The following is a 72089-nucleotide window of genomic DNA, read 5'->3' as shown; positions in this document are numbered from 1 at the left end:
CCAATCTTCCATTTACTTCTTCATCTCCTACCACTCCTATTCCAAATAAAGACCATCACAATATTTTATTAAATAAGTCTTATTGCAACTTTCTGAACACCCTGTACAATTGACCACAAGCCACTACATCAGTGTCCCTCGAGAGGTATTATCGGCAGAACCCGCTATTTTTTGCCACAAATCTAATTTATTTGTATTAGTTAATGACTTATCCACGTCCACTGAATGCCTGTAACTCTTTCGGCTTCGTTTAGGAAGACATAATGTTTTTGATACTTGAAAAAAAATTATAGACTAATACATTATTTTCGAAGAAGTACGTTCTATATAATGTATTTTTTGAATATTTTTTTATGACTGAATGATTGTTAATTATTGTGTTAGTTGTTAGTTATTTATCCTGATTATTTTAAATTTAATGTTATCACTGTATGTAAAACTAACTTACTATACCGGTGACCGTTCGTACTGGAATTTCTTGAGGAAGGCCTTTGTCCCATGCCCACTAAATTAAAAATTCATTTATTTGCCAATAAACACTATATACAGAGATGTTAACAACTACCCACTTAGTCCAACTAAGTCACTAATAACTTCTACTATTCACATCCGCACAATAACAAACACAACAAATCTTATTGAAATTTTTTCCAATTATTCATAAAAATAACAAGAACCTAACGCAATTTCCACTAATTGCCTTTCCCTTTTCTTCACAAAAACTATCGAGGATTTTCAACGGAATATTTAACGCGCCCTTAACAATTCAAGTGTGCTATTTTCACACCAAATATCGGTTTTATTGCCTTCCTCTTACAAACTAATTGGAGGACACTTGATTTTCCTAGCATTAATTGCACTTCTGGGACCTGACGATGCATTTTTTATTTGTTTTCCAGAAAATGAAGAAATCGTGTATATAAGTTATTAGTAGAATAAATAAACATTTTCAATTGTATGGTTCAATAAAAGCAATGCTTTAGGTATTAATATAGATGAAATTTTACGATTCTATATTACTCTACATTTTAAAATATTTGTATTTTATATTATTTTAAACCTGCCGTTGTTATAGATGATTTTGTAAAATATACTTAATACATAATTTTTATAATAAAACATATCTTTACTATTTAAATTGATTGATACATTTATCAGGGAACGAAGCGAAAGCATTACTGCGCTCTACAAATAAATACGCACCGCTACGAATTTTACTAACATTTTAAATTAATATAAAACATGCTTCCGCTTTCCGAATCGGTGGTAAATGTTAAAAATATGTATTGACGTTTCAAAAGTGCTTCTCGAAGAAGTCTAATTGAATAAATAAATGTTTGAGTTTGAACAGCTACGCCAAGTATCAAGGCGCTACGCTCACCGTAGCCGAAGCGTGCTACGAACCAATTATTTAAAGTTTTGTTCCGTGTCCACATATTTCGCGGTTTATCCATTTTCCTCTGTCCATTAAAACAAACCGAGAATTTCCGACGGTTTAGTTTTAAAAGCGATTGCTATTGATTCGCTTGGATTGGATGAGTCGTAAAGTTTATGCGATTTTGATAGTGGAGTGTAATTTGTTTTATACCTACTTACTCTCTTTGACACTTTTAAGAGAAATTTAAAGTAGCTAATTATTACACTGTGATAGAGGTTTTAATTTCGTGATGTTATATGTACGATATAACGAAAATGACATACAAAAATATATCAAAGTATGTTTATGAGTTGTCTAGTATTCCTCCCGTAATAAAATAAGCTATTCTTAATATTTAATTTGTATAATAATATAACGATTGCGATAATATTTCTATAATAATTTACCACATTAGCTGATCTCTATAAAAAAACACTCCGGTACCTATACGTAGAAAGTTCAATCAAATCAACAATTAAAAACTTTAAAGTAACAATTAGCACCCAAATCTCAAATCATCAAAAACAAAATTTCCAGCACGTGTTCATTATTAAACATCACAGCGAATTGCAGAATAATTACGTAACAAAAAAAGTCAATATTGGTCTTGAAAATTCTCAAAGTAAATCGCAACATGCATTCAACATAGAACAATAGTTGAAAGGCCCTTCAGGCGACATGTGGCCAAGTAAGTGGCGGTGACACACTACAAATAAAGTTACGCTTTTAAGCGAATACGTTTTATAATTCCTTTTTTTCTGTAACAACGAATTATCACCCTAAATATACGCAATTAGCCACACAAAAATCAAACGTATAACTAGAGCGGTAGAGTCCAAAATCGATTGTGGTGTACAACTGGTATAATAGGTCAATTGAAAACCATATTCAAATATTAGTAGGGAAGGTTAAAACGTATGTAATTATTGGTAGGGCTTTAAAGTAAGCGATGCGTGTTGTGTTTAATGAATTTAAAGGGGACAGTGAAGGAATCGCGCGAAATGATTTCTTTCTATCAATTGCTTTTACAAATAATTGCTTAAATTGAGGCTTTCAAATGGGGTCATTCATTTGATTGTTATGTTATTATTTTCTGATAAAAATTATGTTTATAAAATCTCTATGAGAACTATCAATGTTCGTATATATAATATTATATTATGAACTTCAGAAATTGTAATAAACTGCGTTTCACACACACGAATTAACTTTCAATGTATAAAAAATTCAAATACATTATGTAGGTAAGTAATAATATTATAATAACATCACATGTCTATTATTTTAACTTATTGTTTAGGCCCTGTTATTTTTGGATAAGCGTAACTTTAATAAACGACAACAATTCATTGAACAATACGTGACAATACTATAACCGTGTTTTATTATAAACAACTGCAACGATTCTCAAATAACTTTCACACGATGCAAACAAACTATGCCATTGTTACAATGTAAATTTGACAGTCAATCAAAAGGACACGCTCCTCTCCATAAAATAGATAACAAGAAAACAACATAACATTACATGTGTAAAAAAATAACAACAAAATGTCATCCTCAAATCAAGCCAAATAAAGCTTGGGGCACACTGGTTCGACACATTTGAGTCACGTGTGCGCGTCATGCGTCAAAATTGTATAAAAACAATCGTGGAAGGTCCACTGTTTTAATGTCTTTCACAAAATCAGTATCGAATCAAATATGCGCAAATGGAAGATGTATAAGTGTGGACTAAAAGTAGTGGAGTGGACTTTTAATATTTTTGAGTGAAAGAGGTAATTAATATAACACAAATATTGTTTACTCAAAGTATTTTAGTAACTGAAATAAAATCTTATGCTATTAAATTAGCTTATAGTTTTTTTTTAGAACAAAAATAGCTGCATAAATAAAAATAACCACAATAAAAATGTATCTTGTATTTTTGCTTATGTAATTACTTCTATGTTTGATTTGCAAACATTTTTATTTTCCTAATAGAAACAGTAGGTAGCTACTCTTACGATTAGTTTCTAACGGTTAAATAATTTTCATTCATTCTTTATTCCTTACATAATACAATTACTTATCTATACATATAATAAATCTGTAGAAGGGTCAATTCTGTACATTGAAAATATTGAAAAAATAAATACCAGGGGGTGTTACTGGATCGATACCAAACCCAAATATGTGATTAAAAAATTTTTTGTCTGTCTGTCTGTCTGTCTGTCTGTCTGTCTGTCTGTCTGTCTGTATGTGAAGGCATCACGTGAAAACTAACGGTTCGATTTCGATGAAACTTGGTATAATTATACCTTATTATCCTAGGCGTAAAATAGGATACTTTTTATCCTGGAAAAATACGGAGAAAAAAATTAATCTTAATTTTTCAGTTTTATCCATAGACGTTGTTCTGTAGAACCGCGAACACACGTTGCGTATTATTATAGGCCTAGCCTTGGCCTAGCCGTATTTGGGTCCAATAGATATTTATAAGATGTCATTGTCAGAGTTACTCAAAATGGAGAAATAAACCATCCACGCGAAGACCAACATCCGCGCGGACGGAGTCGCGGGCGGAAGCTAGTTATTTATAAAATTATTAGTGCAGATAAAATGTAAACCAACACAGCTCCACGCATTTCTGTCCCCATCTTCCTACATCAGTCCATCAAGCGACGCGTGCGAGCCACGTGTCTCCCCCCCTCCCCCCCTTTTGTTCTCTCGGGGTGACCGTGGGGTTTAAACGATGTAATTTTCGAGTTTTTCTCTTTTTATAATTGAATAAATGCACGCATGTTTTCTGGGTCTCGATAATTTGATGTGACATGTTTGGATTTGAAACCCATAGGTAGTTAAGTTTTATTTCAATCATATAATTTCAGCCATAAATTGGCTGATATAATTATTAAACTTATTTATACAAATTCCCTTCATTTTGATAAAAAGTCGTATATTAAATCTCGAATTATCATTATAACATTTATTTCAAAATTAAAATAAATAAGCAAAAAATTTAAATTAATATTTTTAGTAGCACATTTTTGTGATCTAACTACTTGTTTGACAAGATATTGTTTTTGAAATAATTTTTTAACCACTGGCTGTAATATTCTTAAGATAGGATCTTTGAAACGATCATTTGTGTGTTAACAATGTGTTAACCCTATAAAACATATTTCAAAATGTCATCTCTGTTTCCCAAACAGATTTTTTAAACAACACCAACAAATAGATTTCCGCAAATATAGCTACATTTCGCCGTAAGCGATGTCCCACACGATCAAGTCTCCCATACATAATCGAATTAACAATAAACAATACATTATTCAAACGTTTTGGCTTTTTTTAAACGGATTTTAGTTTGTAAAAGGGGAAATGTGTATGTAGAAATTTAATGTTTCTGAAAAATAAAGCAGGCGAAAATATTTTAGACGAACAGAAATAAATAAATATGTAATTTAATGAAAAATAATAAATAAAAAAATCGCCGGTAATGGAAGTCTATTTATGAAGATGCATGGGTAGGTACTTGGAGAAAATATTTAATCGATTTGGATGTTGTATATTGTTTAATTTTAATATCTTAACTAAGCAAAATATTATTTGTAGTTTCTCAGAGCGCCGATATTCCAAATAGCGGGTTAAGGTCACTATTTATAAATTTATTATTACAATAAAACCACGTTCAAGGTACGAACGTGACCCCACAATGTTTTATTCATCACCCATACAAGTTAAATTGTTATTGTTAATGTTTATTGTTTAAAACAGCCTCCAGCGATCGCGTGGCGCAAGCGCAATGAATAAAAGTTAATATTTGTAAATTAGCACAATAGAGGGCACTTATAGAAACGTGAGAATTTAGTTTGGTTTGAAAACAAATAAAGAATTATTAATAAATTTAATTTAAAAAATTAGTAATAAATTTATGTTAAATATAACTACTTTACCTTCAATCAGGGAGTCATAATACAGGTGCTACCTTAATCATTGTATTTATTTATTTGCCTTCTTTTAAATGTTAAAAATATGTTATGAAGATTCAAAAGTGCTTCTAGAAGAAGTCTAATTGAATAAATAAATATTTGAGTTTGAGTTCGTTTATTTTCTCTTGTCTTTCTTTTACGCTATGTTGATGCTATCTTATACAATGCAACCTCTTATATACACTACTACTAGTTACCTACTACTTCTACACGCATTGTATCCCAATAATCGGGGTCATATAAAACACTTCTACATTTCCAATCGAGAGCACGTCTGACCGTCTACCTAACCCTCTAATGAGAGCGGCCGGTCGAAAGTACCCCGGACATCAAAACAAACACGACGCCACGTGGCCATTCAGAATATATTCGACAAATTGCTGATGAAGTACGAAATATGTCAATTATAATTAATAGGGAGAGATTATTGGTAACGTATTGTAGTGGACGATAACAAGCGACTTTTGTATTGTCGATCGAGATTTGGCGAAGTTGTTTGTAGTGCAATTAGATATTTGATTGGTGATTTATTGGTGGTTATTAATATTGATTCGTATATAAGCATTCAACAGCAATATATTCAAACCAATATCGGCTGTCAAGGCTTAAAAATTATAATGTACGTTATATACCAGCTTTGGTACCTACATCCATACTAATATTATAAATGCGAATGTAACTCTGTCTGTCTGTCTGTAACTCAATCACGCCTTAACTACTGAACCAATTGGCATGAAATTTGGTATAGAGATATTTTGATACCCGAGAAACGACATAGGATAGGTTTTATCCCGGAAATCCTACGGAAACGGGTTTTCTTTGAAAACGCGGGCGAAGCCGAGGGCGGAAAGCTAGTATCAAATAAGTTTATTAAAACGTAGTGTTGATACAATCATTAGACATTAAAGACGCATAAATATAATTAATACCAACTATCTTCGTACCGGTTTATTTGTGATCACGCTTGCTCTAAAATGTTCAACACAGTTCATAAATAAAATTTCAAATATTTTCCAAATACCTATTAACCAAAATTTAAGTTAAAATATGTGTAAATGGACACACAAAATATGGCCCACTTCAAACCACATCAATGTAATTTCCGAAACATCCCAAGTCACCTCTTGTCACCAAACACTCAACCCTTAAACGCTGGAGTGTCCTCAAAGACAATATTTGCTGAGGACAAACTACCCTCAACACGTGTCTAATGACGTGGGAATGGTATTGAAACACGATAATTTGTCGATTGTGCCGTGTGAATCGCAAATCATTTGAATTGGATAGAAATCTTATTAGGAAGATATATTCAAAATCACATTTTGTAGATTCAATTTCGTATCATGTAGGTATGTTTGGATAATTTATATAGTCCGAAATAATTCATACTCCTAGTACTTAATCCCAAAACAGAAACCACTCAAATAGAACACGGTATTGGTCGAAACGTAAGCTGACGTTATCAGAAATAACTTTGGAGAGAAATTGACCTAAGCGTATATCCTGGATAACAAAGATACTATAGTCTAGAATTGAGATTTTATTCCAAGCCGTAATAATATAATAAAAGTTAACTAATCGCTGTAACGTATTCGCTTTTGATGCGTTTTAAAAATTAAATTAACAGACTATAACTAATTGAAATCTAACTGAACTGATATAATAAGTTACTCTTTTATCAATGAAACTTTCACTTAGAAAAAAATAATAGACGCAGAAAGATTAGCGATTGCTTGTATGAAAAACTACTGCATTGTTTCACAAAATGACAGAATATGCAGAAATAGGGATAAATAACCATGAGATAATCCATGTAAAAATTTCAATGCTTCGTTCTATAAATTGAAAGAACTTTAAAACAAAAATGTTTATTTTTAAATAGCTCACAAGACTAAGCAAAACATATCATTTAATAACACTAACATATCCAGTACTTTATAAACATGTACATTTGCATAGCACATCCGATCTAGATTACGTCGTCACATCCGCAGGCCTTCCGTCTGTCTGTTTAATAAGGCTTGTTTGTAGATCTTCGTAGGCTGAAACACTAATAGGATAAACAAAGGTAATTGGAAGTCAAGTACTGAGATGGTAATTTAACTTGTGTAGATAGGGTCAGTTCTGACCTAAGCACTATGTTAGGGTTAACATAAATTTGATGCAGATGAAGGAATGAAAATAATGTTGAAGAAAAGATACGAAATATTATCCACATTATTGTTTTCCCATTATAATTATTTATACAACGTTTTACTTCTTTATTAATTCGAAGTAATAGCTAAAAGTTTTTGTTACATAAATAAAAACAAATGTGTGCGTGTACTAGTATACACACGTAAGAAGTGAAACTTCTTTATGACCTTATTTTTCAAAAAATAATTTACTATTTGCAACTTTTCAGAAATACGTCGAATCACGCGTGGTAGGGATAAGAAAAAGATGGCGCATAACGGAAAATTTCACGCGTAACGAAAAAATGTTACACTAAATTTTTTTTCAACCCCGATAAAGAAGTTTCACTTCAATAAAGTAGATTTCACTTGCTATGGATTTTGATTTAGCCAACAATAAAATCTATTGAAAGTGAAAAGAAAACATATTGTAATACCATGCGTAGATACACTTATTGAATAGATTTTGTCAATATTTTTTTTCCAATAACCTTTCCAACCCTTCGTCTGCGTGCTGTCGGTCCAACAAGCCAGGGGTTGTAAAAATTTACAACTTCGCTTCCTCAATGCAACGTCTGCGAGTATTGTGATGTTGATTCTTCTATTAAATTGTGACAAATTCGCCAGCGCTTCTCAAATATGTATTGCAAATACGGGTTATTTAATGAAATGTAAATTTAACAGTAATTTTTAAAACGTATTTTACGTGATTGTTGATATCGAATATTGAGATCAATTAGGTTTTCATTGATTAAGCTGACAACTGGTATTTTGCCTGTCTTTACCGGACACAAAGTTAACATTTCTGTTAAAAAAAAATTAAGTAGGTGCTACATGAGTCTATAAAATATACATGAAAAGATGGTATTGCGCCAAATTGTAAATGTAAAAATGTTGGTAGGCTGTACAGATTGTATTATATATTTTGTAATTTTTTTACATTCCCAATATTTTTTGTAAAATAAAAGTAAAATCTCTCTTACAACCAGCTCCCCAAAATCCCAAAGGCACTATAGTAAAAATAGTTAAACTTAACTCTTTTACAACCGTAGACTGAGGTAAACAGTTTAAGCGCGAGTTAACGACGCCGATAAACGCGACTAATGCAGTTTTTAACGAAGACAGAACCAACAGAACAGTTTAAAGATAAAATTTTTGCGGTATCAAATACCAAACAATACAATAAAGGGTTAAATTGTTTTCACGTGCAATGGATATCGAAATTTGTAGTTTTAATTAAGTTTAAAAACATACTATTGCTAAAACTATTGCTGCACTAGAAACATATTTATAACATTAATAAACTGTTGCTTATAACTTCTGAAAATAAGTTATGATTTGTGGAAATAGTAAAAGTAACATAAATTCGATCATTTTTTAAAAGTATTTTAAACTTTTGCAGATATAATAATGTATTGTAAAAAATATAAACGAAAGACAAGGATAGAGTAGTTGTTGTATATCTGTCGTGGCCATATCGTACATTTGCTCATTTCATGAAATGATTGGCCATTTCACGAAATGGTCGCATTTCGTGAAATGGCCAATTTAGTTGGGCAGATCAATGATAAGAAATCGTTTCACGATATGGCCAACTAAACGCGCGGTTTTTTCATGAAATGATCAAAATTATTTGATAATATCGTAAAATAGTTACATTAATCATTGATAGAGGCGCTGCAAGCTCTGTGTTTATGTGATAAGATGGCGGCTGCTGGCGAAAATTTAATTATTCGCAGTTAAAAACTTCATAATTCGTTTAATAACAATATGAAGAAAGTCATAGCAAAGAATTTACGACGAAGAGAAAGAAAAAATGCGTCTTAAATAAAATAATTTAAGACACATTTTTTCTTTTAGGATATACATTTATATCCTACTATATTATTAAATTGTTTGTTTTTTAAAAAGCGATCCGCTTCTGGCACTCGCCGGCCGCTGCCGCGGCACGCTCGCTTTGCTCGCTCGGCTCGTGCGTTGTTTATCAAAGTCTAACCTAACCTAACCTAAATGTTTTCTATTGCAAAAATGATTCGCTACTGGCATTCTCCGGTCGCTGCCGCGGCACTAACTTAAATGACATTAAACGTTTTTAAAATATTCTGAATGGACTCTTCATATTTTATACGATCTGGCCAAATGTGGATGACCAAATCGTGAAACGTTGACGATTTAACGATCTGATCAAACTATGTTGGCCATTTCATGAAATGCGACCATTTCGTGAAATGATCGATCATATCATGAAATGAGCAAATCTACGATATGGCCACGACTTATCGATTTATCTTGAAACTTTTGACAGGCTACAATTTAAAAAATTCTTCATAATTTCACATATCTCTCGCCAACATAAGTAAACAAACATAAAAATAACATCAATAATAAAGCAAATTCCCGGCATCATGTCGTCAAGACAGACTGACGTTAATTGTAGGAAGTTTCTCGTAAACTTTTACGATATTACCGATTGACTTCCGAAGAACGTTGATGAAAAAGGGTTTATATGTTGCAGGATGTGCAAGTGATATATGAAATCATGGTGTAGATGTAACTTGAGTATATATTTCTTACTTGAATATGTAAGTAGGTATGTCTGTCGGTCTGTTGTAGAATTGTAAATTTAGAATGTTTGAAGACTATAAATACGTCGAAATTTTATCTCTAGTAAACCTATTTATTATTGATTAGATATTTGCAACTGTCTGCTTGTAGTTAATGAAATGAAAAAAATCTTAATCTACCGATATTAAAAATGTAAAGAGAGAAAGTAAGAACAGAAAATAGAGTAAATATATAGAATAACTAGTTTACCATTTAATTTTGCGATCCAGAAACATTACTATTATAATATTTACTACTGTTATAATATTTGTAAAAAAAATTATATTTTTAGATTTATCTTCTCCAAAAGTGATTTAAAGCAATATTGATTCCTTGACACCGCATCCTAATGCCAATAAGGGTGATATTACATACAATAATATGTTTAAAGTGGGTGGTGATACAATAAATTTTAAATCCATTAGTCGTAGAAGCAAGTACACATGTTCTGGCTCGTGATTTCACTCCATTTAACATTACGAGGTTTAAATTCGGTGAATTGTTGCCACTTCAAAATGGACGCCCCTTTTCCTATTTTTTAATTCGATTCTTTGAGCCAAGGGCTGTTAGTGTTGTGGTACATTTTGATTTTTTTTTATTTGACATCGCGTGTTATATTGTATTGTATTGTTCGATATTAATATTGACATTGTATTAATAATAATGTTTACAGAATTTATAATATTTTGGGAGAATATAACATACTTGCAGATTGCGAATAATCTCTTCAGCAATACTATAGTGTAGAAAAAAATAGACGACAAAATAAATGCCACTATTTTCCGAATTACAATCAACCCGTGACACTAAACGATAAAATACGATAGATACACAGTTGTACACATTGAACCAAAATTCACCCAAATCACCCAATTTATGAAGATTCAAATACAATAATCCGATAAACACATCCACACTCCTTTAGATGACAATTTCTAAGAGCATTACACAAAAATTAGATTTACGTAAAAAACTATTTTCTCCCCAATATTAACCAAGCGTGAAATAAATCCCATTTATTTTACCGATTGTTCAAAAAGAACCGTTTTTGATTGATTGTTTGGAACCGTTATCTTCCTTATACTGTGGTATCATTATGGTTTTGTAATTTTTAACACCCCATCGATTATAGATATTAATGATTGTTTTTATTGTTATACATATAATTTAAATAAATATCTAATTATTTACTTTTGTTTGCTTTTATTCGCTTTGTACAATGCGTTTTATATTATTGAGGCAATTGTCATAATATTTATTAAGTATCTTTAAATAAATCGTTGAGTATAATTTATTTATATTGTAAAGGAAGAGTTTTACATTAATATGCAAAAATTATTAATTTTAGAACATTATTATGATAATTAGGGTCTTATCGTTAAAAACCTATCTCCACCTCTTCTATTTGAATTTATCATGTAATTAACTTACTAAAAATTATTTTAAGCATTTTATTTATTTATTTGCCCCTAAAGTAACGTAAAATTTTATCACAAATGAATAAAATATTGTCAATAGATTCACCCAAGTGTTCGTCCAACACAATATATCAAATCCCAGATACAAAACGACATAGTATTGTAAAATTGACCCCTCGTTAGATCCGGAACAAATTTTATCACTTTCTCTTGAACCGGACACTAATATTGTCAAATACATTATCCGTGAATTCACGGATGATTTTGAGTGCGATACACCTCATTTTATTTTAACATTTATTGGAGTAATTTATTTTGTATTGGCCACTTGACTTCATCGTAGTGTTATGTATTAGAGGCTGTGTTTATATGCTGAGTTTTATTTCAATTGTGGCTATGTTCTTGATAACATAGCTTTTTTCTATTTCGAAAATAAGCTACTGTTTAATATATATCGTAAAAATCCGTAGCTTATGCTGATAATTAAATTAATATTATTCATACACCATCACCACGTGTCTTCTGAATGTTAGCTATAATGCCTGACGCGCCTTTCACTTAATATTATAACACTATAAGTGCAAAAACGAATACTCAAAAATACTTCCATTTTCATTCGTGATTATGCCAATCAAAACACAACTATATTCAAATTAAAATTCGCACATTAACACTTCCATTAATCAAATATATTGAATTCCATAAAAATTAAATTATCTTGACAAATGATCATAATTGTCCATCTCAACGTGAAGTCTTTATACGCGATATATATCGTACAATTAATTACGGCACGGAAGGGTTAAAATAATTAATTTGATTACTTCTAATCAACTATCTTGCTTAAGTGGTATTTACATGTCCTTTTGACATGCTGTGGGTTTTTACATCATTTTAATTATTAATTAAGTAGAGAGATAATATGTGGTTTCAGATCGGACATATGTCATGCCTCGTGGATAGAGTTGCCATGGAGTTGCATCAATTATAATTAAAACTTTAAAGGGTTAAATGTTGGCTTAATTAATTAGTTTATTATCTTACTAAAACTTCATTAGGATACATTAGTATTGATTTGTGTAAATAATAAATACGATGATAAAAGACAAACTAAATACTATAACAGGTTTATCATAAAACACATAATATACACGATCATGCAATAATTAAAAACATCTTTAGATTGTTTCTAGCATTAAATACGTAGGTATAATAAACGAATCCATACTAATATTATAAATGCAAAAGTAACTCTTTCTGTCTGTCTGTCTGTTACTCAATCACGCTTAAACTACTGAACCAATTTTCATGAAATTTGGTATGGAGATATTTTGATACCCGAGAAAGGACATAGGATAGGTTTTATCCCGAAAATCCCACGGGAACGGGAAATATGCGGGTTTTTCTTTGACTGCGCGGGCGATCCCCCGGGTGGAAAGCTATTAAGGGCCCTTAGTAGGTGAACACGGCAAAATGGACTGTTTTCTATGAGCTATAATTGAAAATATTGAAGATTTTTAGCTCTGAAATTTCGAATATGTATTACAGAACGTATGTGTGATGGGATGACTGTTTCCAAAACACGATTGGAAAAATTTTGCTCGATAAAACAAAATCCTGAAGTTACCTCTAAAATATCATATAAATGCTCATTACAACCGTATTTTACGATAATAATTCGTATAAAATCACAAGTATATAGGCATTTACCTTCTCGATTTCGTGACTGTTTTAGATTTAGAAAATACTAAATATTTTCATTCACTTTTTGATAAAATTGTGAATGGCGCTTACGTTTTTTAGTTTCGAGCACGTTGATTCCATACTAAACGCGGACCCCCTCACCGCTTACCTCAGGCCCGAATAGCTGAATTTTTGCTCACCGCCTAACCCCCCTTAAATAATAAACCTAGAAAGCGCAACCTATCATATTCATTGACTCTATTTCAAAGCAGTACAGATTTTTTTATCCAAATACAACGCAAAAACGTTCAAGTTAATAAATCAACAACAGAAGACTATTATCAAATAAAGCCCATTAAACTATAAAGATGATGTCAACTGTAAAATGCAATCAATGGATAAACGTCAAAATCCATTGAGAATGTCTAGTAGTTACTCACAAGTCACAATGGAGTGTCAAAACATATAACTTGGTAAATGTTCAATTGTTTGGTTTATAAATGGTTTGATGATAAACATTGTAGGTACTGCATTTCTCATGAAACCCTTTATTATGTAATATAGAAACATTCGATTATTTTTGATAATAATATTGATAGCAAATATTATTACAATTATACATGTAAAACACGATTGTAAACTGGGCGACTACGAAAAAATGAAGTGAATATTAAAACTACTGCATAAATAACATTATTTATGACTAGCTTTCTGCCCGCGGCTTCGCCCGCGTTTTCAAAGAAAAACCCGCGTAGTTCCCGTTCCTGTGATTTCCGGGATAAAACCTCTCCTATAAATTAATTAAAGTTACCTTCTATATGTGTGCTGCATTTCATTGTAATCTATAGATACATATAATAAATCTGTAGAAGGGTCAATTCTGTACATTGAAAATATTGAAAAAATAACTAGCAGGGGGTGTTACTGGATCGATACCAAACCCAAATATGTGATTAAAAAAATTTTTGTCTGTCTGTCTGTCTGTCTGTCTGTCTGTCTGTCTGTCTGTCTGTCTGTATGTGAAGACATCACGTGAAAACTACCGGTTCGATTTCGATGAAACTTGGTATAATTATACCTTATTATCCTGGGCGTAAAATAGGATACTTTTTATCCTGGAAAAATACGTAGAAAAAAAATTAATCTCAATTTTTCAGTTATCCATAGACGTTGTTCTGTAGTAGGTACCGCGAACACACGTTGCGTATTATTATAGACCTAGCCGTATTTGGGTCCAATAGATATTTATAAGATGTCATTGTCCGAGTTACTCAAAATGGAGAAATAAACCATCCACGCAAAGACCGACATCCCCGCGGACGGAGTCGCGGGCGGAAGCTAGTCGGTAATATTTGCGTGAAAGAGTAACAAACACACACACATCCACACAAACTTTCCCATTTAGTATATTAAGTAAGATAAGATTACAGCTTGAGCTTTTCAATTCTTCTTTTACAATTTTTTTTATTCCTTCAAACACACACTTAAATCATTATCATGCATTTTATTAGCCTATAAAGCCTTCATATTTTTATGTATCGAACAACAGTGGCATTAAAAAATTATAATATTACTCACTTAATAAATTGACCAAAATTATTTAATATCCTCGTAAATTATATTTAAACGGCGTTCATATTTAAAGGTTAATATTATCAAAGTATAAACTTCTCCATTAATATTTCATTTAATTAAACAACATACAGTTTTACAGTCGACGATAAAATCCGCGGAAGTAGAAAATAGGGTAATAAAATTTTAAGTAGTTTGGACTCACTCAAAAATATGAACGATACGGATCGTAAATGTGGGTAAATAATACAAAATACAATAAGTGGCAATATTGAAGACGGCCTGTCCTGTTGCTTAAAGTTTGAGGCACAATGAGTTGAAAAAAATGTCATTATTACTTATCGAGCATATAACTAATAGAGAGGAAATGTTAGATAGGTATGTTTTTTGAAAAAATTCCGCCTAAATACCACAGCTACAGCTATCACTGCGTTGTGATAAGGAGTTAAGGAGTAATCCCATTGAGTTACTATGTACTGCGTACTAATAATACCTCAATGGTTTAATCCTAAACCTCCTAATCACAAGATTAGGAGGTGCCATGACAACGATAATATGATTATTTTTTTCGAAATAATATTAACCGTCAAACAGGCCTTTTGATGGTTCTATATGCTGTTATTGCCGGCGCAGATATGGCGGAGCGCAGCGCATTTTTCTTTGTCAAATTACTGTCGAATTTGCTGATGTGTGTGTTATTTCGTGTATCATATTATTATCATCCATAATTTCTTCTGTTTCTAATTTCTCTGTGTGTCCACAGCCTAATCCGTCGATGACAGACGTAGGCGTCATAAGGCCGGGTTCACACCGCGACGAGGCTAGCTCGTAAACATTTACGACTCCCGCGGGATTAAACGCTCCTACCTATATTCTTTTATTAAAAAACATCTATGTAAGTCATAAAGATCTGATAATAGATACGTCACATGTTATGGTAATGTGGACGTTTATTGGTTGGATCTTATTATTTTAACCATAAATAATGATATTTGCTGATCTAAGTGGACTGATTGATTGTTTAAAAAAATATTTACTTAGATATCAAAATATATAAATTATTAAAAAAAAACGACGTGTGGCACTCGGGGACTGCCGCCGTAAAGCTATTGCATGCTATGCCTTCAAGCCACACCTCCGCCCGTCGGAGTGGGGAGCGTGAGGTTTTTTCGTTACGGAATTTCTCGATTCGGTCCCCGCGCTCAAGGCCCGCGATAGAAGCTATGCAATAGCTTAAAAATAAAGTTAACATTATAGCTTAGTATATTCGAAAAACTACTATAGGTACGTACCGGAGTACTGAATATAAATATGCCTGAAATTTCTAATATGCAAGTCAAATGCCTTCTCAGTTTTTAGCAAAGACAAAATTCAAGACTTGCATACGAAATTAGTGTTGAATTGGAAATTAGATTTGAATACAAAACATATTTACAGAGTAAAACCGGCAAGATACTCTGTAATATTAAAAAAAAGTCACAATATTATTATGATAACGATGTCATACAACTATCGATTCGACAACTTTAGAACATTCGATTTCTTTATGATCAAAAGGCTAGTTATAAAATTAAGTTATTAGTACGAATCTATATACATAATAATATATTATATTACGTAATTTTTCCGAATTCCAAAAACTGAGCACTAAAGTCGGACCACTTTACAGAAATGCGCGGCCACTAGGTATATGCCTTATTAAAACTTCGAGATCTCATTTTCATGGGAATTACATGTATACCTTGTTCACATCGCTAAATACATTACAATGTACCAATGCCACGGTTCAGCTTCACACTGACCACTCTCAAATCCAATTACTGACCGCTGCTCAATGACAGCTTTTAGCACGTTCCTGTTATGGTAACATTAGTCCTATTATCTATTATGGGAGTGTTGTAATATAATTCTGTGCCTCCAGTGAATAAGGGAATAACTCAAAAACAGCACTTTTCAGGAGAGACAAAAAACTATATATCAACACTAAATCTTTATAACTTCAAATTTTTAAGCTTGTATGGGTAAGATATGATGTTAGACTTTAGTTTTACATATGAACAGATATTGTAACAACCCCATAAATATACTTTTTTCGTGTTTTTTTGTAGTTGTGCCCTTATGAACGAGTACTTCATGGAATAACTCAATGTATTCACATAAGGTTTTTTTTTGCTCTTTGCAATATAACGACTTATGCCATAATGCACTATGTTCATAGTCGCATAACAAGACTTAAATTATTGCCAGTTTTGGTTTTATAGAAATGATGCGACTTATTATGCTTGAAATTTGTGTACTTTATGACTCAATTGAGGCCTTTTAGTGGAACAACCATGCATGTAGTTTGAAAAACGAATAAAATCAACGGATTTTTTATCGTTATTAGATATAATAAAAACAAAACAACATGTAGGTGTTTATGCATTTAACCCTAGAAGTCCAATCTACGTAAATTTAATGTACACCGCGGCGAAATAACTTTGTCTTTTCTATATTTACCATCGAATCGCTTCGAAATCCATAAACAACTCATTAGCCGTCGAGACCTAGCAGTACATAGTTGGCTCATCCCGGTAAATTCCGCCATTTTGTAGTAAAGAGGATGTTGTACGTCATTTTGACGTATAATTGGGCTTTTCGTAACTTTTACGATTGTTTAAAAAAAATATTTTGTGTTGATTTATTTGAATATTTTTTTTCCAAGTCACGTTTTACATGATATAGTATTATATACTATATATTGAGTATAAAATAGGATCCAGAAAACTTTAACACTAGGACGAAAAACCTTCAATTTTAGTAAATGACGATTATTGTCCTCCGCTGGATTTGGACTCCAAGCAAGAGGATTGGGTGGCTGAAGATGTTGTCTGGAGAAAAACCGAATATGTCATGGTGGTTATACATTGAGGATACAAGCACTATTAAGAGATAAGAGAAGCTTGAAAACCATATTCCTGTTCAGTTACCTTACAGGGAAAGTTATAGGTGGTCAGTGGCAATATTTTACGGCATGATATGGATTACGGCGGATTTTTTTCCTATAAAAAGGCAAATTACAGTGGCTAAATGAGAGAGAACACAATATTCATAATTATTGTCAAGACTGGTTATAATTTTTTTTTTCTATGCGTCTATAATTATAGTAGTTATTATTGTAGTTAGATTAAATAAAAAAAAAAAGATTAAAAACTAGTTATTTTTTATAAAACTTACCCAAATATAAGAAGAAAATATTATAAGTTTAACATTTTTGTTGGCTTTTTTTAGATGATTCAATTATCGTTCTGTATAATTATATAAACAAGGAGTATAATATTAGCACTTAATGTGTTAATTAAAACTGTATTTTTAATATCTATTGCAAAAAATAGTTAATTTCCATAGAAATATTATTAGTATCCCAAGTTAACTGATAAATAAAAAAAGAGTGAAAAATATTATTAAGCAAAAAGGAATAGTGTCCGTTGTTTCCGTGCAGTATTCAAATAGACCAATAGTAACACGGCATTAATGCAAAACTGTCTCATGTCGTCACTTGAACCAATGACACTAAGAGTTGTTCCTTTATGCTCATGTTAGAAAAATGACACAACTGCGTTTATACTAAAATAGTGTTAGCACGGATGGAACAAAATGAATTAAGTCTTTATTCAAAAAGTATAACTACACATATGTCTTTGTGTTCGTGGGTTATTTTGACTCGAGACGAATAGTTCCCTTGCGATTGCCTAAAATGATGGATAAGGTAACTTATACCGTTTATCACACCCTACTTATACCGTTTGGGTCATTCGAAAAACTGGGTTAGGATGCAGCTAGAGATATGACCTTTTGATATGTTGTGTATTTTGACGAGCTGAATCCAATGGTGCAATAAAAACCAAAGGGAATAACTCGTCTTACTCCCTTATTCACTGGAGGCACAGAATTATTCATTTGAGTAGAAATGATAGGCCTGAAATTTAGTATTAGGTACAAGAGCGAACCCTCTGAAATTATACATTTTAATGTTTATAGTAGCTTAGTTATTGAGTAGTAATTTTATTGCTATTTCCTGAAATCTAGACACGCGGCAGCGTGTCAAGCCGAGTTCAAGCGAAGAGAACTGGCGAGCAGCAGCCGTGTGTATATTTACACGAACCATTTCGAGCCACTTTTCACCCCCTTATAACTCGAAAACTATTTAAGTTATATAAACCAAATTTGGTACATATCAAGAAGACCTCAAGATAAACAAGAACCTTAAATTTCATAAATACAGATTAAACAGTTGCGTAGATATTAATATCCTAAAATCGAAATTTTTAAGACTGACTGACTTATAGACATATACAAAACCTAACCCACTTCCAGATGACCTAGAAAGTTCAAATTTTGTAATCAACTAGGTAATAGTGAGTGTACAAAGGAAAAAATCAGAAAATACTGAATTTATTTGTATTTAATTTTTTTTTCAATGACATAAATTTTGTTTGTATGGAAAAATGGAAAAGTTTAAAAAAAAAGAAAATAGTATATTCACCTTACTAGTCTTAAAAAATAGATCAAAACTAATCAGTGGCCGAAAAAAATTTTGAAATCCATCAATAAATGACTGAGATATAGATTATTGAAGTTTACATAATTTAGGACGAAACATCTGTAGATTCGAAGCGCCTCTGACATCACACTCACTCGCGCTAGTATCACTAGGGCGGATTACTTCGATTGCATGATTTCTTTATTCAAAACTGTTATTAAACGTAAAATAAAAGAAAATTGTAATAAAAATATTGCCTTTATTGCTCATACAGTTAAAAATAATATATAATTTTACATATTCACATTTATTTATTCTTTATTTATGAGTGTTTAGTTTAGTTTTAATTTCAGTGTAAATAAATAAATAAATAAATAAAATCTTTGTTTTGCTTTAAACATGGTATTCAATGGTGATACAATAATTATATTAATAAAGCACAAACATGTCCAATACAAGCATGCAAAAATAATTACCATAAATGGTGTAATGGAAGAAGGCTTCGTCGAAGGTCGAAATGATTTAATTTGCGTAATATTAATATGAGTGAAACATCTTCAGGCGCGTTTAGAGTAAAATTTCAAGATCGCGTCATGGCAATACCGTAACGTCATGGAGTAAGGCGACGATTCTTCTACAACGATCTTTGCATCTTGGTAATAGTGTGTGTACAAATTCACGCTGGATGTTTAGAAAATCATGTAATCTTTTAAACAGAAAACGAGTTTAAAAAATTGCAGATAATGACGGGGCAATGTGCGCTGACATTCATAACATACAAGAAAATAAAGAAAATAATACTAAACAAACCATACAGAGAAACCGCAAGAAAAAAAAATTGTATATAAAAAGTATTATATTTATAAAGTAAATCAAATTTGCAGAGTAATTTTCTGTACAAAAAGTAATGATATCTCACCAAAAACATAAATGTAAAAATTGGAGCCGAGTTCAATCGTTGATTTAATTTGCCAAAAAAAGAAATGAGATCTAAATGTGTGCCAAGTTCTGCAGACAGTCCAGAAATTTATTTACAAAGATGTATTAAGTTCTTAGGTTGACTGAAAACTCAATTGTTTTATTTTCCCTTAGAGAACAATGTTTATTCCAAAATATAACTTTTTTAATTTGAATAATATAATTATTTTCACAAAGCAAACAACTAATGCCCTATTGAACCCCATAATTTGATGAGGCTAGTTTGACATACTGTTTATATTTTGTGAGGTTCTAAAAACTAGCCTCATCAAATTATGGGGTTCAATAGGTCATTAGTTGTTTGCATTGTGAAAATAATTATATTATTCAAATTAAAAAAGTTATATTTTGGAATAAACATCGTTCTCTAAGGGAAAATAAAACAATTGAGTTTTCAGTCAACCTAAGAACTTAATACATCTTTGTAAATAAATTTCTGGACTGTCTGCAGAACTTGGCACACATTTAGATCTCATTTCTTTTTTTGGCAAATTAAATCAACGATTGAACTCGGCTCCAATTTTTACATTTATGTTTTTGGTGAGATATGCAATACAGCAGAGCGGAACTATCTGTACAAGTTACGAAGTGGTAAGCTGTTTTATTTTAATTTCAATGATAAAATTAAAGGATGAAAAATGCGACTAGGAATGATAATAGTCACACAATTTTGATATAGGTATTCAATTAGTTTTCTCACAATAATATAAAATTATTTCCTACACTTGATTGTGTCTCAGTTTCCCACTATATAATATATCATATCTATAAATATAAGCACGTCACACACCACAAAACGTAAGTGTTTATTTCGCCGAAAGGTTCTAAATAATTCGTAGATAAGGGAGCATCGCCAACAATAACGCTGGTGCCATCCAGATATACGGAGGTGCTTTTGTGCAGGAAAGAATATTGAGGATTAGACGCTATTTCTGTAAGAAATAAAGTGTATTAAGGAACTGGAATGGACTGTTATACAAACTTCTAACTTATATCACAATATCCTTATTAAGAAAGATGATATTATATCGTTGTCTATATAAATTAAAGGAACTATGGATCAGTGTGTAATTTACAAACTATTTTGGAAGACACTAAAAATATGCTATATTTGATATATTGTTTCTTCTTTACATTGTACTAGGTAACTTACATTTTTATTTAGGTAAAAAGATAAATCTCGTTACTTTACTTTACTTTTTAATAAAATTACGCATACCTAGGTACATGCGCAACTTACACGCATTCGCAAAATTAATGAAATCATTTCAATTTCTTAAAAAATAAAAGTCATATCCACATTAAGTTCAACACATAGTTGCGGAAAACCTTCATCGAAATTGTAAGAAAATATTGGATAGAGATTAGGCAATATACTTTTATTGAGTTTCTACCATAATATTTATTTAACGTCGGAACTGTAAAGGAACTTATCGGCCACTTGAAGTAAATCTCTCTTATTTGTTAACACACATTTTGCGGCATTTTTTCACGTTTCCGATAGATTGCAGAGGAGCTTTTTAATGTTTATTTTGTTTTGCTCTTAGTTTTCTTGTACCTATTATAGTTATATTCAACCTATACTTTTAAAGAACGGAGGAAAGAAAGAAATATTATTTCCAATATAAGATGTTGTTATTCATATTAAAAAAAGGTAAAGTACATTGTAATCAACTATTTGACTATTATAATCGCCAACGTCCATACCACGTTGAATACACCGGTTCTCGTCCGATCACCGAAGTTAAGCAACGTCGGGCGCGGTCAGTACTTGGATGGGTGACCGCCTGGGAACACCGCGTGATGTTGGCTTTTTGTTCCTTTTTACAAACAATTTTGATACATCTTAAAATTTTGCACAATTTTTTTCGTATGAATAGCATAATTCTTATATATAAAAATGAATCGCAAAATGTGTTGGTAAGCGCATAACTCGAGAACGGCTGAACCGATTTCGATAATTCTTTTTTTATTATATTTCTTGAAGTACGAGGATGGATCTTATGTAGAGAAAACGTAAACATGTACCACGGGCGAAGCCGGGGCGGACCGCTAGTAAATTATACGATAATAAAATATTAATCTACTTACTTCATTTTACGTTTATCGTACTCGATTAATAAGAATGACCATTTCAGCCAGTGCTACGCGACACCACATAAAAATATAAACAATGCAGCACTTATTATCTATTACTCTATAGTCTATAGCTTTTACTTCTAATATTCCAAAAATTTACACAAAAACTTATAAAGGAAAGGAAAGAGACAGAATTTTCATGACCTTTCAGTCTTGAACTCAAAAATCACACATAATCATAGATTCCCAAAGTGCATCTCCCTACACCGCAGACCACAACATCGGAAACAGTATCATCTCGTAAAATTTTACGATAACGTTGCCCGCACGTGTAATGTCCAACGATGGATGGCCTTTATACGTTATATCATCATGTTTATTGTTGAATAGATTTCGGGATCGCTTTTATAATAAAGCATAATTTACGTCATGCATTTGATTGCAGCACTTACTCTATGGTTATTTATTTTATAGCACTAAGTGATTCTTCAGATAGAGAGAATCAGTCTCTATAATATAATGTGTTCAATAAAATTATTTTTTAGTTAAAAATCCTAAGTAAGTAATTCTAAGCTCAAATGCTTGCTTCCAAGTGTAGTTTTATAGCAATCAAAATTACTTTTAATATGTACCTATCTAGTTTTATTTGAAACTGCAAATTTACACATTTAAATAATTTAGTTTGGATCTAATCATATGATTGGTATATTATTTTTATGTAAGTAACGATTTTTAAGATTCCAGATAGTAAATAAAAATACGCCCCTATCCTTTCCAACTGAGTCCCAAACGGTCTTATTTAAAGAAAAGTTTTCGATACTATCTTTTCACACTTACCCTATTAATTTAGATTTAATCTATTCCCAACAAAATGTTATCCCAAAGTTAGAACATTTACAGTATAGTGACAAATGTCGTGATTACTGCAGGTACGATTAGTGTAACAAAACGGAACATATGCGCCTAATTTCGATAGCTATGGTAATTTGGCATTACGATTGCTTTGTCACGACATTATCAGCTATTCGTTATAATTGATTGTTTTTTAATTATACTGTTTTAGAATAGCAATGTATTGTATTTGTGCTAAAGTTTATCAGTTTTCAGATTTACTGGTGATTCTTAAATTTATTATGAAACTATATTAACGACTATTTCTCCTATATCTTGTGTATGAACGTGTAAAGTATGTGAATTTGCATGATTAAACATAAACAGGTGGAATTTGGTAATTGCATTTAAAGATTTACAAAAATTTGCTTGTCATGCCCGAGGATCGAACCGGCTAGAATCTGTTAAAATAACACTTTGTACTTTGACTACATAATCGAATAAATACTTTAATTCTATTATATTCTAGATCACTATTACTAGTACGGTAGTGCACATAAGTAATTCTATAACCAAAACAAACTTCCCATCTCAAACTGGCACACTTCACACCGTATACCCAGTAATCAAATTACCACACCATTGGGACGACATAATGTTACAAGCTTAACCCATTACGGTGTGAGAGGATGATTCGTAACGCAAGGAAATTAGATTATTGGCTATTTCTTGGGTTCAATGGTTTCCCATAAACTCGTGGTCTCGACAAATGTATTGTGCAAATGTTAGAGACGCATTAGGATGGTCATATTTGGATATGCGTAGAGATATTGGTGCATTTAACTTATTATTGAGTTCAATTATATTATGTGATGTAAAATTATGTGTATTTCTTAGATAAGCGATAATATATAAGTTTATATAAACACGAGGAATTTGGCGTGTTTAATATGACTTTCAAATTGAATATTCACACTGGAAAAATTTCAGCTAATTATATAAGATTTTCTCTAATGTGGAATTTTTTAATGATTTCTCCAGTACTCCACTCTCACTCTGCATTCGAACCGAAGATAACGTTCATCTCCTTCTATCTAAGTATATAAAACTAGGAGAAATATAACTCTATTATAACTATCCTGGCAGAGCGGAGGCTAAGAGAATTAATGAAAGTTTTATAACAGTAACCAATTTATAAAATACAACCAACGCGACGCGACAATATTCACAAGAACCATCTAAATATTTCAACCTCTGCAATGATTATAAAAATGCCATAGTATAAATAAGGAAAAAACCTGCCAGAAGGGCGGCAAATTACTATAATTACCATTTCCCTTGAAGATTGGTTGCGAGATAACCAATTATTATAGGGGAGCCAAAACGCCTGTATAGCGTTAGGAACAAATACGTAATTAATTGTGTTATTTTTTTATCTGTATTGCGTTTTTGGAAAGTGGAAATTGTGTTAATTTGGTGCTTTTTGATCTATTCAATTAAGTGGAATCTTTTTTTGACTCTAATTAGATGTCTTAGATATTTGATTTTTATTTTCGAAAACGTAATTGTTACTTTTTGAAATATAGCATATCGCAATCATAATGAACAACCCTTTCAGTAATTTAATCCTATTTAGGTGATATAAAACCCAAAATTACAAAACTCGTAAAGTAAAACAAGAATCGCGACCAATAAAAGACCTGACAATATTAAAGGCTGGATAAACAACCTTTGGTAGTGATATAAAAAGGAGTAACGACACCAGACATAATGACATCTGGGGCCTTAGCCAAACGGCAAAACGCCAAGGAATAGAATACGCTATCGATAGAAATTGACATAAGCGTATGATGTTTTGCATAAGGATTCGGTCACCCTACCAACGACAACGACGACCACGAACAAAATTTTCATCCAGTCGCAATTAAATAAAATTGTGCAAAACACAATTAAAAATGAAATTTAAGAATTTCCTGTCGTATTGGTGTTTGGAAAAAAAAAATTTGAGATCAATGGATAAACAAACAGGTTTTTCATAGAAACGGTGGCTCCTAGAAAAAAATGTATTTAACCTTTTTATAGATAATTAGATTATATACAATTTTGGTTCAGGTGATTGTATGATAAACTTACCGTCTCGGCGAAAATCGCAAAAAACCCTATTTCTTTTTATTAATTGACCTCGAATTTTTTTATTCCTGAGTACCAGAATGACGGGAGATTTTAATATTGATTTTGAACAAATTTCGGCAAGATTGGAACTTGGGTCGTGGTCGTCTGCGTCGTTGGTAGTGTGATCGAACCATTACCAAAATGTCATGAGCTTATGTCAATAATTAGCGTTAGCAGTTTCTATTCCATGGCGTTACGTACGTTTGTCTAAGGCCCCTGGTGGACTTAATTCGTATTTACGTAATGTTTTGCTGGGTAATGAAATCGCCAGTGGTTTACAACCTCTGTCGTTTGGGTTGTGGTTCGAACAATGTTTATTGTATGTAGTTTATGCTTAATTATATTAATTTCTTATTGTTTGGTTATGGTATTGTACAGGGGATAGATTGATTTGAGAAAATCATCATCAGTGTTTGATTTTATTTATGAGCCATATCCTCTACGTTTTCATCTTTGTTTTACTTTACTATTATTTTCGTTCTTCACAGATTGATTACTAAATCCGTATGTATGTATTCGAAGTGTGAGGTTAAAAATACAATCATCGTCAATTTTTCATCCAATAAATTGCAGTCTTAATTCCTATAATATTACCTACAGTTGGCACTTTGAATGATGGCCAATAAAAAGAAATGGGTCATCTAGCAGAATTTTAAACTTTTAAGAATGATATATTATATTGTCCAGAAACCAAAAGCAAAACTGTTTGTTACACATAATAATATCAACTCATTCATGACTCAAGTAATGAAAAAGTGACTAAGCAATGAAAAATACCACAAAGAAATTATTCACCATTCCCGAAGGATATAAAGTCTATAAAACACCTTAGCTATAATAAACATTATTGGTGACTAATTAATAATTAAGTAATTAGCAGTCACTGCCCTCTAATCCTATAATTTATGAAATTTAACTCTTTTTCTTGGTGTTAAAATGTCTCTTGGGGTTGATACAAAGACATTGTTTTACTGCATCTAACGTATTATTGCAATGGGACCAATGAGACAATTAGGTTTTCTATAATATAATAATATAATGTTTTGTTATCTTTGTTCATTATTGTGATTATACATATTATAGTTTGGTTTAGTGGCATTGTAGAAACTGTAAAAGGTGTTAATGGTTTGGTCGTAATTTTAATTTTATCATGTACTCTTTAAGGGCATTATTTCGCGTATTAAATATAAATTAGAGTTATAATAATGACAAATGATAGGCCGATTGGTAAGCTTAAAATATTACATGGAACGAAAGTGAACTAACTCGCTTTTGAGAATAATACATTACCTATATTTTTTTGAGAATAATACGTTTATCTGTTCAACAAAATATTATCGTCTTTAATAGTGTTTGATTTAAATATAAAAAAATAAAATTGGTATAACTGACTGTACCTATGTTTGAAATTTAATTTAGTTGTTGAATAGAAAAAAGTAGATTTAAAATGAGCGATATCAAGTGAAAGAATATTTTTAATAAGCATTTCACAAACATATAAAGCAATTCACAATAGTGCAACAAAAAATTCAATTTGTCGAAGATGCTCTTAACCATTGAAAAGCTTTAAACGTGTATTGATTTTAACTCTTTGATGTGTATACCAGCGTCAAATTAGCTTAATCAATTCGATACACCATTCTTGCTTCTGCATCGATGTCAATATGAATTCGCACGAGTTTCAATTATCCACACTCTTCAACTGTCACTCAAACTTGACGCAAGCACTGTAGCCTTTTTGTCGCACCAACCATATCTAATCCAAGCGAATTTTCAACTTTAAAATTTACCCCTTGCACTCACACCGTGGGAAGACTGTATTTTTTAATTACATCTCTAATTGTTACCTTATCTAACAGTTCAGCAGCTAAATACTGCTATAATAACATTACTTTTTACTACCGATACATCAAACTCGTTAACGTCATCCCTTTCATCATTAGTCGTAAAATCGTCATCTTTCTATTATGCGTCATGATTATGCAAATCGTCGATTAACAAATCAACCGTTACAAATTAATGTTTACTGTCATTAACATATTTTTCAATGAAAACGCGTGTCACCTCGCAAAAATCACAACTAATGTGAGCGTCATTATTTTTTTTGATACATCACCGATTTTTACGACGCCGATCGATCAACGAGCGACTCTTATGCAAATTTTCTTGTATTTTTAAATTAATTCATTATAGGGTTATATGGCTTGTCATAAATTGTTATTTTACGACGGCGTTCTGTAAAATTTTCGACACCCGGCAGCAAAAGTAATATCTGCCGCATGAATGCATTCCTTGGTGATTTTAAAAGCAATATTTTTAATGGTATGTCAAATTAATGTCGATTCCTTTGTGTAATTTGTATTGACAATATGTCGATAGGGTTTATACCCTAAGATACATTTGGTGTTGTGCTCGAACCCTTTAAAAATTTAATGCTAGGTCTTTATATTACAAATTGAATCAATACATACAATGATAGAAGTTTAAATTCGTTTATTTGGTTTTGCTGCACTTTAAGTGTGTCTGGATTTTTTATATATTGTATTGAACTTGGATATTGTTATCATGTTAGTAACAACGATAAGCAACGGTATTTGTTTTAAAATACCGTTTGACTTCTTTACTATTATGCTAAGATTATAATAGTTATAATTTATCTGATGCATTGCGACTAATATAATTTATTTTTATTGCCGTTTCATGAAATTCGGTAATTTCCTATTTATCTCATGTTTAACATAATTTAATGAAATGTTTGTGCCATGCGAGTAACTTTTTACACTAATTCCTTATTTATATACTTTAGAATTAACTATTCGACGACAATTCCTATACAAAATATATTACAAAACAGTGTGATATTTCCCCATAACCAAGCAAACATTTAACCCATGTTTACAATAACACAATAGCTAAAACAAACAGCCTTGAGATATTAATAAAGATCAGAGAAACAATTTGCTACAAAAATACGAAACAGTCGCTCTGGAAGTAACATTGGAGATGAAATGATAATACTCGGAAATATTACATTGTTATACACTTCCTTAAAAGGATAAGTGATATATTCTGTAATTGTGATTGTTGTAACGTTATTTTAATTAATTTGGAATGTTTGTGTGTCCATTTCTATGTTTAATCGTAGAGCCAAAACTATATTATCCAAATTATAAGTGTTTACTCATATCAAAACTACTGTTGGTAATATGTTAACTAATTCTTTGATGTATAGATATATTTAGCCACTGGAAAGATAAACTAATTGAATGTAATGTTAATATTAATATCATTGCATTCCAGTGATTTCATTTTAAAGTTAAAATTGTTTTATAGATAGGAAAATAATTACTAGAGCTTCACACCGAATTTAACGGGCTATCTCTAATTTTCCTATTGATTTTTTTATATTATTATTTTAATAAAAACTCTTTGATCTTCAAGTTCGTTCAACAAAAGACTATCAATAATGCAAAGTATGCACTCGACGTCTTAATCTCGCGAAGAAATCAAAAGGATTTGAGTATGCGGGCGATTTATAAAATCAAGAGGTTTTGTAAAACTGATGGGGCGATTAATGCTAGAAAGTAAGTATAAAAACAAATGAATTAAACGTATTTAGAATAAAATGTTGTAGTTATGAAAATATGATAGAATACGCATTAGTGAATTTGTTATATTACTTTATAATTAAACACATTTTCTATTAAATTTATAAACTTTGAATCCCCTTTCACATGACAAGAAATTGAGAACTACATTACTGATTTACTTTTTAATGATAATTCGTTTTACTTTTACAAAACAACTGAGCTTTGCGTAGAAAATGAAGAAAATAAACAAGCAGCTCGTGTGATGATAAAGTCTATTACTGTAGTATTTCTTAAAACACATAGAAGAAATAGAATGTTTGATATCCCAAAACTTTCTTACATCTCAAATCAATATTCCACTCCACTCAATCAAAACGATGACGTCACAAAACGGTGCTCACAATAGGATCCCACATTAAAATCATCTCAAGAGAATTTGCATACACCCAGCATCTTGGTGATATGGGCCAGGTCAAGTGGATGGTACTAGTGTGAAGGAAGTTTTGTACAGGTAGCATTGTAGTAATAATGTTCTATTGTGTTTCTAATGTTCCTTCCTAGTCAAGACTTAAAGACATGTTTTTTTTTTGTAATATGTTTAAGAAAGGATTAAAAATAAATGTAACCGTCATTTCGGATGAAGAGATGAAAACAACAATAATGTTATTTGGTAATTTCATTATTATTCTGGGTAAGATATCCATAGGTCCTATACATAGGTAGGTAATACTGGTTGTAAATAAATATTTATCCCAATGCAATTGAGTTTTTTTTTTTTATAAACGTTCAATGTACATTAAATTTCATGAATGTTATTTTTATGTTTCATTCGTTTTTGTATTTTGATCACAATAATTTGATATCCATAATGAGAATTATGTTATAATACCATCACCGCAACCGCCCGCCCAGATTAAACTCAAACTTACACCAATAGAACGGTGTTACAAACTTCCTAACATTTCTGTTAGCAATCACTAAACATAGGATAAAACAAAGTCGGATCCCGCCGTCTGTATCTGTATGCTTAGATCTTTAAAATTACGCAACAGATTTGATTTTTTTTTTTAATAGATAGAGCGTTTCAAGAAGAAATTTTTTGTGTAAATATTCACCCAAGTAATAACTTCACAAATCTAAGATGCATTCACAGCCATTTAATCAATGTGTTTGATACCGATGTCAAGTGTCAAAAGGGTGTTAAGTCAGTGCTATATGTGCTAAATGTACCCTACATTTAGGGTACATTGGAGTAACGTAGGGTCCCCTTTGTGCCCTTTCTTCTTTATCCACTGAACTTTCCAGTGTGGTTAGCGTTGGATGTCTTATTGTTTTGACATTATTGAATAGGGTCAAAGTAAATGTATGAAAAGGAGATTTGACAACTTGTTAGAAGGATTGATATTTTGTAAAATTATTGTGCAAAAAAGTTGTATTTTATGATGGTAGGTGACATCTCTTATCTTTTATGTTTTCACCACACACATACCTAATACAAAATTGGTCAGAAGTAACTTTTTTGTAAAATGTATAAAAAAATGGAGCAAAAATTTTCTCATTTCTTATTGGTTACTTCTATAAGTTTCAATTTAGGGCAAAAACACATATATTTATGGGAAAAAATTTGTATAACTAGTTTGGTTTCAAAGGGCCCCCAATTCTTGTGTGCCCAAAGGCCCCGGCATAGTCTAAGACGGCCCTGCACACACATTTTAATCAAAATTTTATTCAAGACATTTCTTTTTTGCAATAAAGCAGAAATTAATTATTTATATCCCAAATTGACCTCCGCAATTTTCACAAAATCAAACCAATTAATATCAGTAAAGGGTTTAAAGCCAGCTTCTTAGTAATTATTTTGATAACCCTCCCGCGGGAGGGCATTATGTAGGACTGGAGCATGCATGCTTTAATTAGTTTCGGATTAACTATTGTGATTAATTGACGTCACCTGGGCCGGGATTATGGGCTTTTGGCTTGTATTTTGATTCTGCTGTTTGACCGTTAGACAATGCAGTAATAAATAAACTGCTTTCTCTAAAATATATTAAACTGTACCTTATATTTTAATGGAAATTTCGAATGTGTGTTATTGAATCTATTGTGAATATACTTTTAAATACAAAAATAAATGGTTTGAACTTTAAAGTTCTTGTATCTGTCTCACATTTTTTTCATCAACGATCCTAGGTTATTTTTATTGTGTTTTACAGGCAAAAATATATTAGTTTTACCTCTCTAACTTTAATATATATAAATTAGTAGCATAGAAATTATTTCATTATTAAACAAATTGGTATAATTCCAATGGAAAATATATCTAGAGGTTCAATTAAGAGAGATTAAAAAACATTATGCTTAATTACCAACAAAGTTAAGTCCCTAAAGTCGTCTTAACACAAATGTTCGCATAATTATTTGAAATTAATTACCTATGTAATAGTATAAAGCACAGGTATAAAGAGTATTTACTTGTTTTGTTGCATTGAAAATACATACCTCAAACTCAAACATTTACAATTAGACTTCTTCTAGAAGCAATTTTGGATCTTCATTACATATTTTTCTATGGAGTATCTACGGAGAAGAACCGGCAAGAAACTCCATATAGCTGTTGATCTTTTAAAATCATGTCAACATAAATTTAATTTTATAAGTATAATATTATCATGTAATTTCTTTACCTGAACAGGAAAAAGTAAATTTAAATTAATTTCAACTAATCAGTTAAACTCTCTTTCTTACAACAAATGCAAAAAAGCACTTTAATTCCTACAAAACTTAAACACACGAAGAACAATATTGTTACTTCTCACTTAACCAGAGTGTGCTGTAATTTTAAAGTTTCTGCTAAATGTCACTCCAGTTCATATTTATCCAAATGCGAAGCTGAAGGAAAACAGATTCCGTGTCGCATAAACTCGCTAGATGTATGAAGTTTCTTCTGTAAATATACCTAGGAGACAAGTCTAGTCTTGGTATAATTCCCTACTATTAGCTCCAATTGTATTAATTCGAGAAAACTGTGAAGATAAAGAAATATGTAAATCAATTGATAGGTACCTAATTAGTAAGTTTAATTGAGTATTATTTAAAAAGTGCTTTTAAAATTAATTAATGTAATCCATTATGTAGATTGTAGATATTAATTATTAAATCAATAATTTGCTTAGTCATGCAGCATACTATACCTACAATTACTTGCAAAAATAATGCATTTGATTTCTCTATAGTTTAAACAATATCAATAATTAATAGTTTAAACTAGACTGTTAGATAACTATAGAACATAAAAATATTTTTTATACAAACATGCCCATCATACCTTGATACCTACTACAAAATAATATAAAACCAAGACGAATACGCCTTCGATACGCTGAAACAAAACAGCTCAGCAAAATGTTTATGCCAATCTTCGTTCGAGTTTCACTCTAATTGACGTAGTACGGGCGCCATTACCATGTGTCCTGAGGGAAGGAAACGTTTGTCTTTTTAGCACATTTGTTTAAGCGATAGTTGTATTTCTTAGCCCGCGTTTTCTTAAAGTATCAAGATATTGCAGTCGTATTTCAGTTCTGCGGTGTTTGCTTGTTTGTAATTTTGTGAGAATTATAGAGCTTATGGAGATCTTGTTATTTTTCTTTTTAGGTACATATTTAATTGTTTAATTTCCACAGAAAAAATATATAGATAACACAAAACTTTTTAGCTTACCGCCCGCGGCTTCGCACGCGTAGTCAAAGAAAAAATCACTCCCGTTCTCCCATTTATAATATTTATATATCAGTCAGGATTCAAGATAACTATGAAATGTTACAAGCAAATCTTCGTTAAATTATGTTATAAAAAAATGTATTGAATGATTATGGATCAACATGAAACAATGTATATGAACGAAATTCTGCCAATATAATATCTTAGTCAATAAAACTTCAAAATCCACATCCAAACCGCTATATCTACATAATATTAACAATCATCATTACGTAGACGCAATTAATGCTAGGGTGACCATGATTCCGACCATTCAATCAACACTGGGACATAGTCATAAAGTGGACAATAAATAGTCGTCGGCGATCGTCAGTCCCGACATTTATGATATGAACGCGTGACACAAATCGCTTGGGGTGATTGTAATTGATGCAGAATCCATTTTTACATCTATCTTCTTATGTGTTTGGGTTGTTTATATATGAACTCGTTTCAAATGTATATTTTTAATGTTATGATCCATGAATTAATCTGATCGGTTACTCGTATCATATTCTTTCTTGTTGAAATATTTTTCTATTATTTAAAACGGTGTTATATGTTATTTTAATTAAATATTGAATGACACGGATTACCTTCGAAACGATACATATCTTTACGTTTAATTATAAAAAAATAGAATTTGAATTTGAAAGCATCGTCATACAAAACATTCAATACATACTGAATGTCAGAAAAAAATATATTATCAATAAGTTAAAGATAAAATAAAATCAAACATAGACACTCAAAAAATCATCACAATAGAGCGCTCGCGAATATTATGAGTATCGATAAACGCGTAAAATGAAACAGGAAACGGACGTCCAATAAACGCCAGGCAGGATAATGACGTCACGCTTGTGACGCTTCCGAAATATTTTTACGTACCGCCCGGATCGTAAAAGGTTTACGAGCTAGGTTTATTAATCCACACTATTTATTACAAATGGTTACCCTTGTTTTGTTTTATATTGCGTCCATAAAAATTGTCTGACGCTTTAGCTAATTATTATCCGTAATTATTATGCTTTTGTCTATCTGTTTTGGTGGACATGCTATGTTTAAATAAATAAATAATAATTAATAAAATATCCTTTATTGAATTATTATGTACATTAATAGACGACTAAGATCCGTTAGGCAAAAATAAAATACAAGAGTTACATTACATTACACAGGAGTTTAGTTTGTCCATAGAGTTTAAATAATGTAAATTAAATTCACGTTGATGATAACATGCATACCTAAGAAATATAGACAGACGGGAAGAGGAGCTTTTAGTTTAACAGAATTTATATTACGTACCTTATGCTATTCTGACATATTAGTTATAGTTTTAAAACATTAATAACACTTAGATTGATCTACATAAATACAAAAAAGCTTTTATTTATATTCTAAGTACACTGTACAAACTTTAATGTCTACACATACACATAGTAAATCCACCACAAGCGAGAAAACAAACGATCATCAGCTGCAGCAGAACCCAAACATTCTAATTTGCGATCCAAAATTACATTTGAACTAGCGTATATTAATTATTAACCCAATAAACGATAATAATGAACTAAAACCTTCCTCTTGAATAACTCTATCTATTAAAAAAACCGTAGGTAGTTTTAAAGATTTAAGCATACATAGAGACATAGGGAAAGAGAAAGCGACTTTGTTTTATACTATGTAGTGAATTACCCATCATTACAATTTAGAAATCAAACGATCATCAACAAACAGACTAATTTACCACCCAAAATTATATGTAAATACCAAATATTGTCCGGTCATTCCTTGCTTAATTAAGTGTAATTCAGCACGTTTCATTGAAATCCGGTCGCAAATCATAATGCCCGTATCTTCTATGGGAAAGTAGATCGTCCAGTGAATAGATGATTATTATTTGGGGTCATTTGCGTAGGACAATGCGGACCACCCTTTTATTGGAGTGGTATGGAGTCGGCTGGATTTTAAAATTATTTTTTTAAAGTAGGTATGTTAGCAAAGTCAAGAATGATGAGGAGGAGGAAACATGACGTATTGTAGAATACAGATTGTAAAAGAAAAAAAAAAGGTGGTGATTTCTTTAATATTGAGACAAATTAATAACTGACTTTTGATCGCCTTTTGGAAATGTTTTGTATCTCCAATTTATGTTTAGAATTAGTTACTTACTTAGTAGAATTTTAACAATCTAGCTTTTCAAATTATAATAACTACAATTAAAACCACAAAATAAATCCAATTGGATTGACACAATAAGACCGTATTTTATTGTCCAATAAGATAATCAGTATACAGTAACATGACAAATTTAAAAGCTATAGGGCAGGCTTATTTTATAATTTCAATTTTAATTTTACAGCGACTCCACAGTTTTGTCGAATAAAAATTCCTAAAACCCATTCGTCCGGCTAAATGGAGTGAATTTTTTCCATCTTGCAATTGATAGCCAGTAATTAAGAGAGTATGAATATTTATTATACTGTAGAAAATAGAGATGTGGATTTTATTAAACTCTCCAAACTTACTAGGATAATAATAATATATGCATGTATTGAACATCATTGATGACATAGTTCACTTTTTGGCGAAAGAAGGAATAACAATTACTTAATGTGATTTTCTAATTAGCGGTAAACTTACCAACTAGGTACTGGAAAGTATTAAATTCTTTCGCATTTCGCACCACATTAACATGATTCTAATAAGTCAATCATACCAAGACCATACCGTTTTTACTTATTACAAAACAATGACTCATCATGTTATTAACGCATTTCTTCAACCATGAACACACCTGGTCACCACAGACAATTTTTTTCCTAGACTCGTGGCTTGCATATTGCGCATTATAAAAAAGCAAAAAGCAAACATCACGCGGTGTTCCCAGGCGGTCACCCATCCAAGTACTGACCGCGCCCGACGTTGCTTAACTTCGGTGATCGGACGAGAACCGGTGTATTCAACGTGGTATGGACGTTGGCGATAGTAGTGTCGAAATTTGGAAACACATTAAGACGAATTCAAATACCTAGGGAGGTAAACGAAAAGTCAAAAAACAATCTATAGTCAACGCCATTGTTTCATAAAATATTTAAAACAAACAATTTTTAAATTGTGTTTCTATCAAATGTAGATGATTTGTGTTTTGTGTATGTTGTTATGTAAACTACGTAATACATTTTATTCTAATAGGTACCTACTTATTTAAATCATGTGAAGTGTGGATGTCGTGAAGTATTTTACATCATTTTAGTCGTTATTTTTAATCGTGATTATTGACAATGAAATGTGTCAAGCATGTCTAATTGCTAGTAAAACACAACACTCATAATTCCAGGTGCAGCTTTAAAAAATCAGAAGTACCCGTGCGTAACCCGTATAAGAAATACTAAGATAGGTCAAGCGTATAAACCTAACACTATTGGACACTAGACATCTGCCGCATTTGACCTTTAGATCGCACACCTTGAGCGCAAAAAGCAAAAGGTCAACATTACACGGTGTTCCCAAGCGGTCACCCATCCAAGTACTGACCGCGCCCGACGTTGCTTAACTTCGGTGATCGGACGAGAACCGGTGTATTCAACGTGGTATGGACGTCGGCGATTGTCTTCTGCTAAAATAATTAAAATAGAATCAACAAAAAGCTTGTTATATTATGCAATTTGTTTAATAAACTTTCTTTCTTTTCCTTTCCTCCCAGCAAAACTTGAGCAAAGATTTCACATAAAAAAACATTCAAAAAACAATTACCTATTATACGAAGTCAACGGAATAAAAATACATATTAAAAGTGAGCTTTTAAAGCTTTATTTTTAATTAATCATACAAAAATCATTGCTACAAGCCAATACACTGAAAACACACTTAACCGTTATTTTACTATTTAATTCCATAGAAGCTTAAAGAAAAAATAATTGATAGTTAATTGAAGCGTGTCTTTGCAACTATACTGGTCTACAAACATCTGTCGTTTGAACTCACCTTGACTGTCCGTACGTGCGGGCAAAAAATAATCACTGTAAGTACCTACTAACTGTACCTATAAGTTAATGTAAGTTCAAATAAGTATATTATAGTATGTGCAAAGCTTCTATATAGAACGTTATAATAACATGTTTGTTTTGTTTTGTTATAAATTAGCGTGGATTTTTTAATCAAACTGATATTACATTTTTATTAACATGAGTAAAGCAAAATATATGTATAATAAAAAGCCAACATCACGCGGTGTTCCCAGGCGGTCACCCATCCAAGTACTGACCGCGCCCGACGTTGCTTAACTTCGGTGATCGGACGAGAACCGGTGTATTCAACGTGGTATGGACGTTGGCGATGGACAAATCTTAAAAGAGCTATCAAAGTAGAAAATGCAAAGCATGCAATCCATTTAAATTAGCTTTTCCCTTCAGAAAATTTTATTTTAAAAATTGAATACCTAACATAATTTCATAAAACTGTTATTTATAGCACCCTAACTCTGTATCGTCTTATAAATTTATTGAATCTCACGTGGACTTCAAAATCCAGCTACTGTCAAATCAAGCAGTTAGAATTCATATGTAACCTACGCCTAATTAATTTATAAAAAATTGTAGTTAAGTAAATAATAATCTCACTCATATTTTTACACATCATTGAATCTGTTGTTCTTCCATATACTAATTAACAGTTACTTGCATGCAAAACGGCAGATGTACATCGTTAGTCCTATGACAAGCGATTTATATTCCTATATGCAATACTTGCATGAAACATCGCCAATTATCTAACAGTATTTAAAGCTAGTGCTGGTAATATCATTAATTTTAATTGAGTGTACTCGCCGTTCTGAAATATGCTCGCACTTAAGATTAAATTAATTTGTTCAATTTCACTCCTGTACTATAAATAGTGAACATTATGAAAATGAATGTAGTTAGTTAGTTACATGTTTTGTAGAATTTTGATTTGTTGCAAAATAGACATTGTACGAATTCTATAAAAAGGGAATAATAAGCAAAAAGCCAACATCACGCGGTGTTCCCAGGCGGTCACCCATCCAAGTACTGACCGCGCCCGACGTTGCTTAACTTCGGTGATCGGACGAGAACCGGTGTATTCAACGTGGTATGGACGTTGACGATAGTCGTATTATAATAATCCATACTTAATATTATAAATGCGAAAGTAACTCTGTCTGTCTGTCTGTCTGTTACTCAATCACGCCTAAACTACTGAACCAATTTGCATGAAATTTGGTATGGAGTTATTTTGATACCCGAGAAAGGACATAGGCTACTTTTTATTGCGAAATATGTACCACGGGCGAAGCCGGGGCGACCGCTAGTAAATCATAAAGAATACAATATCTCAAATCAAAAACATAATATTATAATAGCCCACGGCCACGTAATAACTCGGGATATGCAACACAAAATAATAATAAATACACGTTTGTTGGTAAAAACATTTCTCCAAAACTGCACAAAACCTGCTTGTACCCACAATCATCCGAGATTATTCGCGTCGCTGCAATTGTGACAAATGCCATCCGTCATCCAGCCCCTCATTTGCATGAGAAAAACTGAAGAACAACTATTTATCAAATGGCGAGAGGACTTCCGGACGCCATGACAGTAGGCGCGACGAGCATCCGCTTCTGTGTGCTTGAGTTTACTAGATGTGACAAATGGTAACAAATGGTTAATTTAATTGCGTTTAATGAAGTTTAGTTCATTAAAATGCAGGAAACGAATAAATTATACTTCAGTTTTTTCATAAAGCAGAGGTATAATAGTTCCTGTAGGTACCTACTTAAATATTAGGTACTCGTTTAATATACGCAATTTTTGGCAATTCCTTCATGACAAACATTTTATAAACTCAGTACACAGTATCACAATATTATTTATCGTAATACTGTGTTCAGTATAAGTACTTACTTTAGGAATGTTTATGACAGTCAGAGGTCATCATTTAGTGATAATTTGTTCGTTTCATGGCATAGGGTCATTGCGCCTGTTCGCGTCCACCTGCCTATTCGCGTCCATTTTGCGGATATCTTTTAGAAAATTCACGAAAATAAGTATACTTTATGTAAAATTGTAATAAGAAAAATTTCCGATAATTACCTCAATGTATAAGAGACATGCACACTTATTCAAATTATGCCTGCGCACCGCCTATCCTATTTAAAAAAATATTTAAGTTTGGCTAATAAACGAGAGAGCTAAAACGCGCGGGATTTTGAGAAAAAAATAGTGCGCAGCGTCGCGTTTGACGGTAAGTATCTTATTGTTAAATGTGAAGTTTTGAATATGTAACTGTTTCTTTGCTTTGCTAACAAAACATGGAATAGTATGGATTATAAATAAGCTTATTTCTCTTACAATTAATAGCTAAAATAAGGTGGACGCGAATTACTACACCGAATTTGTACAACTTCCATTTTGCGTCCACGGTGGGCGCAAACTATACCTGTAGTGCATAACAATAGAACATATTGCGTCCACATTAATTTTCATTACGTAGCAATGAATTGTTTGTTAAAATATGTAATTTAAAATAGATTGTAAATTTTGGACTAAGACCACAAGCTGTTAATTTAAAATTTCATTCAAATTAGCAAATTTTTATGCTATTTTTTCATTTTAAAATGGGTATTCTAAGAATGAGACCAGTATTTTTGAGAATGAGAGTCAATAAGTCTGTGGTTAAGAAAATAATATAAACAAAAAGGAAATTTAATTCATTAGAAACTAAAAAATAGGGTACCTAGGTAGGTAATCTTAATAGAACTGATTATTATTTATTTTTATAACGTAACTTTGTTTTTTGTTAATTTTTGGTTCTAATAATGATGAGAAGATAAATATAATTAAGTTTTTCCAGTTTCCTTACACAGTGAATTATATTAATAATAATGTTGATTTTAGGGTTCCGAACCTCAAAAGGAAAAACCGGAATCCTTGTAGGATCACTTTGATATCCGTCCGTCTGTATGTCCGTCTGCCGGTCTGTCTTTCTGTCAAGACCCTTTTTCTCAGTAACGCGTAGAGGTATAAAGCTGAAATTTATTTTGAATACTCAAGTCTACGGTCCCTTGAAGCAGTGAAAAAATCAAACTTATAAGCCAAAGCAATCAAAAGATACAGCCGTTTATGCTGAAAATTTTCGCAAATTTCGACATTCGCAAGGGAATCAAAACCTACAGGGTACTTTACGTGAACACAGACACTTGAAGTTTGGTACGAAGCAACGTCTTATAGCACAAATAAGGGAAACATTGAAAAAATAATCATTTACAGTTAAAACATATGAAAAAAGACAGGTTAATACGGAACCCTCGGTAAGCGAGTCCCACTCGCATTTGGCCGGTTTTTATTAAATAACTATATTCGTAAATAAATAATTTATTAAAATCTAATTTTTATTTGCATTTATCTGATAAAATATCACCCAATACACTCTTAATTCCTTTTCTAAGCTGGTGGACGCGAACTGGTCCACGGGTGGACGCAAAAAGGAATTTATGGACGCGAACTGGGTAAAACGCCAAATTCTGCTATTTGTCTAGATAAATAAAAACCACATGATATTTCCAACACAATTGAAAGGAAATCATAAAATAGACTATGTAAGGAACACGTTACATAAATTTTGCGTTGAAATTTGTTCTGGAACATTTTTATTTTCTCCTTCAAACTTTCCAACTGCACTAAGTGGACGCGAACTGGCGCAATTACCCTATTATGCCTGACTAGCTTCTCGGCGTGAAAAAAAATCAAAATTGTCTTATTTTGATTTTTTGTAGTATTTTATGTACAGATTTTCATTGGAAAGTATTCATATCAAAAGGACTAATGACTGTAATTGTTTAATATTAAGTATTATTAGGTACTACAAAAATACAGAATTATCCTTCTAGTTCTCTAACTCCACTTCACGATGATCCCTGATTGGGGAGCGATCTCTATTTAGATAATTTAGTGGTTCTGTGGAGATGAAATATTTCGCCTACAGCTTGATCTTGTTATCTCGGAGACGCCATTTTGTTTACCTGATACCCTTAATCGCTTAGCATTATATTCCTTGTAGTCGGATTTTATGTCTTGAGTTTGAGGATGAGATTAAGTTCTAAATTTTACCAAATATGAAGATATTCAGGAAAAAAATTAGCTTTGTTAAATACACCTACTCTACTCAGATGAAATTTATAAATTCAGTAAAATCGTAAAAAAATAAACATGGAATAAAAACGTTTTGTCTTTAAAATATTAGTTAGTACACACATAGTAGGTAAGTACCTAATAAATTCCTCTTGATATTATGATGTAAAATAAAAGCAGAATATATTTTTTAATACGCTAAACTATGTAGGTAATCTGGGGGCACGGTAGTGCCCCCGCCAAGACGAGCCAAGCGAAAGAGAAGCGGACGGGCATAATAATTATTATTCTCGAAACATGGTTACACAAGAGATAAAAATCATTCGATACATAAAAGAGCAACTATTTCATAATTTCATCACAGTCGACAACCCTTCGATAGCTCAGTTGGTAGAGCGGTGGACTGTAGATGAAAACGATTGATATCCATAGGTCGCTGGTTCAAATCCGGCTCGAAGGAATCCTTTTATATTTTTTTATATTTTTAATTTATTAGAATTTACCTTAGAAAACACATACCATTACTTTGAATTTTTAATCATACAAAAAAATATTCGTTTTTTTTTTGGGGAAAAATAAAAAGATTGATTTCTTACTGCATTAAAAAAATTTATTCATTAACAATTTATTTTACATTTAAGAAATATAATTTATACAACCTTAAATTAAAATAATTTAATTTAAATCATTCACGCTACAAACCGAAAATAAATTGACATCAGCCTGAGCCCTGAACCTTCATTTCGCTGAGAAAACTGCAATCAAATAATACAAAATTCAATTTGTGCTCGGTTACAATTATTTGAAACCCTTGAGCGTGCTGAATCAATTACGACAAGATTTCCTTTGTGGTAAACATCAGGTAAAAAATGAGATCTTTTTAATCAATGCTCTTATTTAGACCAAACGATAAGTGTAGGTACGACTTAGTTATTTAACTATGTCTTAGACTTTAGTTACTTACATAAAAAGTATTATTGTAGTATGATATTATGTAGTACAACACTAATAAGTATTATTAGTGTTACCTAGTTACTATTATTTCGAATATGATAGAACTTAAACCTTTAAACTCGCCAATTTGCATTTATCACTAATTTAATGAATAATTACTGTTACTTGCTGCGATATAATTACCTTATTATTAAATTACCTCAAAAACAAACATTTTCTTTTCTAAAACGGTCCAAACCTATTTCATGATACCTAGGATTTCGATTAATGGATACGACATTATGTCGTGTGACGACCAAAAATCGTATCGTCAACCCAAAATAGTTTCACACTCAGTGAACAAGACCAATTATACGCAAATAAAGTTAACCCTTCAGTACTGTGGAACTTTTTAATTGACGCTAAATCGAAAAGGGATCACAAAAACGACTTAGCCCATTGTTACAGGAAATATCATTAATCTATGTGGGTGGCACTTTTAGATGCCAATATAATTGTAAAACCAAAAAATGAACAGGTATGAACGAATAATGAGAAATTCATTATTATTCATTGACGGGTTCAAAATAAGAAATTAATAGCAAAAAGCCAACATCACGCGGTGTTCCCAGGCGGTCACCCATCCAAGTACTGACCGCGCCCGACGTTGCTTAACTTCGGTGATCGGACGAGAACCGGTGTATTCAACGTGGTATGGACGTTGGCGATATCTAAATTGAAATAAGAATACATAATGGTGGTATTGTACATGCACTGGTTTAACAAATTATTTTTTTTTATTATTATAATAGATCACTTGTAGACACACTTATAAAATAACGAGTTGAGTATTTTAATACTTTTCGTAAAATTATATTATTATGTGTAATAAGATATTATTTAGTCTCAATAGTCAATATCAACACAAATCATTTAAAATCAGTAACAATGTAGGTATCAAATTACAAAACATAATCCTTCTTTTGACCAATTGATGCGAAAGTCGTTAATTACCAACTTAACCCTTTGTCTGGTGCTCGGAATAAATCTGTATTACATACGCTTCTCAAACTTTTTATTTTTTCTTTAAACATTTTGCCAATTTTATTTATAATGAATGTTCTCTATATTTAAATAGACTTTAAATGTTTAAGTGTATTTTGTTTATGAACATTCGAAGGGCCAATAACGTAAAAATTAAAAGCTAAATATTTCAGAAGCCATTTTAATGTAGGTAGTACGCTTTATTTTACAAATCCTCCCAGAACATCTTACCTATATCTTCATCTTCACAACATCTTATATTTACTTAATTATTGAAATACTCATAGTTAAAAAATAAAGCTTAGACTGACTGGTGTCCGTATTTATGATCTACTCTTTTTGTACTTAATAACTCCATTTCAATTTAAAAAAAGAACACATTAATGTTTTCATTTATTACACTCGCAATACCACAATTTAACGATTCGACTAAGCTCGCACCCCTGACATTGATTCATCCTAACCCGTCAACTGGTGATGGATCAAGTTATTAATACTGTGAGCGTGCCGAATCTGCCCACTAACCCTTTCTATGCATATTTAATTATTCTGCCATTCAGCCTTTTTGATTTTCTTTAAAACGTAATTAATAGCTTTTGAAATCTCATCCGTTTGATACGCAAGGTCGTTAGGGGCGTGAAGGAATTTAGTAAGTTTGAAAAAATGTTATTGTTCATAATTTTGTGTTAAAATACTTTGTTTTCTGATCAAGTTTGAAACACAAATTTACCATTAAATTGGTCTCCAGGCAATCTAAAAGAATGTAAATTATAGCCCTTATATACAAAGATTTTATATTAACCCTTTTAAAATAGAAGCGCCTGTCAGAATATGTACAGCAATATAGCAAACATAAAAATTAGCCCATATATACATTGTTTTGGTAAATATTAATTTAAGAGTGAGATTGGTTTTAATCCATTTTATAATAATATTCAAACACAATTAATATTTTATTTGACTTACTAGTGATTTTAATAACTTCTATTTCAATGACTCCACATTAAACAACTTCAATGCAATTATTTATCTCTACTCTTTGAGTTGTGTATTTTAAATAAATCATAAACAAGTTTTATGAATCAAAATGACCCCTCCTTTAGATATTAAATTTAAATTTGTGTTCAAATATTCGCACGCGATAATGACCATCTCTTTATGAATCATAATTGCCCGCATAACTAATAATTTCGAGATCAATTACTTCTTGCTATTTTAATCTTGCAGGTACAGTTAAATACAAAAATCTCAAGTATAAAAAGTTTCAATAATTCGCATTGCAAAATTATAAATATGAAAATTTTGAAATACTCACATTTACCTTATTAAATCGTAATTTTGAAACTATCCATAAGCGATATATTATGTTTCAAAAATAACAATATTCAGTCTTCACCAGCATGATGTATAATATTATTATGTGCATGGTGCATACTTAAAAATATAATTTACCTATACCTTGTTTTTTGTTAATTATATTTTACAAATTCTTTTTTGTAAGAAGGTACTTACTTATGTATTGATTTTATATAAAGAAATTTTTAAACAAAAACCTAAAAAATTCTAAAAAAATATGTTCTCGACTGTACCCAAAATGTTAAACCCTTGCTCATTAAAGCCATGCGCACCAGAATTAGTATGTAGATGAGTAGAATTATGTGAAGTTGATCGATAGACGGGAGTGACAATGTGCCCGCATCGCAGGTTTGGTCCACTTGATGCTTGTGCGTGTCGTGGTCATATCGTAGATTTGATCATTTCATGATATGAGTGGTCATTTCACGAAATGGTCGCATATCATGAAATGGCCAATTTAGTTTGGCCACATCATGATGTGGTTTGGGCAGATCAATGATAAGCAATCGTTTCACGATATGGCCAATTAACGCACGGTTTTTTCATGAAATGATCAAAATTATTTGATCATATCGTAAAATAGTTACATTAATCGTTGGTAGAGGCGCTGCAAGCTCTGTGTTTATGTGATAAGATGGTGGCCGCTGACGAAAATTAAATTATTCGCAGTTAAAAACTTCATAATTCGTTTAATAACAATATTATGAAGAAAGTACCATAGCAAAGAATTTACGACGAAGAGGTACGAGTACTATGGAAAATGTGGATATCTTATATGTACAATTTAAGAAAAAATGCGACATAAATAAAATAATTTAAGAAACTACTACTATATTATTATAATTGTTTGTTTTTTAAAAAGCGATCCGCTTCTGGCACTCGCAGGCCGCTGCCGCGGCACGCTCGCTTTGCTCGCTCGGCTCGTGCGTTGTTTGTCAAAGTCTAACCTAACCTAACTTACCTGTTTTCTATTGCAAAAACGATTCGCTTCTGGCATTCGCCGGCCGCTGCCGCGGCATTAACTTAAATGACATTAAACAAGTTTTTAGAATATAGTTATTCTGAAATTTTTTAATATTTTATGGACTCTTTATATTTTATACGATCTGGCCAAATGTGGATGAACAAATCGTGAAACGTTGACGATTTAACGATCTGATCAAACTATGTTGGCCATTTCACGATATGCGACCATTTCGTGAAATGGCCACTCATATCATGAAATGATCAAATCTACGATATGACCACGACATGCGCACCTAGCTTTATATTTTTAATTTTACATTATGTAATAGTGACGTACTTTTAGTGACAGGAGCTTCTTGGGAGCTTCTATTTTTTATTAATTTTAAAAAGTACAATATTTGGATAATTTACAGTATATGTAAATTACCCCTGGATTATTTAAATAATTCAAACAATAATTATTTATTTATGGACAATTTATTTTCTTGAAAAGTTAAAATATTATGTACAAAAAATATGGTATAATTTGCATCAAATGTACATGTACGATATGAAATAAAAAAGCAAAAAGCCAACATCACGCGGTGTTCCCAGGCGGTCACCCATCCAAGTACTGACCGCGCCCGACGTTGCTTAACTTCGGTGATCGGACGAGAACCGGTGTATTCAACGTGGTATGGACGTTGGCGATAGCAGTTCGGAAATTAAACTACTGTTTCATGTTATATTAGTGAAGATCTAGGAAAAGTATAGATATACCTTTCCATAGTTTGTGCGAAAGAGATGCAACAATAGAGAATGCAACATGATAAGATTGCCTAATTAGAAGCAATTAAGCGATATCGTGGAACTAATTAGCGGAAGATAACAATGTTGATTAACAATAATGTAATTACAGATAATAATATGAACGGTTCGTCACTGACAGTAAATTATTAATGTGAATAGCGATTGTAATATGGGTGTGTCTCATATCGGGCATTATGGTGTCAATTTGTTAATCAGTACTTAATTATATAAAGTGCCTACATATAAACACCCATTATAAATAGAGTTTCGTCTATTATATTCATAATATAATGGTATTTTAGTTATCATAGGTGATATAAACAGATTTACCTACTTTCTTCAGGCTTCACGTAAAATAAAAGCAACAAATTTAGATAGTGACTGATAGTTTTTGAATAGATTTTTTTTTTAATAAATGTAGGTTAATTTAATATACCTACAGCTTATTTTATAAATACTCTATGTTTATCCCAATATTTAATAGAATATCACCAGCATTACAAAACCATTCGCTCACGATATTGGTTCTGACAATACTCGAATTGGAATCCATAATTTATTCACCCCTGTGTTGTAGTGTCAAATTCCAGTGTGGAAGTGTGGAAGATTATTTATTACGTTTCAGTTTTAACTAATATTATGTTGAAAATATTGAATTGCTAAAGATTGTTGAAGGTTTGGAAAAAAAATGTTACAAGGACGCTCTAAATTTTAATGAATCTATGGTTTAAATTCTTAATACAGATAATAGTATGATGGCTAATGAGATGTTGAAACATGTGAACTAAAATAAAAATAAATAATTAAGTACATAGGTTCCTTTTAGTTCATGCATGACAATATATTTTAAAATAATCGCTATAATAACAAACGTAATCATCAAACTATCAAAATATTTTGGAAAATTTAAATTCAACAAGATGCAAAAACGAGGCAACGGAAAAATATACCACAAACAATTAAAAAGAATATAAAATATTGCACGAAAATATAGATTATAAAAAATATGCCCGCTTATAAATTGTAAAATCAAACTTAACCCTTCCACGCATCGCGGGGTCTCTAAAGCCATTTCGGGGTATTAATTACCGAATCGTTCACGCGTTGCTGACTGAGACGCGACACTCTTTCAATGTATTCACCCCTTATCTGCTACTCGACTGAATATTAATAATTTTCACTACAGGGGTAATCTTTAGCGATTAATATTTGGAGTCATATAAGAGGATTGCGCATATTAGAATTGTGACTAAATTAACCGCTGGATAAAATGTTTAATACTGGTAAAATATAGGTACGTTGATAAATTTTGTTTTCCCTCTATTATACTTATTATTACTTATGAATCTGTCTTCAGGGCACGAGTAAGATAATGGTATCATATCTTTTATTTAATATAAACATCCGAGAAATCCATATATATTTTATGGGATCCATTAACACAAAGCATTGTGGATCTGTAAAAGTGTAATCAAATAAAAATATCGCAGACAGATCTTCAATATTCATGAGGTTATAACCACGAATCATTGGAACCGGTACGGGAGCAATATTTTTCCCAATCACCATTAGTACGTATCTACTTGCCTACCGACCTTTACACAGCGTACGATAGCCACATGCTTACAGCTTGTCACCCAAAAATCTCTCATCAATCTCGTCAATTATTTGCGTAATGTACACCTTACTTTCAACGATTTAAGGTTTTATTTCGAACGAAAGATAATCATCAGTTTGGTCAATCATTCTTGTAGTAATTTCGCAGCAGAATGCGGAATATGTCGACACTTCACTTTTATTGTATCAAATAATAGGGGTGTTCTTATAGCCGTTATCGCGTGTTTGATCTAAAATGATACTTGCCTCACTCACTTCGAGGGGTGTTTTCTATAGAGCATGGTGCCAAAATTCAACCGATATCAAAAATAGAATCGCTCAAATAAATATGGTAGATCCAAGACTGAATTGTCTCCTTTGTCCGTGGTTTTATAATGCCGTTGACGTCAGAATGATGTATTTGATACGGTTCTAAAAAATATAAGGGGACCGCTAAGCTGGACTATCACTCAATCTTTAATATTGTGTTTGTAAGATGATTTCGTGTATACCTACTGTAAATTATTAAACTGTCAAAAACAGAAAGTATTTTTGAAATGAAGCGGGAGAAATAAAGGAAGAGATGTTCTCTAAAATACCTTTTTAAGATTTAAAAGGAGGTAAAAAGGAGGTTTTATCTTCTATAGATATCTATAAATTGTTTATAGTTTTCCATTGCGCTGTCATAAAAGCATCTCAAAAGCGTCGCTAGCTAAACTCCCCCGATTTCCACCAAATAAATTCAGCTGAAAATATTTCGTGTCTCCATGAGCCATAGATTTTACGCTTCAAGGCATCTTGAAGACAATAAACTGAGCAAACGTAGCGAACGATAACAGCCAGCCATTTGGACATTTCAAACTTAGCTCGGATCTCAAGACATAACCATTTCCTATTCTCGTATGAGTATCATCCATCGAATACAACTAGTCTGCGAACTGACGTGCGCAATCAAAACACAATACGTTATAAATGGCTCACATTATATTGGAGCCAGCGTAACTTGCGCTAGTTATACGATATTTTATTCAATTTTGGCATCTTTACCGTATAAGATATGGTTCAAAATGTGACAGTGGAAGGTGTGTTTATTTTTGTAAATTATGCTTTGACTTCCCAACTTTGGCCCATAACCATCCCGCTGTGATAGGTATAAAACAGCAATAGGTTTCGATAAATTTTCTTGTATTATTTATAGCGGTAGTTTGGTGTGGCGTCATTTCAGTCCATTACTTAGATAGTGGTGATATAGGATAAAAGAATATGCTATCTGAAAAGCAAATTGTCGGCTTCATTATTATTTGGCTGCTTTCTTAACACAGGCTATGCCTAGCAAGAGAGCCAGAGCCTCATAATCAATATTGTATATCTTAAAGGTGAAATAAAGATTTATTTTATTTTTATTTTTTTATTATTTTTATTGTATTGAATATTTAAATATTATAAATTTTAAACACGAAAATAATAATGAAAGCAATAAGAAGGATAAATATAAACCTTATAATGTTATTACTGTATATTTTTTATTCTTTTTTCTATATGTCCTATTATTACATTATGTAAATTTACCGAGGGCCAACACGGGTTTCCATAAAGTATTGTTAATAGTTAAGTAAGTACTTATTTTTCCTCATGAAATCTATTTATATTTTTTACTCATTATCTCCCAACATTATCGTACTGCATTCGCCAACGTCCATACCACGTTGAATACACCGGTTCTCGTCCGATCACCGAAGTTAAGCAACGTCGGGCGCGGTCAGTACTTGGATGGGTGACCGCCTTTTTTTTTTTTTTTTTTTTTTTTTAGTGGGGAAATCTTGCATAGATACCCACGGCCTCCGGGGAAGAGGCCGTGGGTTATGTCGGATTCCTACCGACCAAAACCCCACTGTGTTCCGTCAAGCCACATCAGCGACAGGGCCACGGGTATGTGTAGAATTCATATGGGTGACCGCCTGGGAACACCGCGTGATGTTGGCCTTTTGCATATTTTGTTTTAACAATTTCATTTTTTGTATTATGTTGATTGACGTATTAAGTTCATCAAAACATCGTTTTATCCAATATAATGGTTGAAATGAAATGAAATGATAATTTATTTGGTTGCGTAGATCGGTCCGTAATTGGACGATACCTTTAACCCGTAACAAAAATAAGAATTATTTGAAAGCATCATAATAATCAAAATTACATAATTACAGACAACTGATGTCAACCAAACCTCATGTTTATTTCACTGGTAATAATCAAATCGTCAATTACCCACTAAATAAAATTGTCCCTAACAAGGGAACACTCTTTGTTAATGAACGAACTTTAAATAAATTGGGGTACAATTTACCCCGTACGCACGCGATCGGTTAGGCTTGTATACGTAGTATAATATTATTAGTCTGTGGTTAGGCCTTAAAAGGTAAATAAATATAAGATTTTAATTTATCCTGCGTTTTTATCACATTGGTTTTCAAGACAATAATTATAGGGAAAACAATTTCAATTAGGTACTTTTCAGTTATTTAATGTTTACGAGAAGAATCTTATGTAATTAATAATCAATGTTATTAATTCATTTATTTTCATTTCTTTGATACTTTTCAATTTAGGTAAACATGTTTTAGAAAGTACATATAACTATAGTAGCGGATATTTTTTAAGTTTATCTAAACTTTATTGCGCTATCATTAATTCATACGATGAAAAAATGCTAGGTCCTAGTTATTAAAAGTGTGCGAGACTATGAAAGTAAAAACAACACACAACAAAATAAATAACATTGTGTTAATAATGTAATCCCCAAATTAAGCCACAGCATTACAAACTATTTATTCTATTTCGTAGAGAAAATAGAATTACCCAAAAGATAATTTCACTTCGTGGCACGCACGTGCTGTCGCGTGTCAAATAATTTGCCGCCAAAATTCTGTTTGTATTTAAGATTGAATGGAAATAAACGGTAAATGTATTGTCAATTTGTTTTTTTTTTTTTTTACAATTTTGTCATTGTTAGCAATTTATGTATTAAAGTGAATATTCCTTTCAAGTAAATGATGAAGTAAATTAATTAATATTTAAAAACTTCAGTCGTTTACTTTTATGCTATTGATAATATTTGAGTCTCTCAATAAGAATAATAAAAACTACGAACAAATTGAATGGATTTGTGGATCATCTATAATTTGTCTCCGCTTGTCTCTGCTTGAAAGTAGGATAATTAAAAAAAAAAACTAACCTTAAAAAATAACAATCCGCGCGGAACCGGGGCGAGCAGCTAGTATTAAATATTATAAAAAAATTTCTGTCTAGATGTAACATTATAAATATTATGTTATCATTAGAATATATACTATAATTTCATTCGCGCACTCAACGCTCCGATAGCCGTGATCGTCTAGTGGTTAGGACCCTACGTTGTGGCCGTAGTAACCCAGGTTCGAATCCTGGTCACGGCAGTGTCATATACACTGTTACGGCGGAGATATACTTTTGCGTTTTCTTTTTTGTTATTGAATAATACATAATATTGGTTTAAACTTTAAAATATATTTTTATCTTTTGCTCTTCATTTATTTTCTATCAATTGGAATGTATAAATCCTTTTTTATTAAATGTAGTTTTTATTTAGATTTATTATAACTAGTCTTAAGTTTAATAAGAATTTATTTATAGTTTTATTATTTTGACGTCCACAGGTTACTACTTTATATTATAACTACATTATGTAATATTATTTCAGATGCGACATCGCCAACGTCCATACCACGTTGAATACACCGGTTCTCGTCCGATCACCGAAGTTAAGCAACGTCGGGCGCGGTCAGTACTTGGATGGGTGACCGCCTGGGAACACCGCGTGATGTTGGCTTTCTGCTTTTTTTACCATTTGTTCTGATTTTATTTTAACGCTGAATAAATTTAACTGTATTATTTTTATTTGTTTTAGTTATATTATAATGTTTACTATTACACAATAAATATTTTTGTAAACACTATTGTTTTATTTATTATCCTGGTCATTGTTACCGATAAACAGGTTACAGGACACACAAACTGTAACAACAATAATTTAACAGCTAGATCATTAAAACGGAACGGACGTAAATCCTAACGCTTAATATCCTTAATGTATTATTAGGGAAATAACGAAATTACTGTCCAAGTTTCAATAGTGCCCAAAAACCAAAAACATCACCCCAAGGAGCGGTTTGCATAAAGAGAGACGAACATAAAATCTTACGATGACATAAAACAATTAAATAGGGTTACAATCCCATCTAATTTGCAGAATTTTAAACTCTATCTCGTGGACTTAAGGTTGTTCAAATCTTATTACGAGCGCATTATGAAATTTGCGAAATTTATGCACAATCATTATAGCGTCTCTACGAATATATGAAACAACATTTTGGTACACAGCAATACTTGAATTGGCTTTTACATTGCGGCTTTGCTTCGTAAAATTTTGCGCCTCACAATAAACAACGAGCAATACTTACGCAACGAAGCAAATTTATCGCGTCGGATTTTCACCGCAGGGTGCGAAATTCAATTCGTTCGAAGCGTTCCCTTAATTTAAACAGGACAATGGTCAGTGGGTTGTAACTGCCTTGATCCTAAGTTATGTTAGGATTAGCTCTATCTTAATATCAGCTCCATTAACAGGGGTCAACTTAGAGATACGGGTGTGATTGAGTTAATGAAACCATCTTGCAATATATGTAAATGTATTGCCTTCGGCTCTGTTTAGTGTAGGAGATTAAATTTTGCTTTTATTTATTTCGCTTCCTTTGTTTCGAATAATTTTGAATATAAATTATATACGCTTATGTTTTCGTAAATAAATATATTTTAAAGTAAAATAAGCATTTAATATTTCGAGATTAGACTTTGGTATTCCTAAACGTCGATTATGCGTTGTTTTAACATTATTTTATTTTGATAGACAATATTATATTACCTACTTACTTTTAATTGTTTTAAATGAAACGATTCATTTAATGAGATCAACATATTGTGTTGATTCTATACCTAATCCTGTCCCTGATACACATTTTTTTTAAATATAAATAAAGAATAAAATGACCTCTAAACATAATGAATGTTGAATGTACCTACATCTTAAAATTTAAATATACCTACAGTTGTAAACCATACTAAATTCTTGTTTATCAAAGATAGATGATACCAAGTACTTATATGAATATCTCATTCCCCATTAACATGCAAACATTGGAGACCAACAAAAGCCTGTAAAGCAGATATAAATGATGTCAATTTATAAACCATTGTTAGGACGTTCCTGTCATCAGTATGTTAATTGCATATTCAATGGTATATCTAAGTACTTAGGGTTGAAAATATTAATCCTTTGTGTTATGAGATACTGTGCAGAAGTTAATAATCAAGGTAACTAGTTTCTTTACAAGTGATTAATCGAGCACATATTTTATTGGAATTACGAGGTCGCCTTTGCTTATTTCATGTTATCTGTTGAGTGGATCGATATTATGTGTTTTTAATTTTTGTGTGTCCAATAATGTGGAAATATAATCTAAATCAAATGGGGTACAATTTTTGGTTGAACCTATGCTTTTGGCGCATTTGCTTATCTGCAACAAACAATTCATTCGTCAAATTATAATACTGTTAAGATTAAACCTGGATATTATAAAAATATATCAAATTAAAACAATGTTATTTTGACTGTTTAATAACTTCTTTGATTTTGTTACGTCCAACGTAAATTATATTTTCATGAGTAGAGCAAATTCAATAAGGTTGTCTAATACCGCATCTCTTTGGAATAATATTTTGTCTTTGAACATATTTATCTAGACTTACCCATTTCATTATTTTATTTAACAACCCAAAAATTTCTTTTACATGTTAATCCTTACTAGGCTTAACACAGATTATAAAGGCGAGGGTACAAATAGAGATGCGCTGATAACTTACGTAATCCTTATAACAAATGGTGTTAATAAGAAACCTGTCGCGAGATTAGTCAGCTTTAATTGTGGTTGTCAACGCGGTTGCTAGTGATGTGCTCAAATTATCAATATCGATAGAGTTGAGGTGCGATTTTTGTTTATTATTAAATTTGAGCTCTACTTATTCGCTTTCTCGCTTCTCAATTTACTTCTAAAGCGATTTAGTACGTGTTATTAATACTATGAATATCGATAAAATAAGTGGATGATTTTGATTATGAAAAACCAAATATATATTTACGTCTAATCAAATTTTTTAAACAATGTGGAACAAATTTTTATGCTCCTACTCTACTTATTAGCAAAATATATTAAAACCTAGTTCTATCAAAGTATAGTTTCTTTATTCATATCTCACTTATAACGTAGATGGAAATAAAATTTCAGCACATCACTATTCTATAATTCGACTGCGCTATTCGCGGCGTTAAAAGCGGATTACTTTTAAAATTAAAATGGCGTTCGCGGTACGTAATTAAAATATGTCATAATATTTAGGGGAGGGGTGGAATAGTAAATTAGAAAGGTTTCGTAGTTTATTACTTTAATCAATGGATATGATTAATTAGTTTGTTACTTTTTATGTAAAAATATTTGTGAATGTCGTTACATATCTCTTTTCGCAATAGGTTTAGGTGGAAGATGTAGGCAAAACTTACTCTTTAATTTAAAACAAAGCGATCTAGTATTAGTTATTCTGTCTGATAAAGTAATTAAATAATACAGCTTTCGCTTATGATACCGAAATAATACTCGACTGACCGGTTGGCTTGGTCGGTAGTGGCCCAGCCTTCCAAGCCAGAGGTCGTGGATTCGATTCCCATCCGGGGCAAATATTTGTGTGATGAACAACAATGTTTGCTCTGTGTCTGGGTGTTAATTATCTATATAAGTATCTATTTAAAAATTATATATACATATATTATGTTTATCAGCCATCAGGTTTCCATAACACAAGCGAAAGCTTCGTATGGTATCAGATTGTGCCGTGTGTGAAAATTGTCCTGAAATATTTATTTATTTATTTAATAAAGATAGAGATTGCTCGATACATTTCAGATTCATAAAAATATGAAAATAAATAATAAACGTTATTTTATACTTAGGTATCACGTTTACATAAAGCTTTTAATAGTCACTTAACATAATATTTTGAAGAAACTTGTAGTCTCTTTAACACTTACATCTCATTCATCTCATATAATAATTCCTACAAAATCACGATTGAGACAAGACAAATACACCCATTAGATTCTGCACTAGCCACATTAGTACTGGTCAGCAAAATAGACGAACATTTACCAAGTTACCTTCATTAATTCAAGGGAGTTATGACGCTTTGGAATAACTTGCACTAATTGTACAGATATATTCTGTGTTACGCTGTTTTGATTATTATCTGTAGCCTGAGTTTATCTAGGAGTTTAACTTTATATGGAGGAAAGAAGAAACTGCACGATGTAGTTTTTTTTATATCGGAGATCGCCTGGAAGAAAGTAATTGGCTTTTATGTCCAATGTCCATATAATTTATAAGCAATATCAACTTTTAAAGTTTTAAACATTGAGATAATATTACTACATATGGAGGAGACACCACGAACAAAATCTGTGCGCCATTTTTTTGCTCTAATTAAGTTTTAAAAACTATTATCTAGTTAGGTACTTACCGATAAAAGTTATTCCTTTGCACTTTTACGTATTATTTGTGCAATATCGTAACACACACGAAGGCATATTTGATGCGTTTCACTTTAAAACAAAAATGAAAAAGAGCGTGCAATTACGCCATATGGCGTATGTTGAGCGGAACATAAGTGATGTAGGCGGTGTCGTCTCCATATGTATATCTCAATGCTTTAATCTTACTTTTTAATAACTCAATCTTACTTTTTAAGAACATAAGTGATGTAGGCGGTGTCGTCTCCATATGTATATCTCAATGCTTTAAACTTACTTTTTAATAATCAAAAATAAGATCGAATTATCAAGATTAACGTAGAGAATATTATAAGATGAAGTTATTTACGTTTTGTGTTGAGAATTGAGATACAGAATTGATTCAGAATAAAAAACTTATCAACGAGCGAACAAATTTCGTACTACTCAATTTATTGAGAAAAAATATACACGTACCTATATATAATATAGTAAGTACAGAAAAATGTCGAATACACAGCATTCGTTTTGCATTCTGTTAGCCTGTCTAATACACTAATGCCCATGTAAATCCTTATAATTCAAGTTAATGATGTAACAAAACGGGATCCAGCATCCATTGAAGAGGGTCCAGCACAAAAACAAACTCTCTTTCAATACCACGGACCCCTGTCAGCGAAACAAAACACTTTAAGAGTGAAAAATGAAATCAAGTGGACATTGCGTATGGGACTTGGTAAAGTTTGGACTTGGCCAATTTTTGTCAGGTGCGTTATGTTAGTCCGATAATAATAGATTTGTAGGTGTTTGTTTGGATATTATGATATTTAATTTTAGTCCATGGCATGTTTTCTTCTAGATATCCTTAAATAAATAATTTATGTGGCTGTTTTAAAACCACTCTATTAACTTGCTTGTGACAAAAGTATTCAAGATAATAAGTAATTATTATATGTTTAGTTGTGGAAAACTTAATTAATTATAATTATAATAATACACGTATATTATTACAATATCATTTTACAATATTTGCATTCAGATATGAGACATATTTTGCTTCAATATGCAGACTTTGCTTTATCAGATTATACATAATATTCTTTTATCCAAAAATTCGCCAAGATCAAACTTTTCGCGCTCAACCCGCATCGTAACTTGACCATCCATTTATCAGCAGCACTTAAGCGAATTTACATAAAATCCGACGCATGATTAATGCGTGTACGTGATACGGTAGTGTCCGTGGATTATTCTGTTTATAATGTATAGTTGATTAATTATACCGCGAAATAGGACAGAGATAGCGCCCAGATAGGTGATCAAGCTGAGCGCGGGTTCATTATATTTTGTAGAACCGGATTGACTGGTATAAGAATTAATATTATATGTCCATTAGGAATAATTTAACATTTTATTAGTGAAAGAATTTCCAACACTCAATGTTATTATTGAATTATTGTCTCCCAATTTAACAAAGTTACAAACAATCCTAAATCCTAAAATTATGACGACGACTAGAAAACATTAAGTTAAACAAAAGGTTTAGAATTATAATGGGTTTCCGAATCGGTTTTCTGAATCTTAAGCTAAAACTATTATTACTTACTTGAAGCTTACTCTATATAAAGCTCACACGCTTATTGCACACTTACATTAATTAATTGCTTTAAATTTTTTACGATTGTTGCACAGCATAGAAAAATAAATCATAAAAAACACGAAAAAGTAGCACAGGTGCCTTAACCACGTGAATTCGAAAACGACTCAAAAACTCGAATTCGACATGTCTACGAACGGAAACCATAAATCTATCGCTAAGCCTTCGCTCGCTAAATAATAGATGTGTTTTAACATCGTACGAATTATTCAGACGTGCAATAATTCAAATCGATATGAAATAGTGTTTTTGGTAATGTATTGAAATAAAGGAAAGTCGGGTAATGTATTGTTTGCCGTGATAAGATATATTTGTTTATGTAAATTTAGGATTTGTCAGCTGTGTTGGTAAAATAAACCAACAACACAAAGTTTTTTTTTTGCAAAATGCCATTCTGCATTATTGCTTTAAATTTAACACTGAAATTAAGCACTTATAAATTGTATTATTATAAAGAAAATTCGTCTCTATTTAAAAGTTTTAAAACGTAGTTATAATTATTAATACAATATAGCTACGATTTCATTTATATCCATAATTGTACATAATTAATTTTCCAAGTAGAACCTCATTATCTATTTCTGTGAACCCCATCTTGAGCTGAATACTTCTAATCACGCCTTATATCTAGTCCCAATTACATCTACCCTCATTTCTCGTATTCAACACAATTCACAACAAATCTGCACCACAAGAACAGATGACGTTCGTTTTTCTCCCATCCGCTGTATTCAAATTTGACAGTGACAAATCCTTGGTCATTTCCGGCTGCGGTTCGGATGTTCATATCATTTATATTCATTCGCGTTCGAGTTTTGTGCGAGTGATAAGTCATCGAGAAGATGTTTTATATTAGGGGTGTAAATTAAATTACTTCGACTGTGGACTGATTGTGTTCTATTGTGTTTTGCTCTAGCTTACGCTCGCGTTGTTATCACATTATTTTATATTGTTGATCTTCATTCAGTGATTCCTACAACCAGAACATAATTATTTCTTAGCTAATCGAGTCTGAGTATTTACGGTGAATTTCCTCTCCATAAGCAAAAAACGTCTGTGAATAAGCAAAAGGTGATAAGAGTTTTGAGACAAAATTCAATACACTTTCTCTTTTAAACATTAAGCCTTCATTAAGCTAACATTGTTTACTTACTTTTTTTACAAGATATTATGAAAAATAAACTCAGTTTCCATTCTAAGCGAATACCTAAGTCTCCAAGGAAATATGATATTTTATTATTTGTCTTCATTGTTTAAAGAATAATGCATTTTCAAGCCACTTCATCATAAGAAAACAATATGAAACAGCCAGAGCCTTTCATAAATCATCATTAGCCTTTGTTTCTTATGCGCCAGTCTTGCATTGCATTTTGTCAATTTATTTTATAGTCCGAGAGGTAACTACTGAAATAGTAACTAAAAGTAAGTTGTTTTATTTTTCCATAGAGTATTATGATCGTAGCGTTTTCCGTTTTTTCCTGGCTCGAATTTTAATTGTTAAACAACATTTAATGTATCAGTGCTACAAATTAATAACTGTTTTAATTGTATCAAACTCAGTACGATCTGTAAAAGCTCTTTTATAAGTGGAGTACGATTTTAAGTAATTGACGTTTTTCATGATTATTCCATCCACCAAATTGTTAAATATCTTACATGTTTATAAATTATCCGCCGTCTCTCTTACTATAAATATATTCTTTCGCACCAAGTTCAATTGTTGAGTTCCCTACTTAAAACTAACAAAGCTAGAGTCCAAATCAACTCCAGCACAGCTCATTTCCTTTCATATGCAATCAGTTTTCATTTAGTAATACATTACCTTCAATTTCCAAATGAAAAGCAATCAGAGGAAAATACGTCTGAGAAGTAATAATAACGGCCATTTTAACTTGAGCTCTCGACACTTGCTTTCTTTCGTGATTCGTAGGGGTTTATCGTTTATCACGGGTCTTTGACACTGGTGAAGTTTTATAAGGAAAACGCTTGAAGCATATTCGGTAGGAAATCTTGGATATCACTTAGCTTGGAGTTATAACAATAAATTCGCGATACCATTTACATGCGGGCGCTTGGGGGTGCGGCACGGTTCGCTGGCGATGGTAATGCGATGCCGCGAGCTTTTTCCTGTTTGTCCCTTATGCTATTTCAAAATATTTGGAAAATTCTTGTGATTTTTTTCAATACGCTAAATTACTTATTCGTGGTTAGTCATGCGATAATAATGCTCCTGAATATAAAGAAACGATGACGAAATATATAGTAGTACGTAAGATACACGCATGTTTAATCCTGAAATCAGTAACAGTCTGGATTATACTATGTAGGTATTAATCAATTTCAAATATTCAACCTATTTTATTATCTTTGTTCTATATCAGTTCATATCTCAGTTTTATACTTGTAAGCAAATGAAACAAAAAAAATGTCATACCTATTGAAGTACATATTCAAAAAAAAATGAATGATACGAAATGACTATTATTTACATAGTAGTTACGTTGATAAAACCGCCCTTTAAAGTTACATTGAAAGTATGAACGACTGTCCCTAAATTTAGCAAACAATTTAACGCACTTTATTGATATTAAGTGTTACGAGATATTTCTGAACATATGTCAAATAAACGCTCTCCAAGCTATCAAATAGGTTTGTCCCATAAATTAAGGACAATATACATGTTAATGGCAGAAGAAAATCTAAGACTTCCCCTTTCCTTACGTTCAATACGCTTTTTGGATATGGCAGTTAATGTGTTACGAATAAACGGTATTTTATTGGAACTACTTACTTAAATAATTCTTCAGTTTAAAATAAAGTAAAGTATAAAATTACTATATCTATTTATTATATATATGATGCGACTATATATGCGATAATGACGACGCGGTTGGCGCAGTGGTAAAGTAACTGCCTACTGAGCCGACGGTTCCGGGTTCGATCCCCGGTCAGGGCAAATATTTGTGTGATGAACTCAATTATTTGTTCTTGGGTCTGGGTGTTATTATCTATATATGTATTTATTAAATATTATATTTATCGTCGCCTAGTACCCACAACACAAGCCTTAATTGAGCTTACTGTGGGACTAGGTCGATTTGTGTAATAATGTCCTATAATATATTTATTTATTTATTTATTTATTTATTATTATACACGTTTTCTTTACGAAGTTGGTATGTTTGAATTATAAAAATTGTTTATCTTACAAAATCTAGCTCTACAATTATTGGTTTCATATTTACAACAATCTATGATAAAACACAAATCTTTTTCTATTTATCTTTCTACATGCCTAACAATACTATTCATTTTAACCTTTTCATCTGATTTCCATACAATGCCGGGAAGAAATTAAACCGGGTGTGACTCGATAAATGGGCTATCTAACACCGGAAGAATTTTTCAAATCGGACCAGAAGTTTCGGAGATTAGCGCGTTCAAACAAACAAACTCTACAGCTTTATAATATTAGAATAGATATATTTATATAAGTTAACCAGACTTATTCATACATACTTAATATCTACAAAATGTTATACACCGTATCTACAAAATATTATCTTCTATCTACTTACGTGTGACTTGAACAAGTGTACCGTGACTAAAAGCATTGTAAATTTGCTGCAAACATCGCACACCACTCGTTTTGCTAGAGATCTACGACTCCCTGATGTGGCATTTTTGAATCTTTAAATCGTTTCAATACACTTTAGAATGAATAAGAGTTTTTATTTTATTGGAATTAGAAATATGAAAATGTATAAAGTCGATTACATGTTAAGCATGAAGATTTTTTTTTTAATATTTTACTTTAATTAATTATTCAACATAATGGAATTATATTTATTTGTTGTATAGCGAAAGATTAAGATTAACCTAATTTATAATAATTTTATCATTGTTTTAACGTTAAGTACACTTTGTCACGTAGAGATGCGAATTGCTACAATATTATGTATTATTAGATAATATAATTATTCATATGCAAAAACTATATGAATAACCTGATATAAAATAGTATGGGATTGTTCTAAATAACAAAAAATTAACATCTAAATCATCGCATCAAATCCAGTATCATCCATACTAATATTATAAATGCGAAAGTAACTCTGTCTGTCTGTCTGTCTGTTACTCAATCACGCCTAAACTACTGAACCAATTTGCATGAAATTTGGTATGGAGATATTTTGAAACCCGGGAAAGGACATAGGCTACCTTTTATTCCGAAATATGTACCACGGGCGAAGCCGGGTCGGACCACTAGTTTCAAATATGTAAATTGTTCAATCAGTGTTTTGATAGCACTTGTCATATTTGATAAAACGATTAGCATGCTATTAATTCATCTATAAATTTTTGAATTTATAGTCCAAGTAAATATGTGTAAATGTTTTGTAGGTAGCAAGTAATAAACGAAGATATTATTATTTGTGTTAGGAACACGTTCTCGTTAGCTCTTGTATTTTTGACTTTATTTAGGATGTGATATAACCATTTTTTTAACCTACGTGCATATTTAGGATAACTGATCATCTACATACGAATATTATAAAGAGTATATTAATAAGTAGGTAAGTAGGAATGTTTGAATTGTTCATTGAAATTTTAAACACATTAGAAGATTTATAAACTGCGATTTTAGTTAAAAGTAAGCTAATTTCACGCGAATTCGCACTATAAAGTTTTCTATGAGTAGGTTTAATTATTAACAAAGAGAACAAAAGCGTTACAATTTTACTTGTGTCACCGATGCGATGTCAATGCTAATTGCACCGCCGGCATTCGCGTCAAATTGCTATGCGATCGGTGAAACTAATCTATTTCATTAGTGGTGTTTGCTGTTTACACGTGTGTTTGATTGAATCTCATTTTAATACAAAAGCTTAGGATTATTGAGGCCATCAATGGATAGAGCGTTATTATCTATATTCTATACTAATATTATAAAGCTGAAGAGTTTTTTGTTTGTTTGTTTGAAAGAGCTAATCTCGGGAACTACTGCTTCGATTTGAAAAATTCTTTCGTTTCGTTTTGTTAGCCCATTATCCCAATAGCCCATTTATCGAGGAAGGCTTATAGGTTATATATCATCTCGCTAAGACCAACAGGAGCGGAGCACTGCGGGTAAAACCGCGGAGCACAGCTAGTTGAGATATAATCTTAAAAAATTAACCTTCACAATTGTAAGAAGATTCATAATTAATATAATATACATTCTGGTGATAAAAATCGATTTCTGAGAACTCACAGCTGCATTCCATATCCAACATAATTTAAATACGAGAATATTGAATTTCTGGCGGGACCACGAGTGGAGTTGGTCAGGCATTGTTTGCTCCGGAATTGCGAAGGACGCGGGTTCGAATCCCGACTCGTGATTGATTTTTTATTCTATAAATATTTATATTTTTACAGAATTTGAATGCCATAAAACCAAAATATCGATTTCATCGTAAATATATTATATATATAATATTTATCATTTCTATCATAATACGCGAAGGAACTCTTTAAAATACGAACCTACTAGAAAAATGTGTATTTTAATAACATCTACAACGTCACATTCTACTGAAAATTTTAATGTGATTTCACTTATCCCAAATACAAGCTTACAAGCCTACATAACCCATCTATTCAATAATGTATCGAATACAATCACACTGCACATAGCATGAATTAGTACATACTTGCCGCGGTAATGAGTCACGTTATCACTAATGAGATCAATAGAGATATGTATGTTTTACTTGTGTTTAGGACATTTTGTTATTAATGAGCGTATGACATATGATGTATAGTATTGTGCATAATGGATAACTAGTAATATTATGTGGTGTTAGATGAAATTATGTAAGATTTAATTGCGAAGAGTGCAAAATAACTTTTAATTGTATGTATTGTTAGTTAACCTATATTCCCTGATCCCTCTCCTATATATTACTTTACTTAAAAAAATATTGTTAATCAGTGATTTGATTGTTGATCAGTGTTAATTTTGGATATCAGTGATTAATAATATCTCTGTTATCCAAGGTATCGTAACTGGTCCTGGAAATCCTATAGAAGAGATATTTCAACTAGGTAGTAAAGTTACTAATAAATTGCCCCAGTGAGCTACGAATGCATTTAAAATTGCATGTATATAAGTAACGCCCGCCCGCCCTATTAACGTAAAACAATTATTAACAGTTTCAAACGAATATTTTCGTATTCTAAATAGCATAAAGATTCCTTCTTTAAAATACTCGCGAGTTATAATAAAAGTATTTCTAGTACCTTTCTAATATTAATTCAAACCTTCTTCCTAAACCTAAGAAGAAATCCCCAAGCGCAAAATTACTCATAATTAATCCCGCTATAAAAGTAGATTAACAGACGGCCACTCGGACAAATTGTGTATTAATATTTTATGTGTTCACACCGTCAAGCATCGGGGAACGGTCATAAAAGTGTCATCGCAAGATACATGGGCTATAGTGATTTAGGTAGGATTACGGGATTGTACAGTTTGTGGGCAAGAACAGTAGTTTTATACACTTATTGACACTTCTTGATGTATGGAAGTTCGTATTTGAGTTTATTTACATGTGACCCTTGAGAAGTATAATTTGCATACTTATGCCTCATATATTTTGAGATCTGTACGATTGTCAAATATGTGATTTCTATTAATTATCGTACATAATTTTACTGTTAACAAGTTCGAAATAGAATAATATACATAGGGATATTCTTACCCCTTTCTTTTATTAAAACAATTGAACTTAGACCGTGTTTTTATATCACCCAGTAATTTCACTTCTAGTCACCGTTCCATGATTATTATAGTCGAAACTGTAGTTCAAATAATATGAAGCATAAACAGTAAGTTGGTCAATTTATGGCACTTTTCTCATAAATTACAATAAAACCTATCACAATACAAAATCTCCAATATTTACCATCCCTATTTTACCCACATTACCACAAATCGATACACAGAATGTAACCCCGGGCGTGACGTTAATTAAATGTCTCTACCTATTGCAGTATTGTCCTGTCTAGATTTGTTCCACCTAACTAATATCTAATGAGAGCTAAGCCTATGCCTGAAGGCTCTACGGTGACAACGCGTTGCGTGGAAACGGGATTTGGAACAAATACATGATTAGACTGTTACAAATATTTAGGTACAGTATTGTAGTAAATTTATTACACTCTACGGAAATTGTAAGTTAATGTAAATCATTAAATACAAAAGCAGATAAAAATATAATTTAACTTTATACAAAGTAAACAGTTATAATTCTCTTGATTAAGAGTTGCACAGATGAACAAGAGTTGCTACAAGCTACTGTTTGTATAAATAACCAAATATATTTGCTTATATCGACTTAGTAATCGTCAAATGTATTGAACCGTATCAATATTCTGCATACTATCATACACACATATCTATGTTAAATACCTATAGGCACATAAAATCTCTGCGTTACCCGCATTATAACTTCAATTAGCAAGCATCCATACAGAAACGTATCAAATGTCTCATCCACGGAAACCACATTCTGTTCCTATTCCCTATAATATAACCGGTACATTCCCCTTACATCTGGTACGGAGCGGATATAACCAGTCTAATCTGGTATGAGCCGGTCCGGACTTTACGGAGCGAACGTAACACTACTGAAGGTAATAAATTGAATGACAGGGGTCAGATATAGGTGGTCAAGTTATTGTAGCCTCCAGCTAAGTGGACAATAGTTAGGCTGAATTCTGAAGGCTCGCTTTGTTTCAGACGGCAAAGCAGATTTGCTATGGATATATGAATGGATTACTTCGCTATGACAGTTGGAATGAGCTTAAGGAATGTCTCTTTGTATGCTGAGAGCTTTGATTAAATACGGCCATAATTATAGGACATGCTGTTTTTGAGATTGCGCCGTTTGTTGTGGAATTAATATTCTTGTATAGCGGTCTTGTCTGTGGTTTTACTTGTCTCGTAGACAATTACAATACTTTAAGATAAGAATTATAATTTTAAGAAAAATTTCAATTCTCAGGATTGACATGAATATAGGTAGTAACGGAAATAACCTAGCTATGTTATTTTTCGTGAAACTAATAATATTTTAAAAATACTTATAAAGTACGTAAGTTAATTTCAGAATGGTTTCCAGCCACTGAACATAATTTCAGTTTTATGATCGTGTGGTTTGTCTTAGATTAAGTCCACTATCGCGAACCGTAAAATCTGACTACATTGTATCATATTATTTAACCATAAACCGTTTACAATTTACATCCTAACATAATATAACTATTCTAAAGTTTACTAGTGGTTTATAAACTACTATAATTTTAAACCCTATCAGAAGAATACACTTTAAAATTGAATTAATTTACCGATAACTACAATTGACTTAATAATAAATAAAAATGGATTATTCTTCTATAGTTTTAATCTATTCCTCAAGTTATTGTAAAAAAACAAATTTTTAAACAAAAACGTTCACGCACAACTTTAAAATAGCACGAATTTTCCCCACTCAAAATCCCATGAAACTCACAATGAAAACCTAATACATTCTTACCCCAAGTACAATTAAAACTTACTTCACTAAGTAACTGTGTTTCATTTGCATGTAAGCGCAGTTAGCGCGGCCATTATTGAAATTTTATGTGATTTTGATTATTATTCAGTAGACCGTTGTTAGTGGACAGAGATTCGGGTAAGTTAGTGTGGAAGGGGCTTTATCAATTTATCTTCTGTATCTTTTAAAACTAGGGGTCCACCCCGGCTGGCCCGTGGTACATGTTTACGATTTCTCTTCATAAAAATCATCGTCGTACTTCAAGAAATGTTATAAAAAAAGAATTGTCGAAATCGGTCCAGCCGTTCATACGTGACGCCATGACCTAGGGATATATAGGTATTCATTTTTCATTCATATAGAGACATGCATTAAATACAAGTTTGTGAATGTCGAAGTACAATTTCATTTTTATTGTGTAATTTCTGTTCAGGGTGAATCATTGAGCTAAAATATGCAATTGATTATTTCATACAAAACAGAGATTGAGTTATTTAATATTAAACAATTGTTTAAATTCAATCAATTATTATGACAATAAAAGTGAATTTGTAAAACATACCATTGAACAAACATATGAATAAAATGAATATCAAAAGCATGATCTTGAACATGTAAACACGCTCTTACGTATTATCTAGTCTGCAAAATATCATAGAGCAAGCTGCTCTTTTGCACAATTGAATTTTAAATAAATTAAATTATACCTAACTCAATCCATGTTTAGCAACCACACCTTCAGTGAAATGATCGTTGAGTTATGTAATGGAAACCTGGTAATTGCTCTCAAAGTGCTAACGTACATAATTCATACGAATATATGTAGCGTGAAATATTTGACATTATTTGATATGCGTGTAGTATATGTACAAGGACTTGTACATAATATATTAGACGCAAATCTTGATACGAAAGTTGTATAAAGAACTTGATAGAGCAATAACTAAAATATCTATAGAATATTTTTTAATTATTGAAGTGAAACTTCTTAATCGGGGTTGGATAAAAATTTAATGTAACATTTTTTCGATACGCGTGACATTTTTCACCATCTTTTTCTTATTTCTATGGACGCGTGATTCGACGTATTTCTGTAAAGTTTCATATTATAGTAAATTATTTTTTGAAAAATAATGTCATAAAGAAGTTTCACTTCTTACCTGTGTACACTAGTACCTACACGCACACATTTAATATAACGGTTTTATAAAAAAAATACAGCTTTTTCGTAAAATATAAGGACTGATTTTTTCGATAGTAAATATTATGTATTTGCATTAACTTATACGCACTCTAAAGTTGTTGTTAATATTATACCAATATGGGTATAATATATTTAAAAATTGTTATTGCTAGTCACATCTCTACGCTCATAAAACGTAACTTGCTCAGATAGTTTGTCCCGAAGGAATACTACCTATAAAGAATCATTCACATAAATCTGAATTTAATACCTACATTAAGGTAAGTTTATTCAAATTCTTACAAAACAACTCTGTAATCCATACATCATTTGCGGTAAACACCCCATAATTAGGCTCAAATTTTTGTTAAATTTTTCCGCATTTTAATGACGTATAGAATTCCATTTTAATTGGCGGATTACCCTGACATCTGACGCTTTCGAATTACAAATAAAATCCTTGTTTTATCTCGAAAATCCAATAGATAGCTCTGAAGTAATTGCTGTCGTTTTTTAACAACTTTATCTGATTTTTCACCACGAAGATTGCTGTTTCACTGTTCATGTGATGTATACGATTTTAAACCTTAAGATTAGAGTTGTAAGGTTTAAATTTAAACTGTAGTCATTTGCGTGGAATCTTTTGAGCGTTTTTGAACGTGCGGGCATCCATCAGGATGGACAAGCGTTTTGTGGAATAGGGAACGGACGAAGCGTTTTATATCATGACGATTTACGAGAGTAATGGCCATTCAGAGATTTCTTTACGTGTTCTTGCATTTTCAATCGTATGAATGAGATGATTCAATAATGCGGAGACTTCTATTCTGTTAATAAAGTCCTAGACTATTTTATATTTGAATTTTATAACATTTAACGTTTTTTTATGCGGCTATTCCTTTGATAGTTCAAAAAACTTTATAATTTTAGTACTGCTTATGTATATACGCAAGTATTTGGTTCAATTTCCAACAGAAATATCGTTAAAATTCCACGATGGCCTTTACTCATTTTCCTCCATAGGTATTAGAACGTGATGTGTACATTAGTAATTGCCCTGACAAAAAAGCTGCAGTAAATATTCAACTATAATGGAAATTTTGCCATGTATCTGAATAAAATAGAGTAACGATAACAAAGTTTAATCTTAACGTGACGTTTAAAAAGTGCAAAGTTTCCATGAGCGATGACCGGAGACACATAATAATGGATGACCAGTTTCGACCCGTTGTGTCGAAATTTACATACACCAAGATTAATGATGTCCAAAGCTTTCGTAGGGAACCTTAATGGAACTGTGTATTTTGTATGAGATTTAGATAATGGTTAGTTATCTGTGAAGTTTTTTTTTTTGACCAAAAAATATTATGTGCAGAGCTATTCACCAATCTTTATTCATTTTCCAGAATCAACTATTTCGCCATGAACTTGGTGACATAAATGCCAATTTAGGTATTTTTATAGACGGTCCATTTATGATACTACTTACTTATTCATTATATGTACTTAATATCATAATATTATGTTCCTACTGCCGGAACACGGGCCTCTATGAGGTTACAGGGCCATAATCAACCACGCTGACCAAGTGCAAACACTACTTACTTACTAATACTACTACTATGCCAGCCTTTCAGGACGTCTACTACTTGCTTACTTACTTCTAATTAACACACACACACTTGACAACAATTGTCATAAATCATAATTCATATCATTCGAGTCACAAGAGCTTCTTAATTATGCCCATAACTGTACATTACTCTACTACATTTACACCGATATTACATAAAACAATTACAACATCAGGGTTGTATTCAAAGACAAGATCAAAGGACCGACATTCCGCTAATTGGATTATTCAACTGCAATATTAGTTCAATATCCTGACATCGGACAGTGACCCGTTACAATCGATACCCTGGGGGAGTGACGATATTATTTAGAAAATAATCGTGTTGTGTAAAAGGCATTTTTATGGTATGGGTATTGGATATGTTTATAATATGGTATTTACGCTAGTAAGAGGAATGTAGATATAAATAATTCGTAAGTATACACATTTCTATTTTCTATTACATGTATAACTATCCAAATATATTATGACGTTACAGAATCTACAAATGTAGGTACGGTCTTTATATTCTATTTTCACGCATTCACTTCACTTCATTCATTTCACTTCTAAGCATATTTTATCCAGATCCAAATTTCCAAAATCAGATTTTCAATTAAAATTCTACATTACAAACGAATAAGAGTGTCTATTAATATTCTAATCCTTTCCCTAAATTAATTTTTCGCAAATGAAGTCACATGGATTATAACATGCAATATCGTACTAAATCATAACTACATAAATAAAACAAATATTTAGTAAACAACAGCACAAACAAAACGCCTTACCAACCCACGTATGCAAATATCACCCTGTATAATTAAAGAAGCGCTATGAGATCGACTATCAACCCTATTCTCACGCTGCAATAATTTAACTTTTAAATATGACAAACGACACAAATCTACTCAACTGTAAAGACGCGTGTCGTTCGAAAGAAAATACCCGTTTCAGCTATAGGATTTTACACTTTAAGGCAGATTGGAATAGAGGTGGTTTTAGTATAAAGTGTGGAATTATAAAATCAAATTGAAATATAAACTACAGGGCGTGTTGACTTGTATTTAGCGATGTTTAATGGTTTCTATAACACTCAATTGATCACGCATGATTACAAGAGCTTAACACGCGTGCTGGTACTTTTAAAATGCGATTTTGAGTACTTATAGTGATTTAAGTGTGAGAATCTTGGATTTAATGTGCTAATACATATTGTGTTAATATGGGAATCATTGATGTATTTTTGAGAACATTTCAACTTGGGAATAAATCATTTGAAGTTGAATTATTGTTTATTATTAAACCGTTCGAATTACTGTGACCCTTTTTTAATTTCAATAGAAATTATGAGAAGTATTTGCTATTCCTAAATGAAATGGAATGGATTGGATCATATGTTTACTTTTTAATGAATGATGATGATGAATGAATATTGATAACTTGCGTTCGTATTGTTAAATATATTTACTTAGACGTAAACAAAAAGTCAACAAAAGTATGTTTCGGTGTTTACAAATTACAACACACAAAGTACAAGTAAGTATACACCTATTACAATGTCCACAAAATCGTAAATTAAACATCACATCACAAAAAGTACTTAACCCTCAGTAAACATGGTACAAAAAATCCATTTCATCGCATTAACCGCAAGCTATCTAACCCTCTCACGTCCACTCGAGAACTATTTGTCCAATCCCAAATAATTCGCAGCGGGAAAAACATTCGATGTCACGTTCACCGTGTTTAACTTTATCGTGTCCGAGAATTAGTTGCGACATTGATAGATGTACGGAGTCGGTCTAATAGACCGGGCGATGGTGGAAATTGTTTTAGGTTATGCGTGATTAATTGCGGGTTATTTCTTTTCTTGTAACAGATGAAAATTGTTGAAGTGATTGAGATTTAGATAAAGTTTTGGTTTAGGTTTGTTCAATAATTTTTCATATTGAATCGATTGATACCGTAACGTAACCCATACATAAACTTTGTTTAAATTGCTAAATAGCTTCAGCATAATAAACATCTTTATGTCCACACACGAATTTATAATTTAAATGAAATAAATTCGTTTCCATAAAATATCAGATACCAAGACAGCAGAGAATAATGTGAGATATCAAAATATCATGCTGAACATAATCATATTAAATAATTATGTAAAAATAATTTAATTTATAACCACTAAAACTAACTACAACAACCGCGTTGCACAGCTGTCACGACATCACTGTTTACATACCAAATAGCTCTAAATTACCACTGAATAATAAACGCTAATTTCAAACCCGGGACTTAGCGTCAGATAGGCAAATCCTCGTTCGATGTATCGTATCGCAATTAGTGTAAATGTTACGCGACGGCGTTCGCAAAGCTAGCTTGATCCGTACTTCGGCTTTGCGACGGGTAAATCCGACACGACTGGTGGGGTACAGCGCTGGAAGGGTTACGAGGAAATTTTGTTTTTTGTTAATAATATTATTAATATGAATAATGACATATTTTATTTAATTGCAGCAAAAGAATGAAGTGTAGTTCATTGTTATAATAGAGCCAATATAAAATTATATTTTGGAGTAAATTTTATACCAATTTGTTTTACATTTTCCTTAGTATTATATTACCAATGCTTTAATTAGATAGGTATATAACAATTTTCGTAACATTCATACGAATCCAGATACTGATGATCTATTGATCTAATCGTAATGATTGATTGATCTAATGATAAGCAGTGTGTGTCCCTTTCCTGCCAGGAGACTGATTTATGATTTATGCTTATATAATGTAAATTTACTAGCATTACTTACAGTCAAAATTTTTTTCAAATCATTTATTATTCCATTAATTTTGTTAATACGTCAAATATTTCCTCCTTTTTGAGAGAATGGCGTTTAAAATTCGTAATTTCATAAAAATCAATGTCTACATTCCAATGCAACAAATAAAACGGTAATATCTAGTTCTCTACATCCACGTTCTGTATTTACAATTGTGGTGTTGTCGCGAGTATCAAAATTAAATTTCCAACGCGTTCGTCCTTTGTTTTAAACAAAACGAGCTTGTACACCCGTGTCGGGATTTCATACGATTCAAATAGCCATTTGGTTTCACAGGGGAATGATTTTAATAGTTTTTTAATAGTGGTGTTATGTAGATTATTATTTTTGTGCTTAATGAGTTTTTGTTTGTAGGACTTTTTCAATTACTATCTTCAGTTCATTTAATTTGGGGATAGCACTGTCAGACTGACCTGAACATTATAAAAAAGACGGGTTGCACTCCGGGAGTGCCGGTAGAAGTGAAAACTTGATTATATTAACGTTCAGCATGTTTGATATTTTGGAATGGTATCCGTCTTACGCATGGAATATAAGGGCTAAAAAAAAATCCGTCTGCTTTTTCGATCAGGTCACGTGTCCTGACGCGAGTTTAAGATTTTATACCCAACGCCGCTAAAGAAGTTTTCACTTCAAAAATCTGAGAGACACTTTTAACATTCTCCTAAATATTTAATTGGAATAAATTCAACAAATGAATAGGGAAAGAGACATTTTACATGAGAATCGCGTGTAAATAGAAATTGTAGAATATAATTCGATTACAAATTGAATTGAAACGGTCACGATAAATGTATCAAGTATGATGGATCAGTGGCACGCGCTCTTCCGATGACGCAAGAAAATTGATGGCTGTATACAATTTATAATAGATTTGATATTTTAATGTATTTGTAATGGCGGATTTGATCAATCATTACTTGATACGTGTTCTAAAACGAGAAGATGAAA

General features: G+C 31.7%; 10 non-coding genes across 10 annotated transcripts; 4 read left to right on the top strand and 6 right to left on the bottom strand.

The window, feature by feature from the left end:
- The first annotated feature begins 22035 nt into the window (after nt 1–22035).
- LOC123701104 lies at nt 22036–22154 on the top strand. The gene has a single exon (XR_006752678.1). It is a non-coding gene; the product is annotated as a 5S ribosomal RNA (ribosomal RNA).
- Nucleotides 22155–35638: 13484 nt separating this feature from the next.
- Nucleotides 35639–35757, bottom strand: LOC123701107. The gene has a single exon (XR_006752681.1). It is a non-coding gene; the product is annotated as a 5S ribosomal RNA (ribosomal RNA).
- A 504-nt stretch (nt 35758–36261) lies between these two features.
- LOC123701108 lies at nt 36262–36380 on the bottom strand. The gene has a single exon (XR_006752682.1). It is a non-coding gene; the product is annotated as a 5S ribosomal RNA (ribosomal RNA).
- Nucleotides 36381–36991: 611 nt separating this feature from the next.
- LOC123701119 lies at nt 36992–37110 on the bottom strand. Its single transcript, XR_006752693.1, has one exon. It is a non-coding gene; the product is annotated as a 5S ribosomal RNA (ribosomal RNA).
- Nucleotides 37111–37780: 670 nt separating this feature from the next.
- LOC123701106 lies at nt 37781–37899 on the bottom strand. The gene has a single exon (XR_006752680.1). It is a non-coding gene; the product is annotated as a 5S ribosomal RNA (ribosomal RNA).
- A 3399-nt stretch (nt 37900–41298) lies between these two features.
- On the top strand, nt 41299–41386 carry Trnay-gua. Its single transcript is given in 2 exon segments — nt 41299–41335; nt 41351–41386. It is a non-coding gene; the product is annotated as a tRNA-Tyr (tRNA).
- Nucleotides 41387–42466: 1080 nt separating this feature from the next.
- LOC123701118 lies at nt 42467–42585 on the bottom strand. Its single transcript, XR_006752692.1, has one exon. It is a non-coding gene; the product is annotated as a 5S ribosomal RNA (ribosomal RNA).
- A 3209-nt stretch (nt 42586–45794) lies between these two features.
- LOC123701117 lies at nt 45795–45913 on the bottom strand. Its single transcript, XR_006752691.1, has one exon. It is a non-coding gene; the product is annotated as a 5S ribosomal RNA (ribosomal RNA).
- Nucleotides 45914–50990: 5077 nt separating this feature from the next.
- Trnah-gug lies at nt 50991–51062 on the top strand. The gene has a single exon. It is a non-coding gene; the product is annotated as a tRNA-His (tRNA).
- A 294-nt stretch (nt 51063–51356) lies between these two features.
- On the top strand, nt 51357–51475 carry LOC123701113. The gene has a single exon (XR_006752687.1). It is a non-coding gene; the product is annotated as a 5S ribosomal RNA (ribosomal RNA).
- Nucleotides 51476–72089: the final 20614 nt, after the last annotated feature.

This window comes from Colias croceus, chromosome 20 (genome assembly GCF_905220415.1).
Source record: "Colias croceus chromosome 20, ilColCroc2.1".
In the NCBI taxonomy this organism is placed as follows: Eukaryota; Metazoa; Arthropoda; class Insecta; order Lepidoptera; family Pieridae; genus Colias; species Colias croceus.
This window is presented reverse-complemented; position numbering and strand designations above follow the sequence as displayed.